Source organism: Strix aluco, chromosome W (assembly GCF_031877795.1).
Source record: "Strix aluco isolate bStrAlu1 chromosome W, bStrAlu1.hap1, whole genome shotgun sequence".
NCBI lineage: Eukaryota > Metazoa > Chordata > Aves > Strigiformes > Strigidae > Strix > Strix aluco.
In genome coordinates this window covers 48318058-48376885 of record NC_133970.1, presented here as the reverse complement: position 1 = coordinate 48376885, position 58828 = coordinate 48318058, and the positions used below count along the sequence as shown (strand labels likewise).

Here is a 58828-nt window from a genome sequence, read left to right as displayed (position 1 = left end):
CCCTGGCTTCACTGTGGGGTCCCTCTCATGGGAGACAGTTCTATGTGAACTGTTCCAACATGGGTCCTTCCCATGGGCTGCATCTCTTCCTGAGCTGATCCAGCGTGGGTCCCTTCTGTGGGGTGTTGAAGGCCCAATATGCAGACCAGACCCGCTTCATAGGGAAGTCTGTGGCCTCCCTGGGGCCTGCGTCAAGGACCTCACGGCAAAACTCCCCGCTCTAAGAGAGACCCAAGGACTACTACCCTCTCCTGGTTTTTCAGGTGGGTAGCGAAGATATTACCAGGAGAAGTCCTAAAGCAATGAAGAGAGATTTTAGGGCCCTGGGGAAAGTGATTAAGGGGTTGGGGGCACAAATTGTGTTCTCCTCCATCCCTTCAGTTGGGGGGATGGATGAAGAAGAATACCAGAGAACTCAGCAGATGAACTTGTAGCTCCAAGACTGGTGTTACCATCAGGGCTTTGGATTTTTCAATCCTGGGTTGGCATTAGATGGAATGCACCTGTCCCAGAGGGGGAAGAGGATCTTGGGGCAGGAGTTAGCTGGGCTCATTGACAGAGCTTTAAACTAGATCTGAAGGGGGAAGGGGGCAAAACACCAGCCCATCTGAAGTGCGTGTATACCAATGCACACAGCATGGGTATCAAACAGGAGGAGCTTGAAGCCGTGATGAAACAGGAAAATTGTGATGTAGTGGCTATTACAGAAACATGGTGGGATGTCACCCGTGACTGGAGTGCGCCTGTTGAGGGCTACAAGCTCTTTAGGAGGGACAGACAAGGCAGGAGAGGCGGTGGGGTGGCGCTGTATGTTAGGGACTGTTATGATTGCTTTGAGTACAAGTGTAGTGAAGACAGGGTGGAGTGTCTTTGCGTTAGAATCAGGGGGAAGGCCAAACAGGGCAGATGTTGTAGTGGGAGTCTACTATAGGCCACCCACCCAGGACAGAGAGGTGGATGAAATATTCTATAGGCACTTAGGAGAAATCTCACGATGGCTTGCCCTTGTTCTTGTGGGAGACTTGAACTTCCCAGACATCTGCTGGAAATACAACACAGCAGAGCGGGACCAGTCCCGGAGATTCCTGGAATGTGTGGGAGACAACTTCCTGACACAGCTGGTGAGGGAACTGACCAGAGAAGGTGCCCTGCTGGATCTCCTCTTTGTGAGCAGAGAAGGACTGGTGGAGGATGTGGCGGTTGGAGGCTAACTAGGGCACAGCGATCATGAAATAAGAGAGTTCTCTAGTCTTAGAGAGGCCAGGAGAGGGCTAAGCAGAACTGACATCCTGGACTTCCAAAGGGCTGACTTTGTCCTGTTTGGGCACCTGCTTGACAAGATCCCTTGGGAGACGGTCCTGAAGGGTATCGGGGTCCAGGAAGGCTGGGCACTCTTTAGGAAGGAAGTCTTAATGGCTCAGGAGCAGGTGGTCCCCAGGTGCTGTAAGAGAAGCCGGCACCAGAGAAGACCCCCCCTGGCTGAACAGGGAGCTTTGGCTGCAGCTCAGGGAGAAAAGGAGAGTTTACAGCCTTTGGAAGAAGGGGCTAGCCACTCACAGTGATTACAAAGAGGCTGTGAGGCTATGCAGGGCGGAAATCAGGAGGGCTAAAGCCCAGCTAGAAATTACTCTGGCTTCAGCAGTCAAGGACAACAAGAAATGTTTCTATAAATATGTCAACAGCAAAAGAAAGACCAGGAAGAGCCTCTATCCCCTGCTAGACGCAGGAGGAAATGTGGCAACAAGTGCTGAGGAGAAGGCTGAGGTGCTTAATGCCTTCTTTGCCTCAGTCTTTAATAACAAGACCAGTTGTACTGAGGGAATCCAGCCTCCTCAGCCAGAGGACAGAGACTGGGAGAACGACCCCCCCCACAATCCAGGAGGAGACAGGCAGTGACCTACTGCATCACATAGACACACACAAGTCTATGGGACCGGATGGGATACACCCGAGGGTGCTGAAGGAGCTGGCTGGGTGCTCGCCAAGCCGCTTTCCATCATTTCCCAGCAGTCCTGGCTGACCGGGGAGGTCCCGACAGATTGGAAACTGGCCAATGTGACGCCCATCTATAAGAAGGGTCGGAAGGATGATCCGGGAAATTACAGGCCTGTCAGCTTGACGTCGGTGCCCGGGAAGCTGATGGAGCAGCTCATCCTGAGCACCATCACACAGCACATGCGGGACAACCAGATGCTCAGGCCCAGTCAGCATGGGTTTATGAAAGGCAGGTCCTGCTTGACAAACCTGATCTCCTTCTACGACAGGGCGACCTGCTTATTGGGTGAGGGAAAGGCTGTGGATGTTGTCTACCCTGACTTCAGTAAGGCCTTTGACACCGTTTCCCACAGCATTCTCCTGGTGAAACTGGCTGCTCGTGGCTTGGATGGGCACACGCTTTGCTGGGTAAAAAACTGGCTGATGGCCGGGCCCAAAGAGTTGTGGTGAACGGAGTTAAATCCAGTTGGTGGCCGGTCACGAGTGGTGTCCCCCAGGGCTCGGTGTTGGGGCCGCTCCTGTGTAAAATCTTTATTGATGATCTACACGAGGGGATCGAGTGCACCCTCAGTCAGTTTGCAGATGACACCCAGTTGGGTGGGAGTGTTGATCTGCTCGAGGGTAGGGAGGCTCTGCAGAGAGACCTGGCCAGGCTGGAGCGATGGGCTGAGGCCAACTGGAGGAGTTTCAATAAGGCCAAATGCCGGGTGCTGCCCTTGGGCCACAAAAACCCCCAGCAGGGCTACAGGCTTGGGGAGGAGTGGCTGGAGAGCTGCCAGTCAGAGAGGGACCTGGGGGGGTTGATTGATAATGAGCCAGCAGTGTGCCCAGGTGGCCAAGAAGGCCAATGGCATCCTGGCTTGTATCAGCACTAGCGTGGCCAGCAGGGACAGGGAAGGGATCTTGACCCTGTACTGGTGAGGCCGCCCCTCGATGAGTGGGTTCAGTTTTGGGCCCCTCACCCCAAAAAGGCCATTGAATGACTCGAGCGTGTCCAGAGAAGGGCAACGGAGCTGGTGCAGGGTCTGGAGCACAGGTCTGATGGGGAGCGGCTGAGGGAACTGGGGGGGTTTAGTGTGGAGAAGAGGAGGCTGAGGGGAGACCTCCTGGCCCTCTGCAACTCCCTGAAAGGAGGGTGCAGAGAGGGGGGATGAGTCTCTTGAGCCAAGGAACCAGCGGCAGGCCAAGAGGGAATGGCCTCAAGCTGCACCAGGGCAGGGTCAGACTGGCTCTTAGGAAGGATTTCTTTGCAGAAGGGGCTGTTGGGCGTTGGAATGGGCTGCCCAGGGCAGGGGGGGAGTCCCCATCCCTGGAGGGGTTGAAGAGTCGGGTTGACCCAGCGCTGAGGGATCTGGTGGAGTTGGGATCTGTCAGTGTGAGGTTAATGGTTGGACTGGAGGATCTTCAAGGTCTTTTCCAACCTATATGATTCTGTAATTCTGTGTGGACTGCAGTCCTCCCAGCAACAGACTGCTCCAGCACGGGCTTCCCTCAGAGTCCCAGCCTTCCTCAGGCGCAGCCCCCTGCTCCAGCGTGGGGTTCTCCACGGGCTGCAGGTGGGCATCTGCTCCACTGGTGACCTCCATAGGCTGCAGGGGCACTGCCTGCCCTCTCACCACGGGCTGCAGGGGAGTCTCTGCTCCAGTGTACCTCCTCCCTTCCTCCTCCTTTCCTCCACTGACCTCGGTGTTTACAGAGGTGTCCTCCTTCCAGGTTCCCCTTCTTAAATATGTTCTCACAGAGATGCAGCCACCATTTCTAATTGGCTCGGCCTTGGCCAGATGTGGGTCCGACTTGGAGCTGGGGGAGCTTTGAGAAGCTTCTCACAGGAGCCACCTCTGTAGCCCCTCCCCCCCCACCAAAACCCTGCCACACACAAACCCAATGTAGGACCTTAAAGATAATCTAGTTGCAACCCCCCTGCCATGGGGACCAGGTTGCCCAAAGCCCCGTCCAACCTGGCCTTGAACACTTCCAGGGAGGAGGCAGCCACAACTTCTCTGGGCAACCTGTGCCAGTGCCTCACCACCCTCACAGTAAATAATTTCTTTCTTAAATTTAATCTAAATCTACCCTCTTTCAGTTTAAAACCATTTCCCTTTGTCCTATGCCTACACTCCCTGATCAAGAGTCCTTCCCCACCTTTCCTGTAGGCCCCCTTTAAGTACTGGAAGGCCGCTATAGGGTCTCCCCAGAGCCTTCTCTTCTCCAGCTAACCCCTCCCCCAACTCTCTCAGCCTGTCCTCACAGGGGAGCTGCTCCAGCCCCCTGACCATCTTCATGGCCTCCTCTGGACCCACTCGAGCAGTTCAATGTCTGTATTACGTTGGTGCCCCCAGAGCTGGACCCAGCACTGCAGGGGGGGTCTCAAGAGAGCAGAGCAGAGGGGGAGAATCCCCCCCCTCGCCCTGCTGCCCACACTGCTCTAGCTGCAGCCCAGGACACGGTTGGGTTTCTGGGCTGTGAGCGCACATTGCTGGCTCACAGGCAGTTTTCCATCCACCAATACCCCCAAGTCCTTCTCCTTGGGGCTGCTCCCAATCCACTCCTTGCCCAGCCTGTGTTTGTGCTTGGGATTGCCCCGACCCATGTGCAGGACCTTGCTCTTGGCCTTGTTGAACTCCATGAGGTTTGCACGGGTCCACCTGTCAAGCCTCTCCAATGCTAATAAAAGAAGAGGTAAGACTGAATTTTTAGGAACCTTGGATGCTGTACACCTGAGGGGTGTAGTGCTTGTCACTGAGACATCAAGCAAGGAGAAGAACTTTTTTCTAGTTACTACACTGTTGTTATCTTGACTTGCGGAAACACGACTCCCCAACCTATAAGGTTATGAAGTAGGTATGTTTATTCAGCGCTGAGACGCACGGGGGATCGCTCCACCACAAGCATGCGCCCCTCTCGTGGCACCTTGTCTTGGCTTTATGCTACAAAGCATCACATATTCATAATACGCCTATACATATGCATGACCTATCCCCGCTTCGTATTATAATGAGCCTGAAAGTCTTTTTCATATGTTCCGCCCCGGTCTCCTCCTAGTCGCGTCTGCGCAGTGTGTCCTGGTGGTCGTGGGCTGGGGTCGCAGAGATGAAGTAGCTCCTCTTCCTCACTGTTGAACTTTTTACCTCCGTTCCTTGCGCAGTCTCTGTCGCCTCCTGGACTCAGGCCGGACCATAGGGTTGGTTTTGACCAGTTTTTAGGGCTGTCTCCCTATTCCATCAGGAAGCGTTCTCTCACAGCAACCTTCCATTAATCAAGGTTTCCATATTGTTCTGCTCTCTGGCCCATCGACTATGATCTATTATCCTATTCAATCTTAGTTATCTTTTAACTAATGGGCCTCTAGCCCCCAGCCTGATCTCTAAGTCTTCCATCTTTATCTCTAAACTAAGTTATACCTTCATTTCTTGAGTGCCTAATTTCTATATCCTATTTTAATTTCCTAGCTCCTCATCTCAATCTGAATTAATAGATTCAAGACTGAAGAAATCTGTCATTAAAATACTTATTGTGTGTGTGTGTGTGTGTGAGTATTTTTACACAATGGAGAGTTGGAGATTTACCATTTAGAAAGCAACCTGCAGGCTTGTATTTCCCTGAAAATACTCCACCTGTGGTGGTGCAATTTCCCCCCCCCTTCCTGTGCCACTTGGTGATTCCTCTCCCCCTCCTAGGCCACATACCAACCTGGGGAGATAAGTACTGCTGACAGCAGTAAACAGAGCGTTAAGACACCCCTTTCACGAGCCTGGCTCTACCCTCCTTATTGCTTGGGAAAGGTTATAACAGCTCATCACCTCCTAAGGGCCTGGTAGAACAGTAACAGAATTGCACACCCAGCAAGTTCTTGCACAACTGATGGAAGACACCAGAACACCTCATTGTCTGAGTTAGGCTGGAGTGATAAGTATCTGACAAAAGTCTTGGACCCTATAAACAGCAGCAGGTCTGTGACTAGCATCTCCCCTGGCTTGGGACCCCTCTCAGGCATTAACTCCTCGAGGTACCATCCACTGAGAGAGCCAACGGAAGGCCAGAGCGAAGTCGACCTGCTTGAGTCTCAATTATTGCCCGTTGAGGAATGCCAAGACATTGTATTTACTCTAAACTCAAGAAGAGTGATACAGATGATACAGGGAAATGATCACCTACTTTGCAACTTATTTACTTATAGCAACTTATAATGATTTCTGAATATTGCTTAATAATCCTGCTTGCCCTGACTGTTCTGCGGAATTTTACCAAGGGCTACTGTGTTCATCAAAACAAAGCAGTTTTCTGTGGAAACCTACCAAGAATTACTGTGTTCGGCAAAAATAAGAGACATGTCCTTGGAAAGCAGATGTGCTCTAGCAAGTTTAGTCTTGGTAATGAATAGATAGCCATGTATGGACGGTAGAAATGGATACACTGGCACTTTTAGATGAGATAGAATGAGTAAACTGGCTGAAACCACTCTTGTTGTTCAAGAAATTGGCCAAGAGAATCTGCGCATGCTCCGAGGAGAAGTACAAGGTGAGGAGGACTGTGAGCCTTCCTCCAACAGACCCCTGAAGACGCCCCCCAGGAGGCAATGCGCAGGTGCAAAGAGAACATAAACTGCTGCCCCCAGCCTCTAGAGCTAACCCAGCCTCACTCATGCATATGGATGTTTGTGTTATGTAATCCAATGAATATGTATAGCCACACTCGATAAGTTTTTGGTAAAGTGTGCTGTTGGTGTGCAAGCTTTGTGGAGAAATCCCCTTGCACCCCGGCGCTGGAGTAAACATACCTGCTCTATAACTCTCTCCGAGTTGTAGGGTCTGTTTCCACGCATCAAGAGGGAAATTTTAACTTTGAGCTAGCTTCTCTTTCACCTGCTCACTCTCTGCTCACCCATGCATTTAGGTATACACAGTTATTTTCATGAGTGTGGGGACATAGATTTTTTACTGGATCCAAATACTTTTGTCTGTCTGTGTGTTTGTATGTTTTGTATTTGTGAATGCACATGTATATATGTATAGATTTAAGGTACCGTATAGTAAGTTAGTGTGAATCTTGTCATCTTCGAATCTGTAGTTAAGTCACTACTTCAATCATAACATATTTTACTGAATTATTTTGTAATTCTTTAAATCGGCTAATGATTAAGTTCTGCTAGTCATTAATAAATCTTGATTTGCTGCTAAATCATTACCGTGTTAATACTTTCATCCGTGACACCACATTTGCAGAGGTGAATGTGGGGATTCGGAAGGATTCCCTGCGAGAAAATGGACATGTGAGCAATCCTGCATATGAGCAAGACTGGTAAAGCCTCAGCTTCCGCGAGGACATAACCCGGAAAGAATGAAGAACCCAGGAAGTTAAACAACTTCAGGGTGTGGGTTTGGGCAGAGAAGGAACTTTGTACAATGTCGATGTGGCAGTTTTCATCCAATCAGAAGAGAGTTTAAGGCGCATGTGCAAAGCTAACTGTCCAATCAGAAAGAATTGTACCATGTGATTATGTCATGTGATTCTCACCTGCATTATAAAAGGCTTGCTTCACCACAATAAAATTGGCATTGCTTAATCACATTGATAGTCTGCACTGCCCATATCTCCCACAGGTGAAGGTTTAACTGTTTACATCATTAGGTTCTCAGCTATCTACTGTTGTTGATGTTATTGTTTACTGGTGTTTAGCTGTCCATACAATAGCTCATAAAATGTAAGTTCTGGACATGTCATTTAATCTTCTAGCTTTCACAGTTGTCTACAACTATGGCTCAGTTTTAATATTTTGTCATTTCATTTCTCTTGCTTACAATGGACACAATTTGTAAAAATTACTTCTCTCTCATAAAGTATTCCTCAGATGATCCTCAGTAGTTTACAGTAATTGCTAGTTCTTGCTCTGGTTTTCTTGGAGTTGGGTCCATTCTCTTTGGCTTCCTTTTAGAAAGTATTTCAGTGTAGTCAGTTGTCCAAATCTCTTATGAAGCCTTTTAGACAGTGCTAATACGTACTTCTGATGTGCCTGCATGATGTGCTGTTATCAAGAGGCCAACTTCAACCACTTGCTTTAGCTATGCCTGTCTTGGGGTAGCAGGAAAGATGCTATGATATCTTGAGGCACTGTCCAACCCTAGTTTTAGTGGTTCAGTGAAGGTTTCCTGGCATGTGGCAACTTTCATAGCTTTTATTCTCAAAGAGAGAGAACTTCATGTTTCAGTGTAGCTGGAGGAAGTAATGCCAACCGAGTGTGCTATGTATTTTTTAAAAATGAGTTACTGGCATAAACAGAGCCAGTCATTCCCATGTTAATTCTTGCTGCTGTCTGCAAATTGTCTTTAGGAAGTAAACAAGAGACAGCTTGACAGTCTTTGGGCCTGGCTAAACAGCTTTCCTGGGAAAGAAAAATCAGCCCAGTATTTTACTGCAAAAATCCAAGCAAGCCTCCCAATGAATTTGTGGTTGGCATAAGCTCATGAGAAAGGAGATGGGAAATGGTATACTCTTACAAAACTGGCAGTGATTGCAACAGCCAAGGTGCCCTGCTTAGCTGCTGAAGCATCTAGTCTCCTTTTCAGAATTCAAAGCTTTTTGGTGTCTCTTGAAACAAAGAAATTAACTCAACAGTCAGAATCCAATATAACTGTTAAGCAGGTATTCTTTATTAGCAGCGCTGGGGTTGCCCTGGGGCTTCTTCACCATGAGGGCTCCCAAGAATTAGTAAGGGACATTGGTTTACATGCACACAAATCATACATATTCATTAGATTTCCTGGAAAGGGGTGTCTTATGATAATGAGTTCCCAGAATTCATTTACATAGTCCGAGCATGTGTAGTAAAAATAGAGTGAGGGTCTTCGGTGGTCGAGGGAAGAAGTAAGCAGTCTTCTTCACGGTGTTTGCTAGTTGACCTTCTCTCCAGAGCGTACGCTGTGAAGTCAAGTCCAGGTGTCTTCTTCCTAAATCAGCAGAATCATCCTCCCTAGATAGGATCTCTGTGTCCTTTTGTTCAAGTCCCCCTTATCTTAGTTTGCCCATTCTAGGAGTTGCCCAAGTGCCCATTGAAGGCTTTGAGTCTGCTATTAGTGCTTTCTGTAGGGAGCATTTTACTCTTGCCTAAACAGACAAAGAGGCCTAGGGAAACAGTTAAGGAGTCCTTGGGAAACAAATGAAGCAAAACACAAGCAAACTTTTCATGCATCACAGTCTAGTCTTAATCAATGATTGTCAGAAATTCATTTGTTTGATTCCTTTCACTCTGTTATTTGGTCTCCTTCCAAGCCTGAACCTTGCCTTTCATATTAATCTGGAAGGTCTTCTCAGATTTAAGATTTAAACAGCAGAGCTATGAGACAGTGGCATGTGGCTCAGCACAGGTTGTACAAGCTTTATGAAGATGTTGAGGACAACTTCTAGTGGCAGTCCTTGTTGTGTCTCTACTGTGGTAACAGATCAGAGCAGGTAGTGACCTCCAGTCTACTGAAAAGGATGCTGCTCCTCCATCACTCTCCAGGATCCCTTCTCTCTTGAGCTGGGCTTTTTCCTGAGCTCCCTCTGGGAGGAGGTTATTGGGCATCTCTTGATCTCTGAAGAGGATGCTGGTTGTCGGGGTGCCTGAAGTGTTGCTTAGCTCAACAGGCCAGGGTTTATGGGTAGGTGGGGAATACTAGTCTCAGCATGCCAGAAAAGGCAGATGCTGTTCGTGTTTCTCCAGGCTGAGATGCTGTTATGCAAGGGCATAGATTAGTTCAGCTGTCTTATGATACACTTCCTAATAATTATTAAATGAACAGATTTAAAAGTATATTCCTGTCTGACAACTGTGTGTCACGTCCTGCTCAGATGAGGGAGACAAGTGACTCAGATTCGCAAATCCCCAACGGAGAGGACAATGGTGAGACAAGTCTCAAAGTCCAGACATTTATTAACTACTCACAATGTACTAATTGAACACATGATAATTGGCTAAGTATATAACGAGTTGTGGCAAGCAATACAATATGCCTTGCATTGCTTAATGGGAAAGGCAAAAGAGGGAGATAGAGGGAATGGGGAAATACAGATCACCGGTCTGGGTTTCTGCGCTGATCCCGCCCGCGAGGGTTCCAGGAGGCACAGGAGGCAGCCGGCTTTTTCACTTGCATCCGTCTTCTTTGCTTCACTGCACTCTCCAGGGCTCCTCCCATTTTTTCCCCCCCCTTGATTTATACCCACTTTCCTTGGGTCCATCCCCCAGGTCGACCCACATACCTACGTATCCCATGTACTACTGAGGGGTGTTAACTTTACTATGCATTTTGTGGATAATGAAGCAAAGGTCATTCACCGGACAGATGGCCCTTGAAGTTTTGTCCAGGTGCCCCAGAGCAGAGCCGTCCTGTCTCCACAGGGCTCCCTCCTCCAGCTGCATCTTGTGTTATTGGGGCAGCCTTATCAGCTTCGACCTCCACACCATCCACCCTGGGACTCAGAGTTCTGTCTTGTGAGTGTTTGAGGCATTTCTTCGATCAGCCTCAACTTTTGCTTTCTCAGGCTGTTTTTCTTAGTTTCTCACAGGCCTGGTTTCTCGTCTCTCACGCTGTGGAAACTAGGTTTACAACTTATTTATTGAGAATGGTTTGCTTTACTGCACTTGCTGCCTCCTGGATGTGAATGTTGCACAGTAATGGAAGATTGCAGTGCTGAAGTGCAGATTTCATATGACTAACAGGACATGTGGGACTGGTTTCTCCTTGCTGAACTACTGAAACCTGACAGCCTGATGAGGGAAAGCAAGACCTGGCCTTTAACTGGCAGCAGAAATTGATTTTTTTTGTCTGATGGTGGCTATAGAAAGCCAAAAACTGGCAGGAGGAGGTGCAGTCAGGTGGTACTTCTGAGCAAGAAGCAGCACAACATGGCAATTGAGCAGGAGAGAGGAAAATGGAAGAGTGGTCCCAGTAAAGGGCTACAGCCTATGGAAATGTCTTCAGGTATATCAGATGTTTCCTTGTTGGCTGTTTCCTGTTTCTTTGTTAAAGCTGAAAGTCATTCTAATTCCCTGTGTGTCCATTCCTTACTACCAAACAGACACCACCAGTGCCTAAGAGGAGGATGCATTCTGACATTATTTCAGATGTAATGTGCAATCTGATTAATATCCCAGAAAAATTCCCCATACAATCTATTTATTGTTTGTTAATAATAATAAATTATTCATTAGAGTATGTACAATATCACTCTTGAAAGATGATTTTCCTGAGTAATATTCATTGGAATTCCCTAAAAATAGGGACTTCATTGTCTAACTCTACCTCTATATGCCTGTACACTTAGTGGTAGAAGAAGGAAAGGAAAATCAAACTAAAATGTAAGGTAGTTTCAACTTATAGGCCAGGTCTGTAAAGTCCTTCTCACAGATGCAGACCTATAGTTTGCACATGTTAAAATATTGTACTAATTCAGGAGATAATTCATATGTTTAAACCTGTTGCCAGCTGTGATGCACTGGCTTGGATCCTCAGTGAGGATCACCAACATAAGAGCAAAACCAGGAGTGTGTGTGGAAAAAGGAAAGACTCACTACTGTATTGAGAGTTTTAGGCTTATTTTTTTCCTGGATTTGTCCAAACTCACTCCTCACCTCTGTGGTAAATGTCCGTGTAGTCCTGGTGCTGCCAGTGAGGGAGTCCCCTGATTGCAGGCACTAGTGCTTAAATGCAGCTTGCCAACTGGTGGAGGTGTGAGAGGCTGAGAAGGTTAGCAAGTTGGGATGAATCCATGTGCCTCCTCAGCAGGAGGATGGAGCCTTTGACACTACAGTATTGATTTGGAAACTGTGAGGGTCTGCTGCTGCTGTTCAGATGGTGAATTCAGATTTTGGAATAAATGAGATGATTGCATCAAGAGACATGCAGCTGTTCTCACCAGGCTCTTCTGAAGAAAATTGGTCTGCAAGGCTCTGACTTTTGACTTCTTAGCTCAAAAGGCAAAGCTGGTGGTAACAGTCAATTGTAATTCTCCAGGAGGTTGTTAACTAGAATTCCTGTTGATTCAGGACAGCAGGAAAACAGAGGTGCTTGAAAGATCAACAGATGAGCTGAAAAACTTTGCAGAGGTTTATATTGTATATACATATACTCGATATACTAAAATCATTTTTATGACTCCAGCATTACATTGATAACAATTAGTTATGGCAAAACAAGAAAGGACTAGATGGGTGGCATGGTTTAAACCTGGCCAGCAGCCAAACACCAGGCAGCTGCTCACTCACCCTCCCCCACCCCTGGGGAATGGGGCAGAGAATTCAAGGGGTAAAGTTAAGGAGACTCATAGGTTGAGATAACAATTTAATAATTGAAATAAAATAATAATAATAATAGTAATAATAGAAAATACAAACAAGTAATGCACAATGTGATTGCTTACCATCTGCCAAATGATGCCCAGCTAGTTCCTGGTTAGCGATCCTGGAGAAGTGAGAATGAGCTTCCTGGTCACCCTTCCTTTATATACCGAGCATGACGTTGCATGATATGGAATATTCCATTGGCCAATTTGGGTCCGGTGCTCTGGCTCTGCTCCCTCCCAGCTTCTTGTGCACCTGCACATGGGCAGGACATGGGGAGTTGGAGAGTCCTTGATCTCTTAGCAATAAGTAAAAACATCAATGTATTATCAACATTCTTATACCAAATCCCATACTAAATCAAAAACACAATACTAATCTAGCTACTAAGAAGAAAAAAAAAAAAGTTAGCTCTATCCCAGTTGAAACCAGGACAATAGGGTTGGTCATTGTCGCTGTTGAGACGGACACGACAAACACCGAATTGTGCAAAATGGCTACTTTATTGTTCTAACAAGCCTTTTTATAACTTTATTAAGAGTATGTGTCCATATATGATTGGTTTAATTAGAGACTAACAGTTCATGATTGGATGACCTCTTCTCTGTTGCAACCTCGATAACCTTCCTCCTCTCCTTGCGGTCAGGCAGTTCTGGTCTGGTAGTTCCTTACTCTTGTTTACTCAGCTCTTCTTGGGACTTTCAAGCCTCTTAAGGGTACACGGTTATCTGCTCAAGGTCAATACCAAACTTACATTCTGATCCCTCAGACCAGCTGAGGTCTCCCATAGGTCATTATGATTTGTTTTGTCTAACAAGATTGATCTTTATGCTAAACAACTGGGAAAAGGGAGGTGTAGGTATTTTAGATAGGTATTTTGTTTTGTACCTTGTATCAACCATCATTGAAGACACTTATCTTGCATCTCTTCTTCTTAGCTCCTCACAAAAGGGAAGCAAAGCTCATTTAAATTACTGCTTTTGCTGTTCAGATTTATATCAGCTTGCACTCCTATCTATTTTTAAAAAATAATAAAGCCTTTTTTTCCCTGAAGTGTTATTGTGACAGCCATTGCAAAAACAAGCAGGCTGGGCCTAGGAAACCACAGCACTAAATAATTCTGGCCTTTGACAAAAGTGGTATGTAAGATCTTAGAAATAATAGCGTGCTTTTCAGGGTCCAAGATTAATGTTTATTTTCTTGAAGAAAAAGAGAAAAAAAAAGACAAAAAGCATTTCAAATAGTCTAATTTAACCTGATATGGATTTAAGGATTTGGGTAGGTTTTCTTACATAAAAGAACAGGACTGTATTCCCCACAGCTTACCATGTAGTTTGAATACTGAGTTATACTGCTGTGATATGTTACTCTGGAGCTATGTTTAAGTCCCATCTGAGATTTTGCTATGCTAAATTCACAATGATTTAGTGTTTGAGGGATGTGATTTAGGCCCAGATGCCACCAAACGGGATAAAGAACTTATCGACACCAATGTGATGTAGATAAGCAGACGCTCCTTTATTAACGGCCGGGTGCGCAGGGGAGTCTCTCACCAACAGCACACACCTAACTCGTGTAACATGTTGATTATATTGGATACAGTCATACATATTAATCAAGTTCTCATACATAAACATGTTAACTCCCATAACTCATTTTCATATTCCCACCCCTTTCCGGTCACGCGCACTTGAGTCCTGAAATGAGTTGGGGGCTGCTTTTGCGACCACCACAGACTGCTGACCTAAAAGAAAGACCCTCCAATGCCCTTGACCCAAGGACTTTGGCTCACACTGCAATTTTAACATGCTTCGAGGCCCTTTCACAATGTAACTTTTAGAACACCTGGTCTACAGGGCAATAAATCGTCCTTACTGAACAGTCTAACAATGGTACCTTGTCCAGCAGCATAACCGGTTGTATGGTTACTTTAAACTAAATACAACATCTCTATGACTACTTAAAACATTACACCACTCTATTTTATAAAAAATGATATTTCTGTGAGATTCCATTTAATTGATTAGTCCTAATCATTCCTTATCAAAATCACCAAAAATCATCAACTCAAATTAATAACAAATCAGTGACAATCAGTAACACAGAGGGCAACTGAGCACCATACAGTGGTTCACTCACTCCCCCCTCAGCGCTGGGAAGGAGAAAAATGGAACAAAAAGGCTCAGGAATAATAAGGACAGGGAGGGGTCATTAGATGGTCATTAGACCCATTTAGACGGTTACAGGCAAAACCCAAGATGGTTAGGGGAAGAAAAAAATGAACATCACTTTAATTCAAACACTAACAAAACCAACACTTAACAGACAGAATGGGACAGTGAGAAGCATTACCATACCTTAAAACACCTCCCCCCACCCCTCCCTTCTTCCCAGGCTCAGCTTTGCTCCTGATATTTCTACCTCTTCCCCCAGTGGTGCAGGGGCAGGGGATGGGGGATGCAGTCAATACGCTGCTTCTTCCTCTGAAGTGCTAAGGCTTGGACAACAGGCCCAAGCCAGAGTTGACCTATAGATGAATCCTGTACATTTTATAACTGATAACCATTGTGCTAGTGGGTATTGTACTAAGTTATAACAACCCACTTATGCTGGTGTAAAAAGTGCTAAAGCATTGAAATACTGCAGCCTGAACAACAGGCCCCAAGCTGAAGCTGCTAACTTAGCATGGAGTCATTAGTAAAATATGTAAACTCGCTAGTGAAAGACAAAATATAATCAGTAGAGGGGAGAGAATGTATCCGACTTTCCTTTCGCAGCCTTGTTCAAGGCTGAGAACCCAAGTATTTGGCCTTGTTAGAAACTCCCTTGGTTCCCCCCCGAGCCCTGGCCAGGCTTTGGGTGGAATCCAACAGGAGAATGAAACCAGAAACTTTCCGCTCAAAACAAAGGTGCCAGCTATTCTGGCTTGCTGATTTTTGGGTATATAAGGCTGGACCCGCTCACAGCGACTTTGGAAGCCTCACCTACGGGTGGACGCACCGCGTAGGATTTCCCACTTGCCGGGACAGGCTCTGCAAATCCTCGCTGTAACCGGGGCTGCCCAGCGCCTGCGGGTCTGGATGATGATGATAATATATGCAAGTGGTGATGTATTTCTCTTAATTACTATTCTCTCTCTCTCTCGTGTAGTAATGATTTGATGCATTACTCTGTCTGTTGCTTTAAGTGCACTGTTCTGCTGCTTCTTACTGCATGTTCTCTGTATTACGCTGTTACATTACTTGGTTATCACTAGTAAAGTACGCCTACTCTTTTCACTCTGGTGTCCGAGTTTAATTGGTATCCTTAATCAGCAAAACATCCTCCAAGGTGGTGTCACCATGATACAGAGAAATGATTACTTGTTTTGAGACTTATTTACTTATAGCAAACTGCTTAGCAACTTATTTCCTTACTTATAGCAAGTTATAGTATTACTTATAGTATTTTTGAATATTGCTAAGAATCCTGCTTGCCCAGACTGTTCTGTGGAATTTTACCAAGGACTACTGTGTCCATCAAAACAAAGCAGTTTACTGTGAAAATCTACCAAGAACTGCAGCGTTCAGCAAAATATCATGTTTTTATCCTTGAGGAACAGGTGTGCTCTAACTAGTTGGGCCTTAGTAATGAGTAAAGATAGCCATGTACAGGTTGTAGAAGTTTCATTGCTTCCCTTAAATAAGATAGGATGAATAAACTGGCTGAAAAACACTCTCGTTATTCAAGAAATTGGCCAAGAGAATCTGCGCATGCTCCGGGGCAAAGTACAAGGTGAGGAGGACTGTGAGCCTTCCTCCAACAGACCCCTGAAGACACCCCCCAGGAGGCAATGCACAGGTGCAAAGAGAACATAAACTGCTGCCCCCAGCCTCTAGAGCTAACCCAGCCTCACTCATGCATATGGATGTTTGTGTTATGTAATCCAGTGAATATGTATATCCACACTCGATAAGCTTTTGGTAAAATCTGCTGGTGGTGTGCAAGCTTTGTGGAGAAATCCCCTTGCACCCCGGCCGGAGTAAAACATACCTGCTTTAGAACTCTCTCCGAGTTGTAGAGTCTGTTTCCACAAGTCAGTTGGCACCCCAGATGGGACCCTCTCTGTCCGGCTGCAGGACCGGCTGAGAGGGGACGTTCTAGGCACGCCCCAAGGTTTCTTTCTTGGAGAACCTCCCTCCCTCTCCCGATCTCGGCAGGGGCAGACAAGGACCATCTATTGGCCGATCAGGTATGTTGGAGAATGGGGGACCTGTAAGTCATAAGGAGACGTCCTACATGAGGTAAAGAGCCTTTGTGCCCGCCCCTGGGGTTGGGGTATGAGTCCCCAAGTTGTGGTGGGCTCGTGGGTGACAGAGTGGTTTCAACACTCTGACCACATTGGTATCCTGGGTCAACCTGGGTACTCCTAGTACACGGTTAGAGGAGTGGTGTGGCATTGCCGTGTTACCATCAAATGTAAAATCTGGTACCGTTTATAATAATTTAGTCGATATCGATCAGGTGTGGATCTGTGGTAAATGATAAACGGCAAATGGCTCATGGTATACGATTTATGCTTTTGGCTTTGATTTATGGCATTTATGATTTAGCCATTGTCGTAATTGGTGTTTTGATGTCTGTAGTATTTGTCATTTGATGTTGTGTGAGTAATAAGTGTAAGGGCCCCTTTGTGTGGGTGTGGGACTGTTCTGCGGGTGTGAGACGCAGCCCAGCTGCAGCTGCGCAGTGCGGAGTTCTCTGACCCGCAGTTCCGTTACCCCGCGAGGGAAGCGGCCGCAGAGGAACGAAGCGCAGGGCAGACTCTGTACCAGTGGGGGGTAGTGCAGGACGAGGGAACATTCCTTAGTGCAGAGTGCCCTAGTGCCCGCCTGCTGGGTCACTGGTGCTGCCTGTTTGTTCGGGTCAGTGTTTGAAGTGTCACAGGTTTCTAATAAAACAACATGATCCCGATTGGGGTGATATACAATTATTATTGGATCACATGACAGAAACTGAAAAACAATTAATATTAAAAACAGCCCAGGATCTGGCTACTGATCACCCCAAAAGTACAGGGGAAGATATAAAAGATCACTTCCCCTTGCAGGACCCACGTTGGGACCCCAACAGAGGAGCCCATATGAGATTGCTAAATGCACATAGAGATTGGATTGTAAGGGGCATGGAGCGGGCTATACCAAAAGCAATTACCTGTGCGGCCCTATACGCCATTCGGCAGGGACCTAAAGATACTCCATCAGAATTCCTGGATAGGCTGCGGGATACCGTGAGGTGACACACCCTTAGATCCAGGATCAGAGGTGGGAATACAACAGTTAGTGTCATTATTTATAGGGCAATCAGCACGTGACATTCAAAAGAAGTTGCAGAAGCTGAAACTGCCAGAGAGTAGCAGTTTGGAGACCTTGTTGGACAGAGCATAGAGAGTATATAGCAATAAGAGAGGAGGAGACCTGCATCCTGTTGTAGCAAACCCATATACATTATTAATTAGATTAGTACCAGAATTGGCTCGGTTTACAGTACTGGACCTAAAAGACGCCTTCTTTTGCTTGCCTTTGAGCTCTGAAAGTCAGTTATTGTTTGCATTTGAATGGGACAACCCGGAATACGAAAGGAAGACACAATTAACATGGACTGTGCTACCCCAGGGGTTTAAAAATAGCCCCACTCTTTTTGGAAGCTGTCGCGGATGAAAGTATTGACACGGTAATATTTAATAAGAAATCTAGGTTTATTAATAACTAACAGCAATTTATTATTATAAAATAATTCAGAAATACTAAAAGAAAGAGAAGCGACTTATTCAGATTCTAAAATGACAAGATTCACACTAACTTACCTAACGGTACCTATATATATACATACACATGCATGCACATAACAAAACAGACAAACATACAGAAACAAAGGTGTTTGGATTCAGTAGAATGAACACAGAACGGACATACACACACAGAAACAAGGGTACGTACCCACCCCCCACACCCCCCCCCCCCCCCAGAGTAAAGAGAAGCTAGCTCAAAGAAAATTTCCCTCTCGAGTTTAGAGCAAATACTCCCAATGCCTTGACATTCCTCAACGGGCGATAATTGAGACTCGAGCAGGGGACTTCGCCCTGGCCTTCCGTCTGGAGCAGACGACACCTTAAGGGTTTGGTACCTGAGAGGCGTCCCAGCTCAGGGGAGATGCTGGTCACAGGCCCGCTGCGATCCAGGAGAGCTCAAAGGGTCTCCCTGGTGGTCGCCATTTATAGGGTCCAAGATAATTGACTTTTGTCAAATGCCTTCTGGTGCCTTCCAGCAGTTACACAAGAATTTGATTAATGTGCGACTCTGTTATTGTTCCCATTTGACCACATCCCAGGCACAGGTGTGCCAGGCCCTTAGGAGTTGATGGGCCATTTTAACCATTTCCGAGCAATCGGGAGGGGCAGGAGCCAGGCTCGTTAACATTGTCAGTCCTTATCTCCACAGATTGGTGTATAGCTCCGGGGATGTGGGTGGAATCGCACCTAGCACCAAGCAGCCCAACAAGGAGGGGCGGGGGGGGGGGGGTAAGAATTGCACCACCACAGAAGCCAACTAGCTAAAGACCTGGAGCAATGGGAGCAACCGCATGGAATTGGGCAAGTTCTGCAGTGTGTAGAGGATTTATTAATAGCCACAGAGACTAAAGAAATGTGCATAATGTGGACTATTAGTTTATTAAATTTTTTTGGGACTTAATGGTTATCGAGTCTCTCCACAGAAAGCTCCAGTAGCTCAGCAGCAAGTAACCTACCTGGGATACAAGGTCACAGCTGGTCAACGGACTCTAGAACTAGAAGGAAGGAGGCCATCTGTCAGACCCCTCGGCCACAGACAGCTAAAGAGCTCCACACGTTCCTAGGAATGACCGGATGGTGTCGCCTGTGAATATATAACTATGGACTCATAGTAAAACCCCTTTATGAACTATTAAAGTCAAATCCAAAAACCCTCACTTGGAATGGAGAGGCGGACAGAGCATTCCATCAGCTGAAAAGAAAGCTGATGGGTGCCCCTGCTTTGGGTTTACCAGACATCACTAAGCCTTTCTGGTTATTCTCCCACGAGAAACAGGGAACAGCCCTAGGGGTCCTGGCCCGAAATTTGGGACCAGATAGAAGGGCAGTGGCATACTTCTCTAAACAACTCGATGAAGTGAGCAAAGGATGGCCTGGCTGCCTGAGGGCAGTAGCAGCAGTAGTTTTAAATATCCTGGAAGCACGCAAATTCACATTGGGCCAGAAAATCACAGTACTAGTATCCCACACAGTGTCTGCAGTACTAGACATGAAAGGAGTGTTACCGAAAAACTCGGAATAAAACTTATCAACACCAATTTGATGTAGATAAGCAGACACTTCTTTATTGACGGCCGGGTGCGCGGGTGAATCCTTTCACCAACGACGCACACCATGCACCAAAATCATACACCTTATATAGAACTCATTCATACATATTCATTATGTATTCATGCATAAACATAACAATTCCTGGAAATCATTATCATACTCTCCTCCTATTTCCGATTCTGCGCCGTAGAGTCCAGAAACACCTGGAAATGGGTCTGGGGTGTAATGTGAGTCGGTGGTCAATGAGTCAGTGGTCGCGATCTCCCCCTGTCGGAGTTACCTATTGCCTGAGGACACTGTTTCTTGGCTTAAACTTACATGTTGCTTCAGCCGATTTCCCCATTTTCCCATTAATTTGGATTCTGACATCTCTCTGCATTCTTTCAGGTTATTAAATACCTTATAAGTAAAAGTTATATATATAAATCATCTTGAATCTTAAGCCTGTTATCTAGTTCTAAATGTTCCTACTAGGTGATTCTGACCAATTCTTTCGGCCTTGGTACAGGGCTGTACAAGGGAGTTCGTAGTAGCCTTGGTTCCTGTATAGAGTGCAAATGCAGCATAGGATTTTTACTAAATATCTTCTATATTCCTATTAAAACTAAACAAATTAATACTAATCTATATTAAATCAATAACATATCAAATCAGTAACAGGAGGACACTGGCTTTCACCCCAAAGGTACCTGAAATACCAAGCCCTCCTAGTGGAACAGGATGATATAAAAATAGAAGTTACTAATATTGTCAACCCAGCTTCTTTTCTCAGTGGAACCACAGGAGAACCAGTGACACACAACTGCCTGGAAATGATTGAAGCAGTTTATTCCAGCCAGCCAGGCCTCAAAGAGGAGCCATTAGAGGACGCTGATGAATCCTGGTATACAGATGGGAGCAGTTTGGTCTGACAAGGTATCTGCAAGGCAGGATACACAATAACCACCAAAGATCAGGTAACAGAGTCCAAAGCCCTTCCTCCAAATACCTCAGCACAAAAGGCAGAAATAATAGCTCTAACACGAGCACTGGAAATGGCCAAAGGCATGAAAATTAATATATGGACGGACTCTAAATACGCTTTCGGAGTGTTCCATGCTCATGGGGCAGTGTGGAAAGAAAGAGGACTCCTGTCTGCACAGGGAAAACATATAAAGCATGCCAAAGAACTCCTCAAACTCCTGGAAGCAGTGCAGCTACCTGAAAAGGTGGCTATAATGCATTGCAAGGCTCACCAGAGAGGAAGTTCCACCCATGAACTTGGCAACACTATGGCAGATCGTGAGGCCAAAAGAGTGGCTAAAGAAGGTAAAGTAGAAGTGCAGTTTTTGGTTCCAGATGGTAAAATACAAATTGATTTTTCTGAACTCCCAAGAAAAGGGGGGTTTCAGTACCTTTTGGTCCTGACAGATACCTTTTCCGGGTGGCCAGAAGCATTCCCTTGCTGAACTAATAAAGCCAGAGAAGTAACTAAGGTATTGTTACAAGAAATAATACCAAGGTTTGGGGTTCCAGCAACAATATCCTCAGATCGGGGATCACATTTTGTGGCAAAAATTGTCCAGCAGGTTAGTAAACTTTTAGGAATAGACTGGCAATTACATAATTACATACCCTGTATAATCCACAAGCCAGTGGTCAAGTAGAAAAAATGAATCATTTAATTAAACAACAAATAGTAAAACTAGGCCAGGAAGCTGGCTTGTCCTGGCCCCAAGCATTGCCCTTAGGCCTTCTAAGAATCAGAACCAAACCCAGAACTAAGGAGGGATTAAGTCCTCTTGAAATAGTATATGGGAGACCATATATGATACAAGCAGGAACATCAGCCCAGGTTGGAGATGAAATACTAACAGATTCTGTTATAAGTCTACAAAAGCAGCTGCAAGAAATAGAGACATTGGTCCTGGGGACCAGGGCTCGAGGTCTGGACGGGGCTGTACACAACATTAAACCGGTGATTATGTGTATATCAGATCTTCTTCAGATTCACCTCTGGAACCAAAATGGGAAGGTCCGTGTCAGGTGTTATTAACTTCCCATACAGCAATCAAGATTAAGGAACAGACATCCTGGATACACCACACTAGGGTGAAGAAGGCCCCTAAGCCAAAATGGGAATCAACACCTGTGGGACTGCTAAAGCTTTGCATCCAAAAAACGGTGATATGGGTATGGGTGGTTATAATTTTGCTGAACTGTAATTTAAAAAGTGCTTGGGAATGGCCTTGGACAGATGCTTATTTGGGACATACAGGCATTATGGGAAAGAATCTATTGGGGATGAATTTAGCAACCGTTCTAATATATGACATGACATCTGTCTGGACACCAAACAAAACGTCTGCCAATTCGAGATTCACCTTAATGAAACCCCAGAGACTGTTATAACTTACATGGGTGTGGGATGTGTTTGTTTAAGAACCCTGTGTGACTTTGTACAAGTAGATGACCTTATAATAGATACAAGTAATCATTCCAACATCTGTATCTGCAATTTCGTTAGTCTTACAGGGTGTGATCTCAATTATACTGCTCCTGTCACAACTTATCAATTGTTACGATCTAATTATAAATTAGTTCAAGATTGGCAGCCCACCCTATTGGAATGGATCTGACCCTAGTAAGAAAACTTTTGCATCATGAAAATTTAAAAAGATTGATGAAACAGGTCCAAGAAAGTGGACAAAAGACTTTAATTACTGTCCAGCCTGATACAGAGAGAATACACCAAGTCATGAAACGAGTGAAGTCAGACGGAGAACACTATTGGTGGGATGTATTTACAGGCTGTTCCCCTTCAGCTACCAAAATCTTAAATATACTGACTCACCCAATATTGATATTACTAATAATCACAACAATATTAACAACAGTAAATTTTATCTTTTGATGTAAATTGAAGAACCTAACAAAACAGATATAGACCTTACAAACAGTAATAAAATATAATAAAACCCTTTTGACTGCAAAAGAATTTGCTTAGGGAAAAGAAAAGGGGGGGGAATTGATACAGAGAAATGTTTACTTGTTTTGAGACTTATTTACTTATTTATTTATAGCAAACTGCTTAGCAACTTATTTACAGCAAGTTACTTATAAGTTATACTTATAGTATTTTTAACTTATAGTATTTTTGAATATTGCTAAGAATCCTGCTTGCCCAGACTGTTCTGTGGAATTTTACCAAGGACTACTGTGTCCATCAAAACAAAGCAGTTTACTGTGGAAATCTACCAAGAACTGCAGTGTTCAGCAAAATATCATGTTTTTGTCCTTGGGAAACAGATGTGCTCTAACTAGTTGGGTCTTGGTAAAGATAGCCATATACAGACAGTAGAAGTTCCATTGGTTCTCTTAGATAAGAGAGAATGAAGAAACCAGCTGAAAAACACTCTTGTTATTCAAGAAATTGGCCAAGAGAATCTGCGCATGCTCCGGGGCAAAGTACAAGGTGAGGAGGACTGTGAGCCTTCCTCCAACAGACCCCTGAAGACACCCCCCAGGAGGCAATGCACAGGTGCAAAGAGAACATAAACTGCTGCCCCCAGCCTCTAGAGCTAACCCAGCCTCACTCATGCATATGGATGTTTGTGTTATGTAATCCAGTGAATATGTATATCCACACTCGATAAGTTTTTGGTAAAATGTGCGGTGGGTGTGCAAGTGGCTGTTGAAGAGGTGTCTCTTGGTGTCCTTTCCATGAACTCTGAGGGTTTTCATATAAGGCCTCGTCTTGGCTCATGGCTCTGTCTGTAAAGTTTCTCAGCTTTCTTATCTTTGGCTCCCACAGGTGTCTGTTGGTTTCTCTGCCCTCCCCGGGATGGACCCATCACAGTTGCAAAAATTATGTCCTTTGGCGCATTCTTCTCTGAGGCCCCTTACAACAGTGGGGAGGAAGCACTCTTCTGCATTCTTCCCCCTGTTCCACATGGCATCCCTCTCACGGGAGACAGTCCTTCACAAACTCTCTCTGCTGTGAGTCCTCCCCACAGGATACAGGGGGGCTCCATGCTCTGGTGCACATTCCCCCTTCCTCCTCCTTCCTTACACTGACCTCAGTGTTCTTGTAACTCCTTCTCAAAGTCCCTCCAGCTCTCAGGTTCCCCTTACTTAAATGCATTATCACAGAGATGCAGCCACTGTCACTAATTGGCTCAGCCTTGGCCAGAGGTGGGTCTGACTTAGAGCTGGGGGAGCTTCAAGAAGCTTCTCACAGGGGCCACTGCTGTAGCCCCCTCCCCTGCTACCAAAAACCCCCGCCACTCAAACCCACCACAAGGGAAATTATTACTTACTACTTTACCTGCATCTCTGCATGTTACTTTTTCACTCCTCCCTATCATAGAATCATTTAGGCTGGAAAAGACCCTTAAGATCATCACGTACCCCCATAAAGTAACACTGCCAAGTCCACCACTAAACCATGTCCCTAAGTGCCACATCTACACGTCTTTTAAATACCTCCAGGGATGGTGACGCAACCACTTCCCTGGGCAGCCTGTTCCAATGCTCAACAACCCTTTCAGTGAAGGAATGTTTCCTAATATCCAATATCTAAACTTCCCCTGGTGCAACTTGAAGACATTTCCTCTTGAAGACATTTTCCTTGGAAAAAAAGACCAACACCCAGCTCTCTACAACCTCCTTTCAGATAGTTGTAGAGAGTGATAAGGTCTCTCCCCTCAGCCTCCTTTTCTCCAGACTAAACACCCCCAGTTCCCTCAGCTGCTCCTCATAGGACTTGTTCTCTAGACCCTTCACCAGCTTCCCTGCCCTTTTTTGGACACACTCCAGCACCTCAATGTCTTTCTTCTAGCGAGGGGCCCAAAACTGAACACAGTATTCGAGGTGCGGCCTCACCAGTGACAAGTACAGGGGTAAGATCACTTCCCTAGTCCTGCTGGCCGCACTATTTCTGATACAAGCCAGGATGCTACTGGCCTTCTTGGCCACCTGGGCACACTGCTGGCTCATATTCAGCCAGCTGTCAATCAACCCCCCCAGGTCTTTTTCCGCCAGGCAGCTCTCCAGCCACTCCTCCCCAAGCCTGTAGCATTGCGTGGGGTTGTTGTGGCCCAAGTGCAGGACCCGGCACTGAGCCTTGTTGTACCTCGTATACTTGGCCTTGGCCCATCGCTCCAGCCTGTCCAGATCCCTCTGCAGAACCTCCCTACCCTCGAGCAGATCAACACTCCCACCCAACTGGGTGTCATCTGCAAACTTACTGAGGGTGCACTCGATCCCCTCATCTAGATCATCGATAAAGATTTTACACAGGAGTGGCCCCAACACTGAGCCCTGGGGAACACCACTTGTGACCAGCCACCAACTGGATTTATCTCCATTCACCACCACTAGTTGGGCCCGGCCATCCAGCCAGTTTTTACCTAGCAAAGAGAACACCCATCCAAGCCATGAGCAGCCAGTTTCTCCAGGAGAATGCTGTGGGAAACGGTGTCAAAGGCTTCACTAAAGTCCAGGTAAACAACATCCACAGCCTTTCCCCCATCCACTAAGCAGGTCACCTTGTCATAGAAGGAGATCAGGTTTGTCAAGCAGGACCTGCCTTTCATAAACCCATGCTGACTGGGCCTGATCACCTGTTTGTCCTGTATGTGCCATGTGATGGCACTCAAGATGATCTGCTCCATAACCTTCCCTGGCATCGAGGTCAGACTGACAGGCCTGTAGTTCCCCAGATCCTCCTTCTGGCCCTTCTTGTAGATGGGCGTCACATTTGCTAACCTCCAGCCAACTGGGCCCTCCCCGGTTAGCCAGGACTGCTGATAAATGATGGAAAGTGGCTTGGTGAGCACTTCCGCCAGCTCCCTCAGTACCCTTGGGTGGATCCCATCTGGCCCCATTGACTTGTGTGTGTCTAAGTGGTGTAGCAGGTCGCTAACCATTTCCCCTTGGATTATGGGGGCTTCATTCTGCTCCCCGTCCCTGTCTTCCAGCTCAGGGGGCTGGGTACCCTGAGAACAACTGGTCTTATTATTAAAGACTGAGGCAAAGAAGGCATGAATTACCTCAGCCTTTTCCTCAGCCTTTGTCACTGGTTCTCCCCTGCATCCAATAAAGGATGGAGATTCTTCTTAGCCCTCCTTTTGGTGTTAATGTATTTATAGAAACGTTTTTTATTGTCTTTTATGGCAGTAGCCAGATTAAGTTCTAGTTGGGCTTTGGCCCTTCTAATTTTCTCCCTGCATAACCTCACATCTTTGTAGTCCTCCTGAGTTGCCTGCCCCTTCTTCCAATGGTCATAAACTCTCATTTTTTTTCCCTGAGTTCCAGCCAAAGCTCTCTGTTAAGCCAGGCCTGTCTTCATTCCCACTGGATTGTCTTTTAGCACATAGGGACAGCCTGCTCCTGTGCCTTTAAAGATTTCCTTCTTGAAGAATGTCCAGCCTTCCTGGACTGCTTTGCCCTTCAGGACTGCCTCCCAAGGGACTCTGTCAACCAGGCCCCTAAACAGGCCAAAGTCTGCCCTCTGGAAGTCCAAGGTAGCAGTTCTGCTGATCCCCCTCCTTACTTCTCCAAGAATCAAAAACCCTATCATTTCATGATCGCTATGCCCAAGATGGCCTCCAACCATCACATCACCCACAAGTCCTTCTCTGTTTGCAAACAACAGGTCCAGTGGGGTGCCTTCCCTAGTTGGCTCTCACCAGCTGTGTCAGGAAGTGATCTTCCACACACTCCAGGAACCTCCTGGACTGTTTCCTCTCCGCTGTATTGTATTTCCAGCAGATATCTGGTAAGTTGAAGAAGTCTCCCATGAGAACAAGGGCTAGTGATTGTATGACTTCTCCCAGCTGCTTGTAGAATATTTCATCTGTAACATTAGGTAGAGCAGTAGTGTGCACTTCAGCAGTACCCAGAGTATCTTAAAATGTATTCAGAGTTGTTGCTAAATAATTCTGAATAGAAGGTAGCAAACATAATGCAGATGCATGAAAAGCTTTACAAGTAAAGAAAGGTTTCCAGTCATTTATTTCTGGAATTGTATACCGGGTATTAAAGTACAACAAATACAAAATAATGCTAAAAAGAAAAAAAATCAGTGTTTATGTACAAATATTAAAACCAATGCAACAATAGTGACTTCCTCTTGAACATCTGATATTAAAAACATGTTCCGATTGTCACTAAATTTGTTGTTATGCACAGGGTACTTTGAATAACTGGAAGTTCTGTTTTATTAAGAAGACTATAACCATACCTACTGTATTTTACAATTGTGATAGTATTTTCCTTCTTCCAATGAAAAATAGGAATAAAAAAATAGTAACCTTGTCATTATTTTATAAATTACTGTATTTAGTTTCCCCATCTGTAGACAACGTGCTTGTGCTGGGCAAATAGTGTCCTTGTTGGTCAGTTTATCCATTCATTAGTTTACATTCAAAGTTGAAATATTCACCTAAAGACTTTGGTTAAATTAAGTAGTATCACTATGTTCTACTTGATCTGAAGTTTTCATACATTTTTGACCCTCAGTTTTAAAAATGGGAAAGAATTGCACAATTCATTGACCTAACATTACACAATTTAGTATCGTTCAAGTAAATTCAGCAGTTTGACCAGGACAAGAGGAAAACTAAACATTTAAAAACCTACCATGAGAAGATGACATACAAGTAACCAAAGTAAAAGTATTGCTATAATCACAGCCCCAAGTTACACTTCTAAATGAATCAGCTATACTCTTCAGATTCCCTGTACATAAAAAGGATACATTTACCAACACTGCAATTGCCCATTATGGATTTTTGGTTTGTTTGTATGAAGAAAAAGTATGGCAGAGGACAAAGAATTCATCACAGTTTGTTATAAGAATTGTGCTTCACCATCAAAGAACCAAGGCAATATTTCTTCATATGGTTGCAATTCAGTTATCTTCATGCTGACTTTCAAAATGCAATTCTTTTAATAAACAGTAACAAGTTCTCCATTTTAAATGTTTCAACTGAGAGAAAAATAATTAAGTCCAGCTTCTAAAAGAAAAATTCAATAAATAGCTATTTTACATAGATAAAGTCATAGTGGTACAAATTTATGAATGTCACATCAAGCATGCACAAAAATGTTACTATACACAGAAGTAGTCAGAAAATATTGAAATAGATATCTAAAAAGATATGAAGAATTTACATATTTACAAAATCTTGCAAATTATTGCCTCATTTTAACAAGGAATTAAAAGTAAATGATACCAGCTAGCTAGCCAACAGGCTAAATAAGATCAGCATTTAAAAATCTATTAGACTAACTGGAATTCATTTTTCTCTCATCATTTTCTGAATTTTGGTCAAAAGTCTTTATTAAATAGCTAAAGTGTCCATTCAACTTGCTGACAACCCAAACCTTAGACAAGTCTCTGTCTACATTAAGAGCCCAGCAATGCATAGATAAATTGAATATATTACTGCATCAGCTAATGAGAATGGGTGTGTTCATTTAAGTGCAGCTGGTATAAGCATTCAGTCATCTTTGTATAATGATTCTTATACAGACCAGCCACTCAGTGTAAATCCATAAACTTGAATGTATAACAATGAAGGATTATGGCCACTATTTTACAAAATGACATAAAATGTGTTGATTCATAAACAAAAGAAACAAGGTACACAGTTCAGCACAAAACACAGCAACAAGAAGCTGACAACTTGACTAAAAATGTCAGAGTACAACACAGGGCCAAGGCTACCCATTATTTACTGTGTACTTACTAGAATTAAATATTTCAGACATGTAAGTTAATAATTTATTACAAAATTATCTTTACTTTTGTCCACTGTGCTAAACTAATTTGTTTTAATATGGTAAATGTGCTATTGCAGAAGCGCTTCAAAGCAATCTTCATTACAATGCTGTAAAGAAAACTCTATACGCTGCGTCCAAAACTCATGATGTCAATGCAGTTCACAGTATGCATAATAAATACCCTCTTTCCTTTCAAATATTAAAGTCGCTACTTTCTAATTACTCAGCATAACCTTGAAGCAACTATTACAAATATCAACAACGTAAGCTTAGTCACTTCAATAATGAAAACAAGTTAGTGGCAATTAAATTTGTAATACAAACAGCGCAGAGAAAGTATGGAGGGAAAGGGGTAATCCTACTGAAGTAATGTTCTCCCACAAGAATTAGAATAAACATTTTCAAGACAAACTTTGTGGATGGCTAAATTGTACTCAATGTTAAAAATAAAAATTTACTGACGTTAAATAGGTGCTTTTATGGGAAACACTTCTTACTCATCCTTTCCTATTTGACCAAGGTAGTGAAGTGCCATTTTTGAGCCAATGACTTGCCAAAACAAATAAATACAATCCACACTGAAGAAAAACTTTCAAATGCATACTTCAAGGTTCTACTACTTCTATATAAACTAGATAGTCACTCAAAGCTGTAACACTTTGAACTGCAGTGCTCCAAACAATTTAAGACATCTTCCAAAATGCAGACTGTTTGTTTAGTGGTAAAACCTAAACTGTGCGGACTGTAGCTTTATACAACATCAGCTGCCTTTGGAAAGTCAAGTTACACAGGTGCATTAGTCTTCAAATTTGTGGACAAAACCCATCTGAATACAATAGTCTAAAATGCATCTGTTTAAGCCCGTAAGTTTAAAGTACACAGATACCTCTGGCAGCATAATTACTTGTGTAAGGTAGCCATGGCCTATAATTTTGCAACAGCATCCAAGTGTAGGTCTTCATACTTTACTCATGTTAAGTCCCTTGTGCTAGCTTCCACCAAGATGAACTTGCTGGTTTTTAAACTGAAGTACTCTAGTTTAGTATCACATGAGAGAAGGTTCCATTTAAAAAACATCCTTGTATGTTTGTGCAGTTTAAGTTAAAGAAACCCATCCCTGCCTTTATAAGAAATAAAATAAAATAAAATAAAATAAAATAAAATAAAATAAAATAAAATAAAATAAAATAAAATAAAATAAAATAAAATAAAATGCCACAATGAGCAGGGATCAGGATTGGTACCTGTAAACATTGTTATTACACTTTATCTGTTACAGCAAAAGTAACTTAGACTAAAAAGCCACTCCAATCAGTTCAGAACTTCTGTGCTGGTTTTGAAATAGTGGCCTCTGTCTACAGGCTTTAAAAAAAAATTGAAACAGAGCTTAAAGCTGCACCACAGAGTTCTCTTAGTCCCAAACTCTGCTGAACATTTACATATTTATGGACTGAAAAAAGAAATTACTCTTGATAAATCAAGATATAGTTCTATACATAAAAAGACATCACTGATGTCAAAGTTCAAACTTCCAGTGAAAGACTAAGCAAACCTGATAGCTCCCATCAAGTTTGCTACTACTGCATAAAGTACCCACTGTTTGTTTAGTTTTCCAGTCATTCTGAGTGAAGGGCAGTATGTTGGTGAAGAGCATGGGTGTTGATAAAACCATTTGTCTCATTTGGAGATAGACTGCTGAAGTCAGCCACTGAAACAGCCATTTTGGCACTGGTAATATGGTGTGTGTGGTTCTCAAAGTCCACACCAAGGTTATTTACAGAAACATCATTCATGAAAGATTCTGGGACAGCAATTCCCATTTTCAATCTCTTTGCAGGTCTTTCTGTCTCCTCACTGCACATGTTCATTGGGTTTAGCTCTGAATGATAAAAGCCAGTCTCAAATAAATTAAAACAATCACTTTCACCATTGCTAGGCAAGTTAAGCAATTCTTCTGTTCCAACAGGCACGTGATTAACTGGTGCTCGGGGTAAGCTGTCCATATGAGGAAAGGCATCATCCAGGCAGTTCACATCTGAAGTATGGCAGACTGTAGCTACACTGTTTGTCAATGCTGGAAAAAAAGATGAACACAAAATGTAAATGAAATAGTTGTTTATATAGTTACAACAAAAAGTTTGGGGGGTTTTTGGGTTTGGTTTTTTTTTCCTTGATTTACCTGTCAACTCATTGGCAGTGATAGAGTTCAGAATGCTTAGCTGTTGATCAGGAATGGTTTCTGTTCGAGTATTACATGTTAAAGCTGAAGAATGTACTGCTCCACCAAGGGCTTCTGCTTCATCTACTAAACGATCCATGTAGTCCCTTAAAGAATATGGCATTCATAATGGGTTATTTAACAGGAAAACAAGGCCTAAAAATGATGATGGATTTAATTTCAGTTGTCATAGCCACTGCAGCATTGCACTGCAATGACAGGAAAAAAATAATCTTCTACATTTATGATTTGCAACAGAAAACATATTCCAAGAACATTTTACTTACGTAACTCCTGGATGATGGTTATATCTCTTCTTTCCAAATCTTGTTTGCTGAGCAAAGTAATCATAACGTTCTGACTTTTTCCATATGTAATAGAAAGCCACACACTCAGCAACTGTTCTGGTTCTTACCTAAAAGAAGGCAAGAAGAATTGACAAGTTTAATGCAAAGAACTATGTTTTGTCATCTCCCCAGTGCCCATATTCCTGCAATATTGTTAGTTTTACTGTTCTAGTATCTGCAACAAACCAATTAAATCAGGAGACTTGAAAAGAGATCTACAGTTTCAAAGTTCTTTACCGAGAGGGTGGTCAAACACTGGAAGAGGCTTCCTAGAGAGGTGGTGGATGCCCCAAGCCTGTCAGTGTTTAAGAGGCATTTGGACAATGCCCTTAATAACAGGCTTTAACTTTTGGTCAGCCCTGAAGTGGTCAGGCAGTTGGACTAGATAATTGTCGTAGGTCCCCTCCAACCGAAATATTCTATTCTATTCTAAACAAGTATTACTTCTGTTCTATTGTATGCATTATTGTTGTTTGGGTTTTTTTAAACTAGATTGAAACTGTATCTACATCTGAAGCATTTCAGTTCATAACCTATATAACAATTTTTTAAATTATAAGACAGACTCTCTTAAGATGGAAAAAGCTGAGCAAATCAATGACCTAAGAGAAATGAAGCAGAAAAGACTTTGGGTACCTAGACAAATTCTGGTCCATAGTGACAGATAGATCAACTCATGTCCTTTGTTGCATGTTGGAAAAAATATTCTTAAATTATTTCTTTGTATCTTTGGTGAATTACTGTTTATTGGTAAGGTCCATTTAAAATTTGAACCACCCAAATATTTATCATAGGACAGGTTAAGCCCAAGTGTGGAGCAGGACTGAGTGCTGTTGAACAGCAACCACAACCCTATAAAGTTTACCTGAAATATAACAAAACCACCAGTTTCCTAAAGAAAAAACTTGTCATGGTTTAACCCTGGCCAGCAACTAAACTCCACACAGCTGCTTGCTCACTCCCCCCCAGTGGGATGGGGGGGAAGAATTGGAAGGGTAAAAGTGAGAAAACTTGTGAGTTGAGATAAAGACAGTTTAATAATTAAATTTTTTTTTTTTTTTAAAGAGAGGAAAATAAAACCCAAGAAAAACAAGTGATGCAAAACAATTGCTCACCATCAACCAACTGATGCCCATCACTGAGATATCAGTCCCCAAGCAATGGCAGCCCCTGCCAACCTTCACTCTCTCCCTGTTTTATTGCTGAGCACAGTGTCATATGGTGTGGAATATCCCTTTGGTCAGTTGGGCTCCGCTGTCCCAGCTGTGTCCCCTCCCAACTTCTTGTGCACCCCCAGCCCCTCGCTGGTGGGGTGGGGTGGGGTGAGGGGCAGAAAACCCCTTGACTCTGTGTAAGCACTGCTCAGCAATAATGAAAATATTCCTGTGTTATCAACACTGTTTCCAGCACAAATCCAAACCATAGCCCCATACTAGCTACTAGGAAGAATATTAACTCTATCCCAGCCAAAACCAGTACAAAACCTCAAGGTGGTATCAAAACATACAGGAGATGTACAGAAAGTTTGGAAACATCCATATTGTCAACTGTACAAAATGATACGTATATTTGATTAAAAAAAATAAAACAATACAATTCCTATTCTTCAGGCACAGAGAAGTCAATCAAAAGCAATCCAGATCAAGATTAGAACTCCTTTGTTGGCCAGAAACCAGAGTACTGATGGATGACTACACTTTCTGAAAACACAAAGAGTTAAGCCTGTTTCTATAGAATTACACCTTCCTGGTGACAAAAATAATTAAAGATGCATTTTCCCCTCCCACAGCCATGGTATGGAAATATTATACCTCTAGGAGAGGCAGACATTTAAACTAAATTATAATATAAATGAGTAAACAGAAGTAATGTCAACATAAGTCCATTTCAGAGATAATATATTGACTCATCTTGCAATGCCTAGATTTTCCAATGACATCAGAGGTAAAATTAGCACAAAAATGCCAAGCTGTTTTTAATATGTTGGTTCTTATTTCACTTTTCTGCATGGCTTCTGAAAAATGCATTGCTTTTAGAAATTTTCAGCATCGTATCATCTACCAATTCTTCCATTTAACTGTAAAATACTAACCTTGTTTTTCTGTATGAGATGAAAGTCTTTCCCATAAATCAGAAGTGCATGTTCAAAGCTTCTGCATTCTTCTTCTGTCCATGCTGTCATCTCTTCTAGACAATTGCAAAAGTAGCATGATAAACTTATTTTCACTCACTAACCTTTTACAGAGAATAAAATATTTGTGTTGCTAATGCATGAATATCCAAATGCACTCTAAAAAACTCAATAGTTCAGTTATTTAGACCCATGTTCTTTCCTGTACTGTACAGATATCCTACCTGAAATCTAATATTCTTGTTTATAAAGACTCATAAAAGAGTCTGATTTCTGAAATCTTTTATCCTGGAGGGCAAAGGACATTCAAAAGACTTGATTTATTATTTCTTATGTTTGTCATCAAAAAAACAAGATTTGATAACATCACTGAGATATCAGTGAGATTATTTTTCTGAATATTTCTTCTTGCATCAGATACAAAGAACAGTGGCTGTTGGAAAAAAAGAGTGAAGGAACAACCTCTCGTTTTTAAGATAAAAGTGAATTTTAGTTTTACAAATAAAACCAAAAATCACTAAAAAAGAATAAAAGTTTTAAAATAAAGTAGCTCAAATTATTTGAGTAAGTCAGTTTTGTCTCAAGTATTGTTGCTTCCCTATCTTGATTATGGTTTTGTGTCCATATATAATAAAGGAGGGATCTTACATTCATAATGGTGATCTGTTCAGCAGTCATTTAAAGCCAATGGGTGAAGAAAAGAGAACAAAAAACAACCAACAAACACATTTCAAAACATTTCTGGAAGCAGACACTGGAACCAAGACCTTTCTGCTCCCAGATGGTGAGAATCATTCCACTACAAGGCCATTTTCTTTCTTTCTCACCCCATTAATTTTGCACTCCTTACTACAGAGTTCTCAAGCTTCAAAGAGAAAATCCCCATGTAAAGTCTCACTGTTAAATTATCTTGGGAGATGTGGATTTTTAACTCTCATCTTGAGAACAGCAGTTAACTTCAGTGGGTAGAGTAGATCATAGCACAATGGTTATTCTAAGAGACAGGCACTAACAGTATTATCATCCTTTACCATTTTTAATGAGGATATAAATCCCATCTGACTTGGGGAGGTGGAGGGGGGAGTACTAGTCCTTAGGACAGAATTTGGGGCTCTGACCCACATATGGGCAGAGGTATTTTTCAATCCCAAAAGAAGAATCGAAATCCTAGAGAGGTGTAGGGTTTAGGATACAGCCCTGCAACTGATACTTCCTTGCTTAGCTCTATGCAATCTCTTCTTGTACGAGAGCTTTCTGAATCGCTGCTCTGATATTCCTTATTGTTCCCTTCATCTTTACCTTAGATACTTAGCTTTAACAGCACCTAACTTGCAAACACTCAAATTCCCTCTGGAACCAGTTCTGAATAGGGAATATCTGCCAGAATACCAATTTATACCAGGGCTCATAGTCCATTTCTGCTTTATGCAATATATATGTTAAAATACAGGACAAAGAACCACCTTTGCTAAACAATAAACTCTGATTTTTATTTAAGGGAGTAATAAAGTTAGGGACAAACAAGATGGAAGCTCATTTTCCACTGTAAACTTGCAAATCTCTCCACATTCTACTAAAGACCTATAGAACTATATGGTAGAACCAGTCTAGGGTTGACATAGCACAATGTTAGCACAGTGATGAAGAGTGGGGCTCACTTAAATAGCCAGCTATGTTCTCCTGATTATGGTATAAATGTTATCAGATTATAATTGATCATGATCTCAAAAAGGTATTGTAATGTGAGCAAGAACTGCCTTATGGGATCAAAATCATGACTTCCCCCATCCTTCTCCTCAGTCTGTGCTGTTCTTAAAACAGCAATGGAGGAAAGAAGGGAAGAAAAGGTGTAAAAGCTGATCCTGCAACCTTCATACAAGTTTTAAACTTCTCTAGCAGAAATTTCTATCTGGCCAACAGTCAGATTATACCTAATCTGTGCTAAAGACATCATGGAAAGAAATGTGCTTGTCAATCTGAATCTTACTCAAGGTTTTTCTACATATTTCTTAAACAGTAGGTACTCTCTTACCCTGAGATGTCTTTCCACTTGAGCAGTATCTCTCAATTGCTTCTTTAACATTATGGCTGCTTTTGAGAAGTTCATATAGCGCCTATAAAATAGAAAAAGTCTTTAGAAAGAGTCAAAGTTTGCAAATATCCAATCTAAACTTCTGAAACTAGCCTTTCAGTGAGCATATCTAATGTAAAAAAGAGGATTTATCTTTATACAGGATGAAAATTTTAAAATAACAAGCAAAAGTTGAGGCAAGGTTTAATTAAGCAAATGTAAAACATTATATGCAATTATTAGAAAAGCTGGATTTGTCAACAGCATGGCAATCAGAAACATCACAGATCACAACACTTCCAACATTCAAATACTCATAATTATAAGCACGTGCTTAAAATTACAAATAAGATCCTGACCCCAATAACATCTAATGAAAAAAAAAAAAAAGAAATTGAATATTGCTGCCTTTATAATACAAGGCAGAAAAAGAGAACACATATTAATTACAAAGCAATGTGTCACAAATGGAACAGGATATAAACCATACCTGTTCATTGTCCCGTGTATGTAGTCCTTCAGGAATTCTGCCGATCATGTTTTCATTTCCTGTTCTTAAGGAGGTTTCAAAAAGGTATTCTTTAACTTTACTTTCTGAGATCACATCAGGTTTCCAAAGTAAATGGTCTTCATTTTCATAGGCTGTTAAAACAGAAATCCATTAATATCAGGTGTGACATTTTTAAGGCTATAACATAAAAAGCTATTTCACAAAGACAAAGAACGGGAATACAGAAGTAATCAAATCAAACACCATCATGCCACTTTTAAATTGCAGCTCACTTTTTCCCCAAAAGCCTCAGTTAAGAGACAGACTCTGCAGTGTGGTATGGTGAAGAGATTCGTTCCATGAGGATGAGATAAGGGATTGAACTCTTGAGACAGAGCCTTTACAGTGGAGCGGCTTGTTGACAGCTAGATGATTCAAGTCAAATTATGCATATGTAATTCATCATCTTCATATAAACAAACTAGCAAAACCACTCAGTTTTATTCAGCTGTTTTCAACAAATAAGCTATAGCTTACAGTAAAAGAGTGCAGGATATTACTTTAATATTTCAAATATTACATGAAAAAAAAAAAGAGGCGGCAGCTAACTGGTCGTTTTCAACTAAAATTTGCCAAAACTTACTTAACAGAATGGAAATCTAGGTCTCAATGTGGTAATTTCTTTTTCTGTTCACTAACAACCAAATGCTGTTAACACCTTGTACGTTCCACATTTTACAAGCAATCAGGATCTATAGTCCTCCTTCACCGTATACTGAAATCATGTATGCACCTCTTAAGTAGTTTCTTTAAAAGGCAAGATATTGGAAATATTCAGGAGTTGGCCTGAACCTTTGTCTGCGCACACATTTAAATTCCAGATTAAACTATAAAACCTTTACTCTGATCAATAGATGTGATTAACATTACACATAATGCTTCATGTATTTCCTTGGCAATACAAAATCAGAGTTATTAAATTCAAACACACACAAGCATAATGTCAGTTACAGTAGAAGAGATGAAGATGATTCTCAAATCTCTCATAAAACTGCAGGAAAGAATATTAAGCTAAGGTAAGGAATAAAATTACATCTCCCTTGAAAGTTCTGTTATGGCTTAAGAACATGGAGAGCTTTCAAACAGACATGTTACAAGCGTAAGATTTATAGAAGAGCAGAACTGCCTTCTAGCACAATTCTGGTAGCTGGGACTATATAGCAGAAATATAAGCCCCTGTTTGCCATCACAAGCTCTTCAGGGAGTACAGAAGAGGCTTTCACAGAATCCTCCACCCATACAGCCAGGTCCAACCTCTCTGAGCACTGCTGATGCTTACCTCCATTATCAACCAAGACAACCCAGCACTTCTTGCTGGAGTCCATGCCTGATATTCTCAAGAGGAGCCTCTCAGGCTCTCCCATCTGGGAACTACCTCTTTGCTCTTGGCCATGCCAGTGGACAGTACTCTCACTGGTTCTCTCCAGCACCAGCTCATTTCAGAGAAAGTTGTCAGATTAACATCTTCCTGATCATCCTCTGGTTATTGGCTCTTCTCTAGTTCTCAGCCAAGGAGAAGTCAAGATGTGTAAATAGTAAAAGGACTATCCAGATAAATCTGGTTCTTACTCCTCCATTTCTTACAACCAGTAAGCATCATGCTTGAATCTTAGAAAACAGGAAACTTCTCTAGGTCTCTTAAGCAACACAAGAGATCTTCACTTGCTAATGCTTCCAGTTCCACCCATACTAAACATTTTTTTTCTCTATTGCAAAGGATCATTCTTCAAAAAGCAGTTGGTAATGGTGAAAAGACTTTATATACTTCACTAGAATGATATTCCCATGAAATGTTACAGTTTGAACACAAGCAAATTACAGAAGAAAAAACAGAATGCCCTTCAGTTATTAACATATCCCCCAAACTGTTCCTTAATTTCACAGCTGTTCCACCCATGAGCAAATTTCTTTCAATATTTGCTTTTTTTGAATTCTACAGCTATAGGTGCTATACTTTTCTCATAGTGAAGGTTACTAAAGATACCGAATAAAACTCTATTAAATAAGTTATTTTTTTTACTCTAGTACAATTGCAGGTTTTAACCTAAGTTTACACAGAAATAACATCATACTTAAAACATCATATTTTTTAAAAGACAAGGTGTATCAGGACCTACATCTTCTACTCATGCTATGGAAATTTAAAATAGTTTATTGCTTTGTTTTTCATATCCATTTTGTAACCCACACTGTTGGGCTTGCCAAAAAAACAAGCAAAGAAAAATACTGTTTTGAAGATCTTCAATGTAAACTAAGTTACATACTCATATCCCAGTTACAATGCTCTGATGAAAATATTTCCTTCTTGACCCACAGTTTGTTGCCTCCTAATATTACTAGATACTTCAGAATTAACACTGTAATCCACTCTCCTGGAGATTTTTAGATTTTGAGAATCTCCTCTCAAAAATGTAGAATCACACTTCTGAGAGGTAATTATGTAGTTGTGTTATTTCAGTTGACTAGGGTTTTTATGTTTGGGGTTTTTTTAAGGTCTTTGAGACTTTAACTAAGCCACTGAATTTATCTTATAAATTCAAATAACTTTTTTCCATCAACTGCTATGTATAAACATAAGATAAAAAGTAAAACAGTCAGAAGAACTTACCCTTTTCATTATCCCTGTATCTGCCAAGGTAAGGTGGAATTTCAGCCTGATATTGTGAACCAACCATTATTTCCTGAAGATGTAACAAAAATCACAAAAGAAAGGTATTAGCTTAATATTTTGTGCATGGATGCATTACAAATTCCATTAACATGGCATTTGGCAGAGAATTCCAGAATTAAGGTACTATTTTAGATATGTACTATAAATCTTAATGCATTTTTCTTAATAGTAAAGTTTTTCTTTTTTTTTTTTTAAAGATATAGTTATTACCTTTCTCAAATCTTCAGATGAATTACCATTGTCTGCCTCTACGTCTTCACCATCTGATTCCTTATCTCCATCACACGTAGTGTTTGCTTCAGACACAAAGTTTGGTTTTAGCTAGGAAGAATTTTCAGTTCAAACACAGAACTACAAGATATCCTTTACTTCTGAAAGGAGCCCCTGCTTTTATTCTGGGAGACACTCATCACGAGTCTGTTGATCTACATTTCTATCAAACTAGCATGAAGTCAGAAAGCACTAGTACTTGTATATTGCAGAACTGAAACATTTATCATCACTGCAACTGAGACAATCTACTGTATTTCTAACATATGAGATCCTTTTTCTTTATCAATTTTCTTCAATAAAGGCTTATACCTTATAGAAAAGGTATGAGAAAAACAGAAAACTTCCAGGGCTATGTGATTAACCTGGGGCTAAGTCAAACAAAGTAAAGTTGAAGGCAAATCTTTATTACCTACTAAAGCCTTTTATCAGAAGTTTTAGTGGGCATTCAAAACATGGCTGCCTCAGCATGGAGTGAAGATATAGTAGATATACACAAAATAGAATAAGCAAAGACAGCAAAAGACTGCTTATTCCTCTAATATTTTTTTTCCTTAGGAAGAAATACAGCAGAGCACTCCAAGTAATTCAAATACAGTACTCCACACAATAAGTCATATTTTAGAATCTGGAATGCTGTGGTACAGGGTTCTGAAGTAATTATATTTTTTATTTTATCCCCAGCAGAATGGAATCTACAGTTCTGATAAGATTAAAGCTATTTTGTATTCTCAATTTTCAGTGATAACACGCTCATAAATAGGGTTGCAATTTTAGCTTCATCACAACTAAATAGAATCATCAACATCAGAGACAATGTCCAAGACTGTATAGACTGAGGCTCCTCTTCTGTAGTCATTACTACAGTCACCAGTCTATCTCTTTTTGCTGTTAGAAGTAGCAGGCAAGAAGCTAACATGAATGTATGAAACAACAATATGCCTGGATAATAATATGCAATTATTTTTTCCAATGAATCCAAATTTAATAAAATAGCCTATGTGTTAGACATGTTTATCTTAAAATTGAATGTTATCTTAGAGAAATGAACAAGAATCGGAAAAAAAAGATGAAACTGTCAACAGCACAGAAAACTGACATTTCCCCTCCTGAAATGGTGGATATTCGATTTTAAAATGCCCAACCAAAAGTTCTAATAGAGAAAGAGTAACATTCTGATAGAAAACCATGATAGCTGAAAGCAAAGATGACTGTTTCTTAATCCTGAGTAAGATGAGGGGCTAATAATTTTTTCCATAAAGCTGCCACACTTTCAGTGTCATATTCATTAACAGTTCACAAGCAATGTTTAAGTGCCAGCAAGGTTGGGGTTTGCTTAACTAAAAAAGGGCATTATAATTGTTAAGGTTTTTGTATCTCTCTCTCAATACAAATGTCTTACATTACACAATCAACAGCATGCAAAGGGCTACAATTGCTGATGACTGAGACAGCACATCCCCTTTATCATCCCCCTTCTCTAGAGGGATGAAATCCCCCAGAAACAGCTCAAGATACTTGCCAAATTAAAACTGTGATAAAAATCCTCCACATTGCCTATTGCAGTTCATTTGTTCACTGGTGTACTAGAGTTGGAGCAATGAGGAATATCTTGTCCAGGTTGGATAACTGAACTGCTGGTTCTCAGATCTTTCCCATAATAGCTCCATGGGTAGTAAAATTTTGGTGGTCATGGGTTCATAGGTCCCATCCCATATAAAACCACTTTGGCTCATGAAGTCCTATGGAAAACTGCTGAACGTGTGAAGGGAAATAATCACAAAGAAACCATGTCCCAGTTTACATCCACAGGCTGAATGGAGGAGTCACTGGCTTAAAATCAACAAAAATTTTAGTAGAGAAACACTAATTTAAAAGAATGGGTTACATATTCATGTCATTCACTAACATATTGAAAATCATGAAGAGTATTCCTCAACACATTAACTGTTAATTATGAAAAGTTACTGTATTTGTAGAAAAATTAATTGTACTTGTGCTTTGAGGACAGTACTAAATATAGGTCTTTTAGGTGATCAATAACACCAACCAAAGACAACATTCATGTACAACATCCTGCAAAGCACTATTTCTCAATTCCTGGTAAAGTCAGCACTACTCTGCAATTTTGATATTTTAAACTAGGAAGCTATATATAATGCTAAGACTTTTTGAGTACTGTTATAAAATTAAGTTTCCTACATCTTAATGGCCGAGGAAAGAAGTCAGTAGTCTCATGTGAAGTAACTGATGGTGTCAAGTCATCAGCAGAGGACTGTGTTTCTTCATCATCACCTGACAAGAGGTCTTTAGCTATTTCCTCCTGTATCATTAAAATAAAAAAATAAAACCTCAGACTATTAAGTATAGACTGGTGAGCATTTAGATTCAGCAAATTATAAGTCCCATTAATTAAAATGAATTATTTTACCATAAGTAAATTTAGCAGACCATTCTCTCTTAATTAAAAAGCTATTTCACTTCTCCTAAATATCAGAAAAAATATAACCATTCATTTCAGAGTTGAACACAGGGGTTCATTTCCCCCTTGTCTTCTATTAAAATAAATGCACAAGTAGTAACCTCTGCAAGCATCAAATCTCAGATGTTCCTCCAACTGCTTCCAACGAAAAATGCCAGTGGAAATCTTTAGAATTCTGTCATTCTTTGCATCACAGATATACTAAAGCTTTAACAAGCTGTTACTCCTTAAACTCTGGGGAAAAAAAAATAAAACAGCCAGGCACTTTTGTAGATTTTTGCTGAGAAGAGTTACAGATAATAGACAACCCATTATCTTCCCAAATCACACAAAAAAATTGATGTTTCTGTAAGTTAAAAAAAGAAAAAAGGAAGAAAGAAAAAGCACACTTCTTCCACTAGCAGACATGTATAGAGATTAGGGAGGGAAAGAACTGTATTAGACAACAAGCTGACTACATTTCTGTAGCCTCAACACAATTGTGACTCCTAATGAGAATCAGATGTGCAGAGCCATCATTATACCCTACTTTCTGTAGAGTTTATCATTTCATCATACTTACAGAAAGTAAAAAAAAAAAGACACATACTTACTACCTACAGATTTTATAATAGAAACTACTAGCTGCATATGCCTTACAGCCAAAAATCAGATTAAAGTCTCAGAATTCAAAGTTGGCCTGCGAATCACAAAAACTGAAGTTTCATGTTTTTATATTCAACAGTGCAACACACAGAGTTATTGCACATAAAACAATCTCTCTCTCACTCCCCAAAGTTGAGTCATTTCCAAATTATATGCATTTGAAAGGAACATTCCAAAGCATTCAGGAGAGCATTTTCAAGTTATCCACAAAGGCTTGATACATGACATGTATGTTGGAAGCCAAAATTATTATTTCTGGACATTGCATACATTAAAATAAAATGCAGATCTTTTCAGAAAAATCCCACTTCTATTAAAAAAAAAAGGAAATCTATTTAAAGTTCTCTGGATGTGTTTTAGAAGAACTGTTAATTTATTCATTTCTCATTTGTTGTAATATAGTGCCACTAAAGTTGCTACGCATATATGTGATGATTATTATTAGATTCAGATCCTCAATATCCTTGAAAAAGAATTAATTCAGAGTAGAATCACAGAATCATAGAATCATTTAGGTTGGAAAAGACCTTTAAGATCGAGTCCAACTGTAAACCTAACACTGCCAAGTCCACCACTAATACAGTAACTATTAATTGTATATTGAAATTAACAAAGATATGTATTTTGTATCATCAAGAGATAGTAAAATATAATTTAAGGTCACCTGGATTTCTGCTTTCAAACCATAATACATGGGAAAATAGTTCTGACTTACTTTATCTAGAGTCATATCTGGAAGTTCATCTGCAAGTTCACTTGGAGAGCTATCTGCACTGGAACTGGCCATAACTGGAATTGCAGGTTCATAGCCATAGAACGCCAGTAAGTCTTCCAATGGCATGTTTCCTTCCTAATACAAGAACATTTAGAAAAATTTCAACATATTGCCAAATACTTGTAAACATTTCAGACATATTTTGAAAAAACAAAGTAAAAACCAAAAAAATTTAATTGAAAGCAGGAATCTTGATTAAAGATCTAAAATATTTTCAGGCACAGACTGAAATAATTCATAACCATGTCTCTTGGCATATAATGAAGTCCCATCAAGCTATTGAACAAAGCCGTTTACTAGATGAAACTAAAGAGTAATTATTAAAAATTTGTTCCTTATCTGATTCATACTGTAGAACATGATTTGCCAATTTCTTCAAGACAGAAAATATACTAGAAACACTAACAATCCCCCTACAAGAAAGAAATGCAGAAAAACTTGAAGACTTTAGTCCTATATAGTTACAGCTGCAAGTGTGCAAAACACCATAAAAGTAAACCAATATAGCAACTTTTAATCCCTCCTTTCCATCTTCCACACAATATATTTTATGACTGTTAAGAAAGTGTCATGGTTTAACCCTGGCCAGCAGCTAAGCACCACTAAGCCACTTGCTCACTCCCCACCAGTGGGATGGAGGGGAGAATCAAAAGGGCAAAAGTGAGAACAGCTTAATAATTAAAAAGAAATAATTTTTTAAAAAAAGAAAAAGAGGAAAAAACCCCCCAAAAAACAAAACAGAGAGGAAAATAAAACCCAAGACAAGCGATGCAAATGAAAACAATTGCTCACCACCAACTGTGTAGACGTAGTGGGATGGCTCCTATGACTGAAACATTGGAATGGAAGGACAGGCGGGGAGACGAGGAGTGGGGGTTGCCCTCTATGTCAATGACCAGCTGGAGTGCACAGAGCTCTGCCTGGGGAATGGCTGAGGAGACAACTGAGAGCTATGGGTCAGGATTAAAGGGAGGGCAGGGACAGGAGACGTTATAGTGGGGGTCTGCTACAGGCCACCTGACCAGGAAGACTGAGCAGATGAAGCCCTCTATAAATAGATAGGAGCAGCCACACATTCACAAGCCCTGGTCCTCATGGGGGACTTCAACCATCCCGATATCTGTTGGAGGGACAACACAGCAGGGCATAAGCAATCCAGGAGGTTCCTGGTGTGCGTTGATGATAACTTCCTTCTCCAAATGATAGAGGAGCCAATGAGGAGACATGCTATGCTGTACCTTGTTCTCACCAACAAGGAGGGGCTGGTTGGGAGTATGAAGCTCAAGGGCAGCCTTGGCTGCAGTGACCATGAAATGGTGGAGTTCAAGATCCTTAAGGTGGCAAGGAGGGCTCACAGCAAATTAGCTACTCTGAACTTCAGGAGAGCAGACTTTAGCCTCTTCAGGAATCTGCTTGGCAGAGTAGCATGGGATAAGGCCCTAGAGGGAAGAGGGGCACAAGAAAGCAGGTTGATATTCAAGGATCACCTCCTCCACACTCAGGGGTGATGCATCCCGACAAAGAGGAAGTCAGGTAAGAACGTCAGAAGGCCTGCATGGATGAACAAGGAGCTCCTGGACAAGCTCAAACATAAAAAAGAAGCCTACAGAGGGTGGAAGCAAGGACAGATAGACTGGAAGGGATACAGAAAAACTGTCTAGGTAGCCAGGGATCAGGTTAGGGAGGCCCAAGCCCTGATAGAATTAAATCTGTCCAGGGATGTCAAAGGCAGCAAGAAAAGCTTCTATAGGTACATCAGTGATAAAAGGAAGACTAGGGAAAACACAGACCCTCTCTAGAAGGAAACCTGATTACCTGGGATATGGAAAAGGCTGAGGTATTCAATGACTTCTTTGCCTCAGTCTTCACTGGCAAGGGCTCCAGCCACACCACCCAAGATGCAGAAGGCAAAGGCAGGGACTGGGAGAATGAAGAACCACCCACTATAGGAAAAGATCAGGTTCGAGACCATCTAAGGAACCTGAAGGGGCACAAGTCCATGGGACCTGATGAGATGCATCTGTGGGTCCTGAGGGAACTGGCAGATGAAGTGGCTAAGCCACTATCCATCATATTTGAGAAGTCGTGGCAGTCCAGTGAAGTTCCTGCTGACTGGGAAAGGGGAAACATAACTCCCATTTTTAAAAAGGGAAAAAAAAAGAAGATCCAAGGAACTACAAGCCAGTCAGTCTCACCTCTGTGCCTGGCAAGATCATGGAGAGGATCCTCCTGGAAGCTATGCTAGGGCACATGGAAAATAAGGAAGTGATTGGTGACAGTCAACATGGCTTCACTAAGGGCAAATCGTACCTGAAAAACTTGGTGGCCTTCTACAATGTGGTTACAGTGTTGGTGGATAAGGGAAGAGCAACTGACATCATCTACCTGGACTTGTGCAAAGCATTTCACACTGTCCCACACGACATCCTTGTCTCTAAACTGGAGAGACATGGATTTGACGGACGGACCACTCGGTGGATAAGGAAGTGGCTGGATGGTCACACCCAAAGAGTTGAGGTCAACGGCTCCACATCCAAGTGCAGAGCAGTGATGAGTGATGTTCCTCAGGGTTGGTGTTGGGACCGGCGCTGTTTAACATCTTTGTTGGTGACATGGACAGTGGGATCGAGGCACCCTCAGCAAGTTTGCCACCGACACCAAGCTGTGTGGTGTGGTCAACACACTGGAGGGAAGGGATGGGCCATCCAGAGGGACCTGGACAGGCTGGAGAGGTGGGACCGTGCAAACCTCATGGAGTTCAACAAGGCCAAGGGCAAGGTCCTGCACATGGGTCGGGGCAATCCCAAGCACAGATACAGGCTGAGCAAGGAGTGGATTGGGAGCAGCCCCAAGGAGAAGGGCTTGGGGGTATTGGTGGATGGAAAACTGCCTGTGATCCAGCAATGTGCGCTCACAGCCCAGAAACCCAACCGTGTCCTGGGCTGCATCAAGAGAAGTGTGGGCAGCAGGTCGAGGGAGGGGATTCTCCCCCTCTGCTCCACTCTCGTGAGACCCCACCTGAAGTGCTGTGTCCAGCTCTGGGGGCACCAACATAAGAAGTACATGGACCTGCTAGAGAGGGTCCAGAGGAGGCCATGAAGATGATCAGGGGGCTGGAGCAGCTCCCCTGTGAGGACAGGCTGAGAGACTCGGGGCTGTTCAGCCTGGAGAAGAGAAGGCTCCAGGGACACTTTATAGTGGCCTTCCAGTACTCAAAGGGGGCCTACAGGAAAGATGGGGAGGGACTCTATCAGGGGGTGTAGTGATAGGAGAGGATTTAGATTAGATATAAGGAAGAAATTCTTTACTATGAGGGTGGTGAGACACTGGAACAGGTTGCCCAGAGAAGTTATAGATACCCCCTCCCTTGCAGTGTTCAAGGCCAGGTTGGATAGGGTTTTATGCAACCTGATCTAGTGGAAGGTGTCCCTGCCCATAGCAGGGGGGTTGGAACTAGATGATCTTTAAGGTTCCTTCCAACTCAACCCATTCTACAATTCTAGGATAACCAACTGATGCACAGCCAGTCCCTAAGCAGCAAACCCCCTGCCTACCTCCCCCCCAGCTTTATATGCTGAGCATGATGTCATATGGTATGGAATATCCCTTTGGTCAGTTGGGCTCAGCCGTCCCAGCTTTTTGTGCTCCTCCAACCTACTCCAGGGCAGGGCAGGGCAGGGCAGGGCAGTGTGAGGAGCAGAAAAGGCCTTGATGCTGTGGAAGCACTGCTCAGCAGTAACTAAAACATCCCTGTGTTATCAACAGTACTTTCAGCACAAATGCAAAACATAGCCCCATAGTAGCTACTATAAACAAATTTAATTCTACCCCCAGCCAGAACCAGTACATTGTCCACCCCTTATTCCATACCATTTACATCATGTTCACAATACATCCTCATTAACCACCCCTTCCCCTTGTAAAATGTCCATAAATATCTGTAAAATGTTCATTTGGTATATGACTTTGGGCTCAATCTGTTATGGTGGTCACTCAGGACAGGAGAAATGGTGTGTTCTGTGCAGTTACTGGGCACCAAAACCAGCTCAAGTTGAGTCATCACTGCATTTGCTCTGCCTCTTATGACATTCATCCTTCATTGGGTCAGGTGGTCCCTGCTGTAGTACTTCCTATAACATCCAAATCAAATTTAAAGGTTACAACAATTTGAAGGTGTATCCATTACATTCTCCACCCCTGGTCCCTTTGGACTAGGCCATAAGGTTTAATGTTGCAATGAATTCCTCCTCTTGCCTCTAGCCTGGCTAGCAGCAAGAGGTTCCTGCTATAATATCTTTGATATATGGCAGCCACAGCAGTGCTGACATACAGCATCGTGTAACACTACCATCATACAGCTCAAATCATGGATTATTTTCACCCAGGATTAAATCAGTCTGAGGTACACATCGGACTTCCCCGTCCTTCCTCATTCCCCACCAAGTGCACCCAGGTCTTTGAGCAAAAACAATCCCACAAATAGGTTTGCCCTTTCCTGAGGAAGGAATAACCCAGATTGCTTTTCCCAACCAGTTCCTTATATGTACTATGGGGACCTTATCTCCTTCCACAGTGCGCAGGGGTTTTGATTGGGCAGGGCCAGGTCGACTGGCAGATCCTCTAGTGTTAACTAGCCAGGTGGCTTCTGCTAAATGTGTATCCCAATGCTTGAATGTCCCAGCACCCCTTGCTCTCAGTGTAGCTTTGAACAGTCCATTGTATCACTCAATTTTCCCAGGGGCTGGTGCGTGATAGGGGATGTGATACACCCAGTCAATGCCATCCTCCCTGGCCCAGGTGTTTATGAGGTTCTTTCGTAAATGAGTCCCATTGTCTGATTCAATTCTTCCAGGGGTGCTACGTTGCCATAAAACTTGCTTTTCAAGGCCCAAGATAGTATTCTGGGCAGTGGCATGGGTCACAGGGTACGTTTCCAACCATCCAGTAGTCACTTCCACCATTGTAAGCATGTGGTGCTTGCCATGGCAGGTTTGTGGTAGTGTGATATAATCCATCTGCCAGGCTCCCATACTGATATTTCAGCCATCATCCTCTATACCAAAAAGGCTTCAGCCTCTTGGCTTGTTTGATTACGGCGCACATTTTACATTCATGGATAACCTGTGCAATGGCATCAATGGTCAAGTCCACCCCTCAATCACAAGCCCATTTGTATGTTCCCTCCCTTCCTAGATGTCCTGATGTGTCATGGGCCCATGGAGCTATAAATAGCTCACCCTTATGTTCCCAGTCCAGATCCACCTGAGCCACTTCAGTTCTAGCAGCCTGATCCACCTGCTCATTGTTTCGATGTTCTTCAGTGGCCTGACTCTTGGGTACGTGAGCATCTACGTGACATACTTTCACAACCAGGTTCTCTACCCAAGCATTAATATCTTGCCATAATTTAGCAGCCCAGACGGGTTTGCCTCTGCGCTGCCAGTTGCTCTGCTTCCATTGCTGTAGCCACCCCCACAGGGCATTTGCCACCAGCCAGGAGTCAGTATAGAGATAAAGTACTGGCCATTTCTGTCGATCAGCAATATCTAAAGCCAGCTGGATGCCCTTCACTTCTGCAAATTGGCTCAATTCACCTTCTCCTTCAGTAGCTTCTGGGACTTGTTGTGTAGGACTCCACACAGCAGCTGTCTGCCTTTGATGTTTTCCCACAATATGACAGGATCCATCTGTAAACAGGGCATATTGCTTTTCATTTTCCAGTAGTTTATTATACAGTGGGGCCTCTTCAGCATGAGTCAACTCCTTTGGTGACACTCCAGTTTCAGCCCTCCGACCAGTACATGATCGCTTCCAGGATTCCTAGGTGTGTGATATTTCCCATTCAAGGCCACTGTGTTATCAGTGCAACCCACTTACTCCACGTGGCATCAGTTGCATGGTGTGTAGAGGGGACCCTCCCTTTGAACATCCAGCCCAGCACAGGTAATCAAGGTGCCAAAAGCAGCTGTACTTCAGTACCAACTACTTCTGAAGCAGTTCAAACTCCTTCAGATGCTGCTAATATATTTTTTTTCAGTTGGAGTGTAACAGGCTTCAGATTCTCTATATCCCCAGCTCCAAAACCCCAGGGGTCAACCTTGAGTCTCTTCAGGCACTTTCTGCCAGAGTCTCCAGGTAAAACTATGGTCCTTGGCTGAGATGTAAAGCACAGTTTTCAAATCTTGTCCTGTCTGGACCGACCCAACTGCTACTGCATGAACTATCTCCTATTTAACTTGTTCAAAGGTTTGCTGCTGCTCAGGGCCCCATTCAAAATCGTTCTTCCAGGTCACTCGATAGAGAGGGTTTACAATCAGACTACAACCAGGAATATGCATTCTCCAAAAACCAATGACATCTAAGAGAGCTTGCATTTCTTTTTTGTTAGTTGGTGGAGACATAGCTGTTATTTTATTGATGGCATCGATTGTGATATAAAAATGTCCATCTTGCCATTTTATTCCTGAAAACTGGATTTCCTGTGCAGATCCTTTGACCTTACTTTGTTTTATGGCAAAACCACTTTTCAAAAGAATTGGATTATTCTTCTCCCTTTCTCAAACACTTTCTCTGCTGTATTACCCCATACAATGATGTCATCAATGTACTGTAAGTGTTCTGGGGCTTCCCCCTGTTCCAGTGCAGCATGGATCAGTCCATGGCAAATGGTGGGGCTGTGTTTCCACCCCTGGGGCAGTCGATTCCAGGTGTATTGGACACCCCTCCAGGTGAAAACAAACTGTGACCTGCACTCTGCTGCCAGAGGGATGGAGAAAAACGCATTAGCAATATCAGCTGTTGCACACCATTTTGCAACCTTTGACTCCAGTTCATATTGGAGTTCTAGCATGTCTGGTACAGCAGCACTCAGTAGTGGTGTGACTTCATTCAGGCCTCGATAGTCCACTGTTAGCCTCCACTCTGTTAGATTTTTGCACTGGCCAGATGTGACTATTAAAGGGTGAATGAGTCTTATTGATCACTCCTTGACTCTCCAGTCACCAGACCAGCTTATGCATGGGAACCAGGGAGTCTCAATTGGTGCGATATTGTCACTAGTGCACTGAATAATACTGAGCAGCGTTTGGTAGGTACAGGCCAGGCCCCAGCACAGTGCACTAAGTTGTGCCTCTTTGGAATAGCCAGGGCATCTTTTTTCTTTTTTCTCCTTCAAATATTCTATCACTTCATCAGGATTCTGCACTTGTTCAGGAGTGAAGTTCCAGACCATTGGAGATGAGAAGTTCTCTAGCTACCTGCCCATATTCTCCTACATGCCTTGCCACCCATGACCACACTGCTGCGGGGCCTGGGTCATATTCCTAAATTGCTTGTTAACCTTAGAAAAGGCCAAAACAATATTCCCAAGAAGTACCAATAGAAGTATTTTGACTACCCAAGGATGTTCAGAATACTGAAGAGTTATTGTAACGAGGGAGAAAAACATCATGGAAGAAGGTGGTGAAGGTGCCATTCTGTATTTCCTCCACAAAAACCTCTCAGAGGAGGAAGTATAATTGTTAATTGTCTCCATGTGATGGTACCCGAAGTACAGTAATGGCTTCAGTACAGAGCCCAAATACCAGATTAAGCTCAAGGTCAGTGTTTTAATAACAAATCTCCCAGGCAAAACATCCCTAAGCACTACAGGGCACAGCAAACTGCAAAAGCCAAAACCAGTCTTTAACATGTACAGCAAAACAAAAGAGCATGGCACAAATCAGATAAACTAATATTGAGAACAGATAAATCAATATCATGACCAGAAACTGTTAACAGATCCCTTCTAATATGCTCTGGTCAAATCTGTTATCTCAAACGCTTTGTGCCCCATGTTGGGCACCAAAAAGGACTGACCAGTAACTGAACATCACATGGCCACTTGTGGCCCCCCCCCGATGGGATGGAGGGGGGGAGAATTAGTAGGGTAGAAGTGAAAAAGAAACTTGTGGGTTGAGATAAAAACAGTTTAATAATTAAAAAGAAATAATAGTTTTTAAAATTTTTAAGGAAAAGAGAAAAAGAAAAAAGAAAAAAAGAGAGGAAGTAAAACCCAAGAAAGACAAGCAATGCAAATGAAAACAATTGCTCACCACCAATCAACCAATATACAGCCAGTCCCCAAGCAGTGGGGCACTGTGAGGAACAGAAAAGGCCTTGATGCTGTGGAAACACTGCTCAGCAGTAACTAAAACATCAGTGTGTTATCAACCCTATTTTCAGCACAAATCCAAAACACAGCCCCATACTAGCTACTAGGAAGAAATTGAACTCTATCCCAGCCAAAACCAGTACAGAAGGTAGTAGGAGAAAGACAGCTAATGATACAGAAGCAAAAAAGAAGAGAAAGGCTTGGTTTATAACTTGTTTTTTCCAACAGTTTTTGATCAAATTATTTTACTAAATATCATCATACTTGCATCCTAACACAATTAATAAAACAACAAACCATGGAGATTTTTTGTTAGTTACTTGATTCAAGTCATCAAAAAATTAGAAATATTTTCCAATATTTATACCTTTAAAAATTTCTTGTTGAACTCACATACTGATTAAATTACTTGCTTTCTTTAGTCAGCTATGGTCTTAGTCCTGCAAAGACTTTTCACAATGGGTTAAACATAAACTCATGTCCAAGTCTTTCCAGGATCAGGACATAGAGTAATAAAGTGTTTAAGATGAGTCGCTCTCAGTTCTTTTTCTTTCTATTATAGAAACATTAAGATCATTTTGTGGAGTAACAACTCCATTTTAACCACCAGACTTGGCAAGCTGTTTCAGCATTATAATTGCAAGTTCATAATCAGTAAAAATGCAATTGTAAAGGTAGCAGGACAAAAAAAAAAAAAAAAAATCAGGAGTATAAACACTGTCAACTCTACATTTAGAATATTCATTTTTACATGGACTACAAAAACACAGCCTCACATTTAATGATAAAAATTAAACTTTTCTGGAACTCTGTTGACCAAAATCTCTAGTTATGCTGAGTGGTGTAAGTGGGTCACTGAATGGTAATGCAAGCAGCATCAGTTTGTGGATGTTCAGCATTCAGCAGGCATTTAAGATGGGTGATGCACTGCCACAGATGAATAAGAGGTGTAAATAGGAAAAATGTGTAATTAAAGAATGTAAAAAGGAATAGGAAAAGCCAAGGAGCAAGCTGGTCATTTTGTACACCCACCAAATGTCAAACAGATCAAACTGAGACATAGAACTACAATTTATGTAGCAAATGAATGTGATCCATCAGGTCTAAAACAGGACTGTGTTTCCAGATTGGAAAAACAAAATCTGACCAACAGAATGAAACACAGATAGCTGTCACTTAATAGCATGCAAAAATGTACAATTTCAACTTATTTCCAACTTATAAAACTTAGAAGTGATAAATGATAGTAGATGATAGGACTCTGAAACCTACTTTAGTAATTTCTCTTCCAAAGTGAAAGGATTATTAAATCAAAAAGAAGAATCTGAACTTAACAAAACACTAATATCTTTGAGAAGCTAAGTTCAGCCTTTTTGTGAGGATGCACTGCTATATCCTAACCAAACCTAATTTTCTTTTCTTTTTCTAAACAAACTGCAAAGGCATTTTCCAGGAAACTGCATTATAGAATACAAACTAAGGAACAGGTTGAGTGTTCTTTTCACTAAAAAAGGTATAACATATATGGACATTTAGGAGAGAGCAAGTCACTCTTACCTTTTCTAAATCTTCAATTTCAGAGCTGAAATTTTTGTTTTCTTCCATCATTTCCTCCTCTTCTTCAAGAGTTCGCTCATCATCATAATCATGTACCAGCATTTCAGCAGAAGGGTCAAAGTCATGATCCTCAGACGATAGAGAGCCAACTATCAAAAAACCCTAAATTGAGTAATTTTTTTTTTCTATACCAACATATGAAATTACATCACAGAAAAAAAATAAGGTTGCATGAATTTTTACATACAGGGTCAGAATTCTCAATGGAATAACTGGAACAAATTCTTAGCTACCTGACAAATTCAGCTATTTTATCTATTTTATTTTCTCTCTTGCAGTATAGAGTACTTGGGAGAAGTATCTAAACTACTGAAACAAAGTTTCAGAAAGTACAATCCCAAATTAATATTTTACTGAATAAAAGATTGTTCAAAACAGCCTTGAAATCATCATTAAGGTATAAAGTCCACGTCACAAGATTTCAGATGCTGCAAGACACTGATTTATAGACTCTGATTCAATTTATATTATTTATATGATAACTAGCATAGTTTTTCACTGGTAAACAGCTAACTTAAGTTGCGAATCAGCTTCCTACCAACAGCAAAATAAGCAGCGAGACTTGCTTCAGATTAGTTTAGCCTCACAGATGAGATCTTTTAATAAAACTAATTTAATTCTTAGCACTTGATCTAAAAAGGAAGAACAAACATAGCAGTTTCAAGAAATACAGAGGAAAATATACTAGAAATAACAAAACGCTTCTAATGGATCACATTAATTAACAAGACATTGTGACAGCTCTATGGTCCAACAGACACTTTTTCATTACTCAAGAGGATACTCATAAGCCATCAAAAAAGTACTGTTATTATTTTAAGTGCATTTTGTCAATTGTTAGAAACATTAAAGCTTGTTGAATCTAATGATAAAGATGCAAATATTCTGCACCACAAAGTCAGTGTTCTACAATGAAAATTACTGAAATACAGGGTTGTTTTGTTCTTTGATGTTCATTTTCTTCAGGCTTTCAGGATGGAGAAAAGAAACAGATTAGGATATTTCTCTTTCACTTCTGGTTTCCCCTTCTAGTTCTTACATACTAGTGCTCTGTTACAATTCTTGGCTTACAAGCAGCAAAGAAGTTGTTTATTAAGTATTATTTCCACATAAGAACTTCTTTAGAAGTTTTGAAGGAAATAGCTAAAAATTTTCAATGCTTTAATGTTTTTCTTCAAAAAAATAAAGCAGTATCTCTTTGCACTGCTTCTAGCCTTCAAGGAGACAGTTATATATACTAACACTTCTGAGTCTTAAAGCATCTAATTAATTTTTCAGCAATTATGCTAAGTGTTCATTCCTTATATGCAGGTAATTAAAGTACACTTTGTCCATTTAGCTCACTTAAGACAATACTGTAAAAGTTCATAACACCATACCATAGGGAAACATTCAGGCCAAAAATGCTTTTTATTCACATGCTATTCATATTATGGTCTCATAGAATTCTCAGTATAGCTGATAATACTACTCCAATTATGACATTACGTATTGAATTTTTCTACTCTTGTCCATCACATCCTGATCCTATGGCTTCTAAAGAACTGTTAACTGCCTTAATATATATTTATATATACGTATGCTCAAGATTACTACTTCTAGTCGCTGTTCTAATTCATTTTACGTTTGAGTAACTCAAGTGGAAGTTCTATTCCACTCACAGACTTTAGATAAAAAAGTCCCACTTCATTAGTAGCTCTAAACACTAATTTAAAAATATTTAAAACCACATTCAAATACAGGCTCAATAAATTTAATAAGAGTAGTTAAAAGATTAAAGACAGCCAATGCTGAAAGCAGTTACACAGAAGCAAATGCATTCCCCAAATACTTCTTCATGAATAGCCCTGCTGATATTAAATATACTTGCTTATGTAAAGTATTCCAAAGAACCTTAACAGCAGTTAAAGCCTTAACAATTACATATCATTATGATTTTAAAAGTTTTCTGATATTATCAAGAACTCAAAAATGTATACAAGCCTGCAGTTATCAGCAACAAGAAAAGCAGTGTCCCTCCAGGCTACATGGCTTTACTGAGACATTGACTTAAAAGTGCTACAAAACTTTGTTTTCATTTTAGGTTCCAAGCAGCCAATTACTAACTGCAATCAGAGTTAAGGGAAGAACTCCACAGCGCACATCTCCTCTTAAAAACCAGGCAGGCGGTTAGTTACATGAATGTGAAGCGTTAGGAAAGCTATGAGGCAACAGGGGGTAACTTTGGGAAGGAGCAGGAAGGAGAGAGCGGCGTGCGGGCAGCAGGCTAGGTGCCGGGGCAGGAGGTGGGTGAGGACGAACCTGGGCTCGAACTCCCAAAGGAAGCCTGCAGGGAGAGGAGAGAGTGAGGTGAGACGTGGGCTCCCTCAAGCCCAGCAACAGATAGGGGGTCTCCATTTCACACGCCCTCCCCTCCACCCCCCAAGAGCTGCTCCCTTCTCCCGCCACCCAGTGCTTCCCGCCAGCCTCGCCCTCGGTCCTGCTCGCCCCTCCATCCCATTCACCCTCTCCCATCTCTCCTTCCCACCCACCGCTCTCCTTTCCTCCTCCCCTGGCAGAAGCCCCCTAGGAGCCGCGCCTGGCCCAGCTCAACGCTCCCACTCCCTCGGCTCTGGCGGGACATGACAGGGGCAGGCAGAGGAAGCCGCCTCTTCCCCGCTCCCAGCCCAGGGCTCGCTCCTCCTCCCTCCCGCCGGGTGTTTCTTCATCGCCCGCGCTGCAACGGCGACGCCGCCGGCCCGTCCCGCGCCCCCAGGGCCCAGCGCAGCGGCCGCCCCCCCGGCCGCAGCTTGTCGGCCACCCACGGGCTGCGAACCCAGCACCCGCCGTGCGGCCTAGTTGCAGAGCCTCCCACTGCCCCGGCGCTGCCGGCCGCCTCGCCGACCACCCCGCGACGCTGAGCCGCCCCGGAAGCGCCTTACAGAGATGGCGAGGCGGGCGCGGGGGGCCTACCGACGACGGGGCCCCGCAAAGAGCTAACAGAACCCTGACACCCCAGCCCGTTTTCCCCGCTCACCTCCGCCATATTGAGACGATCAGGCTAAGCAACAGCGCTGTGCCGAGTGCCCGGATGGGACCGCTAAACCAATGGCAGCTGCCGAGCTCCAACCGGAGCCGGCCAGGGAAGGAGGGAAGGAGGGAGGGAGGGAAGGAGGGAGGGAGGGAGGGAAGGAGGGAGGGAGGGAGGGAGGGAGGGAGCGAGCGAAAGAGCCGGCGGGACCGGGCTGGGGCGGAGGAGGCAGTATCGGGACCCCGCCTCCAGCAGCACCGCGGTCTTCCGCCCTGGCTGGCGAGAGTGCTCTGCCCACCCCGATCCTGCCCCGCCCGGAGAGGACACTCGGCGCCCGCCGCGGAGCCCAGGCCTGAGGGGCGTGGCCCCGCTGCCCGCCCGGGGAAGTCTCGGCCAGCAGAGGCTGCCCGTCCCGGGACGAGGCAAGTGGGAGTCACTGGAGCTCTCACTATGCTGCCTCAGGGGCTCTGAGACCGGCTGGTGCCCAGGTAACTCGGACACCCCCTGGTTTCGGCGTCACGCCCGTCTGGATCAGCTTGTCTGTGACTGCTGCGACTTGTAGTCCTGTTCTGGGGCCGGGAATACTGTGCGGAAACGTTACCCCACAGCAGAGTGGTACCTGGTTGCATGACCTGCTCTTCACTCCCTATTGAGCCCCTTCCTAGGTGCTGGTATGGAGGAGGGCTAGCAGTTATGCTAACACCTTACATCCTGAGTGTCTGAAGCAGGAAACAAAACGTCAAAGCCTTCAAACTGCTGTTGTTGATTGCCTGCTGTGGGTTAAACAGAAAATGTGAAATTTACTTTGCAGTGGATATCTGTACCGGGTGTGGCTGAGCCAGAATTGGTTTTCCCCTGTAGCAGCCCTCATGGTGCTGTGGTTTATGTTGGGAGCTGGCAGGGTGTTGATAGCACCCTGGTGGTGTGGCTACTGCTGAGTGGTGCTTACACAGCACCAAGGCTCTTTCTGACATTTCCCCCCCACAGTGGGACGGGGTGGGCAAGATCTTGGGAGGGGACACAACCAGGACAGCTGACCCCAACTGACCAAAGGGATATTCCAGACCATCTGACGGCTGCTCAGTATAAAGCTGGGAGAAAGGAGGAAGGGGGGGGGGGTCACCCTTGGTCCTCCGAGGCAACCCCTCCGCGTATGGGAGCCCTGCTTCCTGAGAAGGCCCGACATCGCCTGTTCATGGGAAGTAGAGAATAAATCTGTTTGCTTTTTTTGCTTCCGCGCGCGGACCTTTGCTTCGCTTTGCTTATATTAAAACTGCTGTTGTTTTACCCACAAGGGTTGGTTGTTTTGTTTTCCTATCTTATTTTCTTTCCCCTCTTTGCCCTGTTGAGAAAAAAAAGGGGAAGGGGGGGAAGTGATAGAGCGACTTGGTGGGTACCTGGCATTTAGCCAAGGTCAAACCACCACAGTTTTTTGGCGCCCAACGTGGGGTGGGACAACGGCAGTTTTATATTAATTGTGCTATAGCTATAGCAGTTAGTAAGAGACAAGCTCTTGTGCTGGTCACGGGTTTGTTGATTGCGCTGCTTATCTTTATTTTGCTAAGCTCGGGAACATGCTGGAAGAAATTGGGAACATCATGAGTGGTTTTATTCTGCAGGCTCCCGAAGTACTTATTAATCCTTACGTTAGCTCTTTGATACTGTTCATTAATGCTATTCGCCTATTGTGGGCTGTGTGGAGCTCGGTAGGTTTTTGGTGTAAGAGAAGGCAAATTTTGGGTGAGACAATACCAAAATGTGCCCTGAGGCGGCCTGTCCCTGGGTGGCAGGGGGAGTGGAAGGATTTGGGCAGATTCCCAGGACGGTTATCACCTCCTGTAGCCTGGGATCTTACCCCTGAACAGGCAAGCAACCCCGCAAAATTGACACAACACCTGATAGAAGGGTGCCTTGTCTATCCCAGTGAACATCAGCAACTCCCAGCGCTGTACTGGGGCCTGGCCTGTGCTTATCGAGCTGCAGTTCAGTGCTCTCAAAGGACTGTGGTGGAGATGGGAACTCAAACAAAAACAACAACAGCAGAGATTGCCCCAGTAGTAAAAAAGAAACAGTGGACAAGGAGAACAACAGGGCCATACCCTCGATTAATAAGGGATGAGAAAGAGGAGAAAGAAGCGGGTCCTTCAGCAAAGGGGTCAGAAGAGGGAATAACAGAACTCAAACAGGAGGCAGAAACTACCCGGTCCCTGACATCATCAGAACTGCGAGATCTGCGGAAAGACTATCGCCGCCAGCCGGGTGAGCGGATTGCTGCCTGGCTGCTTCGATGCTGGGATAATGGGGCTGATGCTCAGCAGCTGGAAGGTAAGGAAGCCCAACAGCTGGGTTCCCTTGCTAGAGATCGAGGAATTGAAAGGGGAATTGGAAAAGAGACAGCAATTTGCAGTCTGTGGAGACGGCTCCTTTCAAGTGTTAAAGCAAGATATCCTTTCAAGGAAGATCTTACGGACAACTCCCCAGGGAAGTGGGCTACTGCGGATGAAGGTGTCCAGTACCTGAGAGAACTAGCAGTGCTGGAAGTCATCTATAGTGATCCAGATAGTGATGAAGCCCCTAAAAATCCAGAGGATGTCCTGTGCACACGGGCCATGTGGAGGAAGGTGATTAAAGGTGCACCATCCTTGTATTCTGCGGGCTTGGCTGCGATGTACTATCCAGAAATGGATGTGGGAGAAGGACTAAGATGTACACCAACTGTGGAGGCAGTCTCTTCCTGGCTTCAGAACTTTGAAGAGAGTCTTGGTACCTCCTCATCTCTACGGGCGAGCTCCCTGGATGTCAGGAGCACCCCAAGAAATCAGTTCTCTTCCACCCCAGTCAGAGGGAAAGGGAACCCCAGGCGTGTGACCAAAGTGCTAAGGCTTGGACAACAGGCCCAAGCCTGAGTTGACCTATAGATGAATCCTGTACATTTTATAACTGATAACCATTGTGCTAGTGGGTATTGTACTAAGTTATAACAACCCACTTATGCTGGTGTAAAAAGTGCTAAAGCATTGAAATACTGCAGCCTGAACAACAGGCCCCAAGCTGAAGCTGCTAACTTAGCATGGAGTCATTAGTAAAATATGTAAACTCGCTAGTGAAAGACAAAATATAATCAGTAGAGGGGAGAGAATGTATCCGACTTTCCTTTCGCAGCCTTGTTCAAGGCTGAGAACCCAAGTATTTGGCCTTGTTAGAAACTCCCTTGGTTCCCCCCCGAGCCCTGGCCAGGCTTTGGGTGGAATCCAACAGGAGAATGAAACCAGAAACTTTCCGCTCAAAACAAAGGTGCCAGCTATTCTGGCTTGCTGATTTTTGGGTATATAAGGCTGGACCCGCTCACAGCGACTTTGGAAGCCTCACCTACGGGTGGACGCACCGCGTAGGATTTCCCACTTGCCGGGACAGGCTCTGCAAATCCTC

General features: G+C 42.9%; 1 protein-coding gene across 5 annotated transcripts; it reads right to left on the bottom strand.

Annotated features, from left to right (window-relative positions):
* Nucleotides 1-26669: 26669 nt before the first annotated feature.
* Nucleotides 26670-55511, bottom strand: LOC141917671 (mesoderm induction early response protein 3-like). Of its 5 annotated transcripts, none has more exons than XM_074811053.1 (13): nt 55406-55511; nt 54691-54715; nt 52330-52478; nt 42561-42695; nt 40921-41041; nt 38659-38744; nt 38386-38458; nt 35718-35869; nt 35189-35270; nt 33118-33212; nt 30966-31093; nt 30640-30785; nt 26670-30534 (listed from the first exon to the last, which is right to left on the bottom strand). In XM_074811053.1, the coding sequence occupies exons 1-13, from the start codon at nt 55412-55414 to the stop codon at nt 30077-30079; spliced, it is 1659 nt and encodes a 552-aa protein (XP_074667154.1). In that variant the 5' UTR covers nt 55415-55511; the 3' UTR covers nt 26670-30076. The 5 variants fall into 5 exon arrangements, with proteins under 5 accessions (XP_074667154.1, XP_074667158.1, XP_074667155.1 ...); XM_074811057.1 differs by having other exon boundaries at nt 30966-31012; XM_074811054.1 differs by having other exon boundaries at nt 33118-33209.
* Nucleotides 55512-58828: the final 3317 nt, after the last annotated feature.

Coding starts and splice junctions, on each gene's coding strand:
- LOC141917671 (XM_074811053.1), bottom strand. Junction 41,042..42,560: donor CAGATATGACTCTAGATAAA/GTAAGTCAGAAC, acceptor TTAATGATACAG/GAGGAAATAGCTAAAGACCT. Junction 35,271..35,717: donor ATACACGGGACAATGAACAG/GTATGGTTTATA, acceptor TCTATTTTATAG/GCGCTATATGAACTTCTCAA.